This window comes from Lissotriton vulgaris, chromosome 1_1, assembly GCF_964263255.1.
Source record: "Lissotriton vulgaris chromosome 1_1, aLisVul1.2, whole genome shotgun sequence".
Lineage (NCBI taxonomy): Eukaryota > Metazoa > Chordata > Amphibia > Caudata > Salamandridae > Lissotriton > Lissotriton vulgaris.
The window spans coordinates 125,753,593-125,825,681 of record NC_141685.1 but is presented as its reverse complement, the minus strand read 5'-3'; positions in this window follow the sequence as shown (position 1 = coordinate 125,825,681).

The window sequence follows — 72,089 nt, the reverse complement described above, 5'->3', positions numbered from 1 at the left end:
AACGGATCCCTCGACCCCTCACAGTCCGGCTTCCGAGCCAACCACAGCACCGAGACCGCCCTCATCGCCGCCACCGATGACATCCGAGCCCTGATGGACAATGGAGAAACAGCGGCCCTCATCCTCCTAGACCTCTCCGCGGCATTCGACACGGTCTGCCACCGCACCCTAGTACGGCGCCTCAGCAACATCGGAATCCAGGACAAGGCGCTGGAATGGATCATCTCCTTCCTCGACGGAAGAACACAGAGAGTCCGCCTACCACCGTACAAGTCAGAGGCCTCCGAAGTCATCTGCGGCGTCCCCCAAGGATCATCTCTGAGCCCCACCCTCTTCAACGTCTACATGAGCCCCCTTGCGGCCATCGTACGCAAACACAACCTCAGCATAATCTCTTACGCCGACGACACCCAGCTGATCCTCTCCCTGACCAACGACCCCGCCACCGCCAGAGCCAACCTGCACGAAGGGATGAAAGAGGTAGCCGAGTGGATGACGACCAGCCGCCTGAAACTGAACTCGGACAAGACGGAGGTCCTCATCCTGGGCTCCTCACCCTCCGCCTGGGACGACTCCTGGTGGCCTCCCGCCCTGGGCACCGCACCCAAACCGACAGACCATGCACGCAACCTGGGCTTCATCCTGGACCCCTCCCTCTCCATGACCAGGCAAGTCAACAACGTCTCCTCGGCGTGCTTCAACATCCTACGCATGCTACGGAAGATCTTCTGGTGGATCCCCACCGAGACCAGGAAGACCGTCACCCAGGCTCTCGTCACCAGCCGACTGGACTACGGCAACGCCCTCTACGCCGGTACCACCGCCAAGCTCCAGAAGAGACTCCAGCGGATCCAGAACGCCTCAGCCAGACTCATCCTCGACATCCCACGAACCAGCCACATCTCCGGACATCTGAGAGACCTTCACCGGCTCCCCGTCAACAAAAGAATCACCTTCCGCCTCCTCACCCACGCACACAAAGCCCTACACAACCAAGGCCCGAGCTACCTCAACAGCCGAGTCAACTTCTACGCTCCCAAACGCCACCTCCGATCAGCCAACCACGCCCTCGCCGCCGTCCCCCGCATCCGAAGAGCGACTACAGGAGGAAGGTCCTTCTCCTACCTGGCCGCCAAGACCTGGAACTCCCTCCCGACCGACCTGCGCCTGACCCAAGACCACCTCTCCTTCAGGAAGAAGCTGAAGACCTGGCTGTTCGAGCAGTAGCGGCCCCCCCTCCCCCACTCCAGCGCCTTGAGACCCTACGGGTATGTAGCGCGCTTTATAAGTGTCACTGATTGACCATCATCGCAACCCATCTCCGTGACATCATCAACTGCTGCTTCAACTCTGCTACCTTCCCAGAAAGTTGGAAACATGCCGAAGTCGGCGCCCTCCTGAAGAAACCCACAGCAGATCCCTCTGAACTTAAAAACTACCGCCCCATATCCCTCCTCCCATTCCCGGCCAAAGTCATTGAGAAAGCCGTCAATAGCCAACTCGTCACCTTCCTGGAATCCAACAACTCCCTCGATCCATCACAATCCGGCTTTCGAGCCAAACACAGCACCGAAACCGCCCTCATCGCAGCAACAGACGACATCTGAACACTACTGGACAACGGAGAAACAGTGGCCCTCATTCTACTCGACCTCTCCGCCGCCCTCGACACTGTCTGTCACAGCACCCTCATACAACGCCTCAGCAACATTGGCATAAAAGGTAAAGCCCTGGACTGGATCATCTCGTTCCTCGCCGGAAGAACCCAGAGAGTACGCCTCCCCCCATTCAAATCAGAGGCCACCGAAGTCATCTGCGGCGCACCACAAGGATCATCACTTAGTCCCACCCTCTTCAACGTCTACATGAGTCCACTCGCCTCCATCGTGCGCCAACACAACCTCAACATCATCTCCTACGCTGACGACACCCAGCTGATCCTTTCCCTCACCAAAGACCCCAACACCGCCAAAACCAATCTTCACGAAGGCATGAAAGAAGTAGCCATATGGATGAAAAACAGCCGCCTAAAACTTAACTCAGACAAAATGGAAGTGCTCATCCTAGGATCATCCCCCTCTGCCTGGGACGACTCATGGTGGCCTTCGGACCTGGGCTCCGCACCCATACCCACAGACCACGCACGCAACCTAGGCTTCATCCTAGACTCCTCCCTCTCGATGACCAGACAAGTCAACTCCATCTCATCCTCCTGCTTCAACGTACTTCGTATGCTCAAAAAAATCTTCCATTGGATCCCCACCGAGACACGCACTGGTTACGAGTCGACTGGACTACGGAAACACCCTCTATGCCGGAATTACAGCCAATCTACAGAAAAAACTACAACGCATCCAAAACGCATCGGCAAGACTCATTTTGGACATCCCTCGCCAAGATCACATTACCGACCACCTGAAAGACCTCCTCTGGCTTCCCGTCAACAAGAGAATAACATTCCGTCTCCACACCCATGCACACAAGGCCCTCTACAAACTAGGACCCGAATGCCTCAACACTCGACTATCCTTCTATACACCCAACCGCCAACTAAGATCCTCCAATCAAGGCCTCGCCGCAGTCCCGCGTATCCAAAAGTCAACCATGGGAGGTAGATCCTTCACCTACTTAGCGGCCAAGTCCTGAAACTCACTCCCCACTCACCTCTGCCTCACACAGAACCACATCTCCTTCAGAAAAGAACTTAAAACCTGGCTATTCGATAAATAATGAACCTCCTCCCCAAGCGCCTTGAGACCCTCTGGGTGAGTAGCGCGCTATACAAATTCTTGAACTTGAACTCCCTATGAGATTGTGTTTGGAAGGCCGATGAATATTTGGGCAGTTCCAAAGTTGAGTTCTGTATATGATGTACCTTGTGTCTTGATAAATGATTATTTGGCACAGTTAACTGACAGCTTGGTTTCTATTTATCAACAGGTTCGAGAAGCACTTCCTGACAGATCTACAGGTGAAGGCCATGAACTCCGACCTAGTGACCATGTGATGGTCAAATCTTTTGAAAGATCGAGCAGCTTGGAATCGAGGTGGCGAGGACCGGAGCAGGTGCTCCTAGCTACGAGGACAGCAGTTCGAGTGACGAACCGGAAAAATTGGGTGCATAGTACTCACTGCAAGAGAGTACTACCTACCCTGGTGGAACCTGCTGTGCTGACCGATCATCGGGAGATTCTAACTACGGAGAAAGGCCACGCTGTATCATCTGACGGATCTGAGGAGTTCTTCCCGGACCACACGATTCCTGGAGCAACGCGATACCATCTGAGACCGAGAAAAGAATCTGCAACGCCTGAGAAAATTGGTTGAGCTGCCCTGGGTTAGTGAAATGGAGAGCCAATGTGGCAAGGGGGCGGGGGGGGGGGATCAGCCATGCATTAGTGTAGTGACACCCGTCTTGCCCCGTGGTGAAGAAATCAGTGGCTGCCCAGGGGTAAGAGCTCCAACGATTGTTTTTTAGATTCTGGAAGAGTTGATTATCACTGTTGCTAAAATGAAGAAGACCATGATTATGGGTGCTATGGGGTTTGTTGCTATTTTGATGATTATGGCAACAATCACCTGGTTTGTTAAGAAGATGGTCCCTGCTCGTGAGCTTTTTGCTGCTACTACTCCAGTACTAGAGAATCACTATTACTTTACGCTTCCCTATCATGAGCAGAAGCACCGTCAGTCATATCTCAATAATACTTTCATTCAGATGTTGCATCATACTCATAATGCCACAAATACTACCAACTGTTGGATTTGTGGTATAATACCTGCGCATCAAAAGAAAGGAGGAACACCTTTTATTTCTCTTTCTTTCTCAAACAATGGTTCTTGTCAAGCTTGGTATACGCTTTTGTTCGCATCTGGAAAACGTACAGTGGGTGGACTTCTTTTCTGCCTTAATAAAGTGTGCTACTAAGATAAAGATGAGTATCCCCAAGCCAAAGGAACTAAATGCAGATGGTACACAAAATCCCCCCTCCCCTCCCCCCTGTTTCTTACTCGATCTTCTGCAGCCGGGTGTCTGGGTGCTTCAGGGCGTCACAGAGCAGGGTTGCACCAGCGTCACCCAGTTCATTCCTATACAAGGTCAGTTCCAGCAAAGAGCGGTTGGAGCGAAGGGCGGCAGCCAGAGCTGCACAGGAAGCACCTGTTATCCTACAGCTATCGAGACTAAGAAGGTACAAGAAAGAGAAAGAGAGATGATTAAAACATTAACAATTCTAAGGATTTATTACTCAAAGTATTCAAAACAAGATAAAAATAACCAGACCAGCAGCTGTCATGGCCCAGAACTCTCAGATCCGAGGTGCACAAGAAACATTTTAACTCCTCCCACTGTCACGTGGCTGGTCAGTCAGGGGCTGTCAAACTTTCTCCTCTAGTAGAGAAAATAAAAGGAGTATCAGGTCCATTGCAAAGACATCCTCCTTGTTACACCCCGGGTACTGTACGGATGCTTGGTGCTATAGTACTGGGTCTCACAGGGCAGCCCACCCAGGTATAGTACGGATGATTGGTGTATACACACAGGGTCTCAGAGAGTGCAACCCAACCAGGGACATATAAACATAACGAACTACAAGACACATGACAAAAATCAATAAATAAAGGGTTTCTTGTCCCAGAGCCTGGAACAGCACATTGCTAACATCGCTGCTAGAAACGCAAGGTCAACCATGGGCTCAACCCCTGAGCCCAGCTCTGTCTACGTCATGTGTGGGTGAATGCGTCACAGTAAAGTCCTGTGTGTGGGTGAACACAATTGTAGTTTCAAATTCTACAAACTGTGACTGCCCAAGATTGCCATGTGTGAGAGTTCTGAGTGAAGGATGGAAGCAGGAACTCAGTCAGCAGATCTTTCTTGGCGGGAGGGGCTAAAGGTGATCACATTTCATCAGTTATGTTAATCACATGTATGTGGGTGATATGTACATAGCTGCAGCTATAATCATGGGCAGCTCCTATATGTGTAGGATGATAATACGTACTTGTGTAACATATGCTTAGCAGCCTTTGATCCTGATGGATTAAGTACATACGGTGTTATCTTTGAGGATCCCCCTGTGGTGGCATCAAGGGTCACTGTTCTCCCACTTTGCCTGAAGATGCTTTATTTGGGAGTGGTCTCTGTTCTCCTCATTGTGCTCTGTAAACATACAGTGCAGTCTCATGAATGGTGGTCTTGTTTGACCAGGAGGGGCGCCCAAATTGCTACCCTCACAGAGATGAAAGGCTACCGCCTTAACCAGCAGTTAATCAGTACAAGTGGGGTGGTGGCAGCATACAGTGTAGTGATTAGTAGTAGTGAACAGGACCTTTTAATACGACGTCACTGGAGTGAGGCCTGCAGGCTCAGTCACCTTTTAAAAGTTCTGCAGTTGTTTGCTTAACTCACCCATGGCCTAAATCAGGTAGATGTGGAGTGCTCCGCAGCACAGGAGTTGTTGTGTAGTTCCTGTATATCTTATACAGAATCTGCACGTTTGGATAACATAAACTGTAGGTTTGGTGGCAGACTGGTTTTGAGCACCCCCACCGAGAATGTTAGCCTGTTTGCATTAGCTAGCTCACGGCGCCACTAGACTCTCCACTTATTGGGGAGAGAATCGTTTCTGGCAACCTTAGAACATGACAACCCTGATCCCCCAGGATCGTGGAAACAATGTTCTACCTTTAGCTTAGTCACTTGTGCTCACTTATTCGGTCTCAGAGAGTTACACAGAAGTAAAAGTCGGCCGTGTTAGATTAAGAAATTATAGCACAGTTGTACTTCTAGTGTAAAATAGATGTGCTGCGACAACCGTTAGACAGTAGCAGATATATATGATTAGCAGTACAGTGAATTTAAAACGATAGTATAGTTCTACTATCTTGCAATAATCATGAATACATACATGAATATAAAATGCATGATAAAAGAAAGCCTACGATGCCCATCTAGATGTACCTAAGTGTACCTAGCATGGGAGTAGGTATAAAGCCAAGAATCCCTATAAGTTTAGTCTAACCCCATTACCTGAAGCAAGAGAGTGTGGGACAACATCCCAGTCTCGGGTTAAACACCACGCAAGGGATGTGTTAGAACACTGTCAGCTGGAGCTTCGGCATGCAGGAGCCTCAGTGTCTCTGGTCAGTGTATCGGTCTGGAAGTCTCAGTTCCCTCTGGATAACACTAGCAAGAGGTGCCGTATTTATATTGAAAGTAACTAGGGTTTTGTCTCTTGTTTCTTGTATTAGCCATTGTTGGATATGACGATGACATATGTGATGAACCTTGTACGAAGATGTTATGCAGGTGGATGTAGCCCCAGCCTGGTTTCCAAGAACCCTTATGAATATTCATTCATACTGTGTGAGTCTATTAATGAAGTAACATGAGGCTATTGTTCAGGGAAAAGCCTCCTTCTGCGCCCAGGACTAGAACTAGGTAAAGGTTCAATCCTAAACGTTTTGTTACTGTGTAGTGTGGGGGGTAATGTAGGTGAAGGTGTATGATGTTACCCGGGCCTATATTAGGGTACCTATATGGAACATAACAGATTAGTGACCATGTGTTAGTTGTATGTCTGCCTGGAAAGGGTACACTGTAAGGATGAAGCAGTACTGTGCAATTCTTGTGTGGTTAGTAAATGTACTGGGTGCATGTTTGTATGCTTGATGAGAGGAATACATTACATGCGAGATGTGGTGCAGTACACATGTGGATAAAACATGTGCTGAACGTATGTGTGGTTGTGTGGAGTACCATACCTGAAGGGTGAAGTGGCGTACAGGCGGACATAGTGAGTGAGAGTGCTGCCAGTGCCTGGGTTTTGAAATAACACAGCCTCGCTAAAGATAGAAAAGCTTCAGTGCTGAATAGTGTGCACAGCCTACGTTTGTGCGATGACAGCATGTGTGCATGTAAAGGTACAATGCATAGCAATATTAGTCCTGAACAGTAAGTGTACTGTGGGTGGGCCCTGAGTAAACTGCCTGCATGGGTACCTCGTATGGAGGACCCTGGGTTCCATTTTGGGAAACCCAGGCCTGCCTGGTGAAGACATGAGGAAAATCCCCCGACAGATTTGTGGATTGCTGCATTCCTGTGCGCTGGGTGATGACACACTGGGGGGGGGAAGAGACCCCCTTTACATGTCAAAAACCTGCTCTTTGATTCAGTGATAGGTCACAAGGAAGGAGCCTGAAAACATCTCAGGAAGGGAGATGGGGCTGAGTAGAGAATCCTTAAGAGTAGGGCGTGGGTCTGGGATTAACCCTTTGATGCACATATCAATACGACTGACATCCAGGTATAAACTCTGGTCACTCCCATGAAGTAAGTTGTGGACAATCATCTTCAGAGTCGTGGCTGATGGGGAGGACCCCTTTCATGAAGGACGATGAAAAGGAAAGGTGCCCACTCCAGAATCAGAACCCCAACATAAAACCTCAAATGCGCAGGCTCTAAATCACATTTGGTGTCTGGAACAGGAGTTTAAAACGGGGACGTTGTGTCTTCAAAAATTGTCATCTGCCAAACAGCCAGGCAAGTTGTGTGAGAAGGGGAAGCTCAACAAGACTTCTGCCTGTGATCAGGACTGGAGGCCACGGCCTGCTATTGGTTTAAACAAACTTTATTTTTTTCAATAAAATCATAAAGTAATAGCTACAAGGACGTTACAAATAAAGAATACTGCGCTACAGTAGCACATGATGCATAGTTTAAAAACTATCAAGCGTGCAAATACATATAATAAATAAAAATGACAAGCAAGCAAGTACAGTTTGACTGCAAAGCATATCCACACATACCCTCAGTCCACTACAGCTTTCAACTAGTAAACTACAACAGCTATCCACCCCACCCACAGTTATCTCTTGCCAAGCTGTCATATATAGAGTTCCACAATCGGCAGCATCATCAAAGTTCACCACAGTAGTTCCAAATCCCCCCCCAATACAATCAATGTAAGGTCAGTTATTTCCACCCTCTTCATCCTTCTGAGAATTCAGGGAGCTATTCGGTAAATCTGTGTCAATGCCTAGGGCCAACAAGCAATTCACAAGGTGTTACCATGCTTTAAGCAGTTCAGTCATTCCCCATGCTCTCTTAAACTCCTGAGAAAACACAACACTCTACAAACCTGTTCATTTGACCAGTTCTTCTTACCATCCAGTCATTCAAAAGCCCACAAGCAGATTTTCAGTGCATTGTCAATTCTCATTTTGCGAGAACCAATGCCAATGATAAATCTGGTAGTGGTTTTGCTCTTTTTGGGACGAGGATATACCCCAAGGAGGCAGGCCGAGGGTGTACAAGGGATCGCCTGTGAAGTAATTTCATTTATACAGTTCATTACTCCCTTCCTGAACCCCGCTAAGGACGGGCAGGACTATGCCATATTGAACATATCTGCCCCCAACACCCCAAATCTCAGACATTTCACAGCAACAGATGCATAGAACTAACTGATCTTGACTGGTGTAAAGAAAACTCTAAGTTTATGTAAAATTTAATTAATTGGAACCTTGAATTTCAAGAGAAAGAGGGTATATATGCTATCTGGAGTTCCAGGTCTGTCTCCCATTTCTCTTTCAGATCAGCAAGGGAAGTAAGAACGTTAGTATGAATCACACAATATAGGCTAGTGACCGCTTTTACACAACCTGTCGTTGTACAGAGTAGCTGGACCACTTGGTGTGTGATAGACTCAGTGCCTCCATTACCCCAATGATTCCTAATTGTGGTGACCTGTGCCCTGTGCAACCAGAATCAGCCACCAGGAATTCCAATTCTTCAGCAAGGTGCTCAAACATGAGTAATACTCCCTTCCGGTACAAATTAATTATACGATGAATAGGCCTGGGCAGTAAATTCTGTTCCGCTTGGGGAATTTGTAGAATTTGAGTAATTTCGCGTTCCGCGGGGAACGCAAAATTGCTCAAAATTCTGCTTTCCCCGACTTAACAAATTGTTTTGCTTGTTCGCGTTCTGGAGATGCATGTTCTTGAGATATTTTCCCCTGAGCACACAAACAGCGATTGTGAACAGTAAAAAAGCATCAGGAACAAGCAATTCCGCGTGTTTGCGGAATTTCTGCATGTTCGCGGAGATTTTTTACAGTTTTGCGGAGATTTGCGTAACCCAATTACGTGAATCACGCCCATCCCTAACGATTAACCACGTAGTCAGCCCACCCTTCTATTGCTGCCAAACCTCATACACAACGCACTATCTTAATCTACTTTAGAGGCACAATGGCCGGAGAGGGCACTTGGACATGGGTTTGCTGCAGGCAGCATCACCAGCACTGCAGTATCACTAGGAGCTCCTGAGAGGCCACATGTAGTCTCCGCCGGGGAACCAAGAGAACCTGCAATTAAATCCCACAAGTCGGGCGGCGAGCCAATGACACCTTAGTGTGGATTCATCCTACAGTAAACCCACTTATTTAACCCTTTCAGTACGCTCATCGGACAACGGCCGTAACAAGCACTACCTGGCTAGTGCTGCGCACATCCGTTGCCTGACACGTCACCACCCACTGATTAGAAATCCCACTCCGCGGCGGAATTTGCGCCGTGGTTAAGGAGTTAACTACTTCAGTTGAGCAGCCAAGTAATAAGGCTCAAGGTCAGGAGCCGCCAGCCCACCCTCCACCACAGGGTTCAGCAATGTTGTTAGCGCAACCTTATGCCTGCTTGTCCCCCAAATCAGTTCAAAAACTAGCCATTCCAGGTCCCGGTAAACCTAGCGAGGCACCAGCAGTGGCAGTGCGGTGAAGAATTAAAGCAATCTCGTGAGCAATGCCATCTTAGCCACTGCTATTCTGCCAGCCACAGGTAATGGCAATGTCGCCCTAAACATTATACTAGTTTGAGGTGCTCTGATGGCTGACCCAATACTATCATCTACTAAATATTGCTGGTTATGATGTATTTTAACACCTAAATATTGATGCAGGTTGGGCTCCAGTCAGGCTCACACAGGTTCTGAGGTGAAGCAGTATCGCCACTGAGTGGAAACAAATGGAACTTCTGTCAATTAATGTGCAGGCAGAGGTGGAGCAGCATCTCCACTGAGTGCAAACAAATGGCATTACAACCAATTAATGTGCAGGTGGAGGCGGAGGCGGAGCAGCATCTCCACTGAGTGGAAACAAATGGAATTACAACCAATTAATGTGCAGGTGGAGGCAGAGCAGCATCTTCACTGAGTGGAAACAAATGGAATTACAACCAATTAATGTGCAGGCAGAGGTGGAGCAGCATCTTCAATTAGTGGAAACAAATGGCACTACTGCCAATTAATGGTCAGGCAGAGGTAGAGAACCATCTCTACTGAGTGGAAACAAATGGACTTCTGCCAAATAATGTGCAGGTGGAGGTGGAGCAGCATCTCCACTGAGTGGAAATAAAATGGCACTTCTGCAAACTAATGTGCAGCCGGAGGTGGAGCAGCATCTCCTGTTGTATTTCTATCTAGGACCCTAATTCGATATTCCCAATGTATGCCCTTATGTGGTTATAACAAACTATATCCTTATAAAGGCATAAGAATCATATCCATATTTAGTAATAGCCCATGTGGTTCAAATACGGCAAGCTACTCCCCTAGACTCCTAGAAAGTACAACGCGTTCTTTAAACAAACCAAGCCTCCAGCAGCCCGGGAAATCCCCCCTGCTTTTGTTTTGATTTGAACAAGAACTCCTGGAGTCCAGAAAGAACTGTTAGTTCTTAGTGACGTCTTATGTCCAACCTTACGTCAAACCTGGCACCTTTCAGGTATAAATATACCAACAGTTGCCTTAAGCAAACACACAGTGGTTTGGAGCAGAGCGGCTATCTACTTGCCCGAGAGCCCAGCTGATGCGAGAGCCCACGGAAGCCGCCCCTCCCGTTTGACGCACTGAGAGAGACGCTGTCTTTTTCTCCAGCCGAGAAAATCCGGCTCCGGTGTTTCCAGCCACCCTTGCGGGTAGCTGGGAGATCGAGTCCTGAAGAAAGAGATACCAGACCTCCCGTATTCTATTATCAAGGTACGGAGCTGACTAAACCCCTAAGAGAATTCTTGATTCAGATTCTTGGCAAAACCAACTTAACCAACTTAACTTAAAGTGCTACTTACTTACTCCTTCCCAAGTATTAGGCTTAGGTCAGGTACATCGGGGTAGGTGTGGTTAGAAGCACCAGTTGAGTACGTTAGTCAATGTTTTTATGTATGTATATATTTTATCTATTTTAAAGTATCATATGGCTAAGAAACCATATCAATGCTTTTACAGTATTATTTCATAATACTACTTTTACTGTACGCACTTTACTTTATAATAAGTATTGCAATTGTGGCAATTCATTTCTCTTGCATGAGAAAGAAGACTGCTCAATAAATACCACATTTTATTGAAAACGCCTGTCTCTCTATTTCTCCGCACTCTGGTGAAACTAAGTATGCACGGTTGACTGAGTGAAATAGCTGCCTATTGTTTTCACACGACTCTAGAGATACACTCTTTATTCTGAGGGAGCAAAGTTGTCATGTTTATATGGTTGTCAGAAGCTAATCCCTTCTTGTCTAAATCCGGAGAGCTCTCTCCTGAACATTCGAGAAAGTTTCTAGTGACCTCTGAGCTAGCTGGCAAAACTAATTAAGTCTAATATAGTCAGTAGAGACCTAGTCAACCTCAGTCCTACGTCTACACTACTGTTTATATTATTCCAATGCGCAGAGCCTATTGGGAATATATAAACTACACTACACTCCACTGAGTGGAAACAAATGGCACTTCGGCCATTTAATGGGCAGGCAGAGGTGGAGAACCATCTCTACTGAGTGGAAACAAATGGCACTTCTGCCAAATAATGTGCAGGCGGAGGTGGAGCAGCATCTCCACTGAGTCTAAACATATGGCACTTCGGCCATCTAATGTGCAGATGGAGGTGGAGCAGCATCTCCACTGAGTGGAAACTAAAGGCACTTCTGCCAATTAATGTGCAGGCGGAGGTGGAGCAGCAGCTCCACTGATTGGAAACAAATGGCATTACAGACAATGTGCAGACAGAGGCTGAGCAGAATCTCCACTGAGAGGAAAAAAATGACATTAAAGCTAATTAATGTGCAGGGAGAGGTGAAGCAGCATCTTCACTGAGTGGAAATAAAATGATACTTCTACCAATTAATGTGCAGGCGAAGGTGGAGGATCATCTACACTGAGTGGAAATAAAATGGCACTTCTGCCAATTAATATGTATTGAGCGGTACAAGGCTTAGAAGCATTATTTAGGGCCTGCATGATCCCAGAACAAATGATATTCTTGAATGACACAATTCAACAAACTACTTGTCTTGGCTTAGCTAAGATAAAAGACTTAAATACACCGTCTATTCCGAAACCCATTACTGATAGTAATAGCACTACAGATGTGGAGATAAACGTATCCCATATTTTACACCAAAACAGAATACATCCTGATTGGAAAAAGTGGTTGATCTGGCCCACAGACACAAATAACTGTCAAAATAGATTCCTGAACAAAACACAGGGGTTCAAAATGACCAGGCCAGACCCAAGATACTCCCAGAGACAACATCCAGGGATACTTACAACACACAGTGAAGGGAAACTATGCCTTGAGTGGCTACAGAAATCCACACTGGCTGAAATTAAGCAACACTTGACTTTGCTCGAGCACCTGCTTTATTTTATCTATTAGTGCTTCCTGATGAAGCTAATTTAGTGACTATTTTAGGATGGCACTGGCAGCTTGCCGGCGCCATCCTAAAATAATTACAGGATGATGGGCAGCTTAAGGGACCCCTGCGCTCTTCGGTGTGATGGCAAAGTTTATAAGCCCCCCAAAAATGAGTGTTTTGTCGAGGCTGGGCAGGTGTGCGTTCACCCCATATCTATCGTCGAAAATTAGCTATGATGCTTGATGGAGGCCTTTGCATAATTGACTTTCACGAGCTCAATCCCTGTGCAGTTCCTGTGACCACGAGCTTCCCACATTGAAAAAATCCGCAAAATCTGCGAATCTGCAAATTCGTGGATTTTTGCGGATCCGCGAATACGCAAATCCGCAAATTCACGGATCGTGGATCCGCGAAATCCGCCCATGCTTAGACGGTGCTGACTTGCATGATTTCATACTGGGACCACGCAAACAGCGTCAAAAACGTTTCATAGTGGCCGGTATATACGCTGCGTACAACGAAGCTGGGAAAGTAATGCAAATTGAAACAGCAGAAAAAATACGAGAAATTGATCGTATACATTTGGAAAAATCACTTTCTGTAGTGGACAATGGGTTAACGACTCTGTCCTCCAGAATATATTCACTGGACAGCATTGTATCATCTGCTATTGAAATAATAGAGCAGGACTTACTAATGTTACAACATGGTCAGTCCCAATTACGTTCTATTGTACAGTTTGGCTGGACGTTGCAAAATCTGCGTTCAGGCTACGTACCATGGCGTTTAATCAACACAACGTCAATATTCGATATCTTTAACCTTATTGATAAACAAATCAGTTTGGCACAAAAAGGAGCAGACTATACGATTCTGAGCATTGAAAAACTTGAGAGATTACCATTGACAATGTCAGAGAGAAATGTCATTGAATGGATAATACACGGAACAATTACAATTCCGATAACAACTTTCCAGTTTAAATACTGCCAAGAGTATATACCTGCGGGCCAGTATGAAAGATTCGGTAAAGGATACATCAAATCAACCTGGGGTTTACCTTATACACACAAATGTTATAGTGAAGGAAAAAAGGAGGTATTCCTTAGTGGTAACAATTGTAAAAAAAAATCACTAAGCGGTACACTTCTGTGTCAAGGTATTAACTTGCATGGAGCCTGCGAAGGGTCTTCAAATAACCTTTCATGTCACCTGCATGGCACGCCTGCAAAACAGATAGAGCCATTTTTTAGACAACTTTATAACGGCAGTTACGTTCTGATAAGTGACCACAGCTGTTGTGGAATGGTGCCAGGAAAAGCCTATCTCGTGACCGTTACTTCCAGGGTCGTTTGCTGTACGCAAGTATTGTATCCACACAGCAATCCACAAATGGAGGCTGCGTTATGGCCTTCCTTGAATATCTCTTCTATTTGAATTGATACTTTAAGCAGAATGAAGTCTATTCTTTTACAGACAACTGTGCCTTTAACGTCATCCAAAGAAACGTATGATCTGCAAGTGGCAAGGACATCGGCAGAGATACATTCCCTTTTGTCGACAAATTGCCCGGTGCATTTCGTAGAAAGGTAAAGCCAAATCTTAAACATGTCTGATACCAGTGGCATCGCACATGTATTTAAGACAGTTTTTTCGGGACTGTTAGCACCCTTTGAAACAGTTCTGGGCATCTTCCCGAATTTTGTCCATTCTGTCTTTGGCGGCCTACCCTTAATCTTGGGACTCGTGGCAGGAATTGTATTTTTGTTTTTTCTGCTCCGACATGGCAAGCCAATCCACAGACAAGACTCCAGCAACGATGGAAGAAACGATCCTAGCAACACGATACTGAGACCGTATCACTAAGGTCCTCGGATTGGCCCGGCTCAGAGATCTGAGTACAACCTGTTTTTTTCATTTAGACCAATCTGGCAGGATTGCATCTTACCTGTGCTTCGATATCTGCTATGCGGAGAAGAATGCGTGTTGGACGTCTGTCTTACATTACCATCAGCAGTACTAATGGATATCGATACTTTGCTAGGTCCTGTAACGACTCATGCATCGTGTTGTCCCCAGCGGCTACCTATTCTGATGACGGCATTCGTTGAGACTTCACCACCACGAGTAGGTGAAGGTGAGGTACGAGAGGAAGGTATCACCAAACAGGTACAACCTTCTGTGAGCATTGCTGATCCAAACATCGATGATAGTAATCATGCACAGAAGTGCACAGTTGCAGTATTTTCAAACTTGGTCGAACTTTCACCTGATGTTGCACACCAATTTTTTGCGAGTCTGTCTGATATGATGTTCTCTCCAGTCAACGAGAATAACTTTTAAAACAATGAGCACACAGCGTTCCCTGAAATCTGAATTCGGCCTTCAGTTTTGATAAACAAAGCTACTGAAAACATTTGGAACTATTTTTTCCCCTGAAAGCGAAATAATTTTTTTCCATTTTCCAAAATATTTACCCTTTTTGCACATGGTACTCTGCTTAAAGTAGAACTATTCTTAGAGAATAGAGCTTCTATTTTTAGGACACTAGAGACAATAGTTTACCTCAGCCTCTAGCACATGTATAGCATTTTGTATAAATATGTGATGGAATGCTCTCGACCTTCTTTTCAGTATTCAGAGCCATTCCATGTGTAATTTTTGCAATTCATTCAGCTGATATATATATGCATTTAACTGAATGATGACACTGCTTGAAAAGCGTACAGTACCAATACTCATTTTTCGTGTATTTACCTTATACCTTTTCAAATGCGAAATATGTATTTTGGGGTGGGTTGGAAAACACACATGCATCGTTATATGTTTATTATTGCTTCGTTTTTAGTAATGATGGACATTAATCAGTGGAGTGGTTGTTGTATTTCTATCTAGGACCCTAATTCGATATTCCCGATTTGTGCCCTTATGTGGTTATAACAAACTATATCCTTATAAAGGCAAAAGAATCATATCCATATTTAGTAATAGCCCATGCGGTTCAAATACGGCAAGGCCAATCCCCTAGACTCCTAGAAAGTACAACGCGTTCTTTAAACAAACCAAGCCTCCAGCAGCCCGGGAAATCCCCCCTGCTTTTGTTTTGATTTGAACAAGAACTCCTGGAGTCCAGAAAGAACTGTTAGTTCTTAGTGACGTCTTATGTCCAACCTTACGTCAAACCTGGCACCTTTCAGGTATAAATATACCAACAGTTGCCTTAAGCAAACACACGGTGGTTTGGAGCAGAGCGGCTATCTACTTACCCGAGATCCCAGCTGATGCGAGAGCCCACGGAAGCCGCCCCTCCCGTTTGACGCACTGAGAGAGACGCTGTCTTTTTCTCCAGCCGAGAAAATCCAGCTACGGTGTTTCCAGCCACCCTTGCGGGTTGCTGGGAGATCGAGTCCTGAAGAAAGAAATACCAGACCTCCCGCATTCTATTATCAAGGTACGGAGCTGACTAAACCCTTAAGAGAATTCTTGATTAAGATTCTTGGCAAAACCAACTTAACCAACTTAACTTAAACTGCTACTTACTTACTCCTTCCCAAGTATTAGGCTTAGGTCAGGTACACCGGGGTAGGCGTAGTTAGAAGCACCAATTGAGTACGTTAGTCAATGTTTTTATGCATGTATATATTTTATCTTTTTTAAAGTATCATATGGCTAAGAAACCACATCAATGCTTTTACAGTATTATTTCATAATACTACTTTTACTGTACGCACTTTATAATAAGTATTGCAATTGTGGCAATTCATTTCTCTTTCATGAGAAAGAAGACTGCTCAATAAATACCACATTTTATTGAAAACGCCTGTCTCTCTATTTCTCCGCACTCTGGTGAAACTAAGTATGCACGGTTGACTGAGTGAAATAGCTGCCTATTGTTTTCACACGACTCTAGAGATACACTCTTTATTCTGAGGGAGCAAAGTTGTCATGTTTATATGGTTGTCAGAAGCTAATCCCTTCTTGTCTAAATCCGGAGAGCTCTCTCCTGAACATTCGAGAAAGTTTCTAGTGACCTCTGAGCTAGCTGGCAAAACTAATTAAGTCTAATATAGTCTGTAGAGACCTAGTCAACCTCAGTCCTACGTCTACACTACTGTTTATATTATTCCAATGCGCAGAGCCTATTGGGAATATATAAACTACACTACACTCCACTGAGTGGAAAAAAATGGCACTACGGCCATTTAATGGGCAGGCAGAGGTGGAGAACCATCTCTACTGAGTGGAAACAAATGGCACTTCTGCCAAATAATGTGGAGGTGGAGCAGCATCTCCACTGAGTGGAAACAAATGGCACTTCGGCCATTTAATGGGCAGGCAGAGGTGGAGAACCATCTCTACTGAGTGGAAACAAATGGCACTTCTGCCAAATAATGTGCAGGCGGAGGTGGAGCAGCATCTCCACTGAGTCTAAACATATGGCACTTCTGCCATCTAATGTGCAGATGGAGGTGGAGCAGCATCTCCACTGAGTGGAAACTAAAGGCACTTCTGCCGATTAATGTGCAGGCGGAGGTGGAGCAGCAGCTCCACTGATTGGAAACAAATGGCATTACAGACAATGTGCAGACAGAGGCTGAGCAGAATCTCCACTGAGAGGAAAAACATGACATTAAAGCTAATTAATGTGCAGGGAGAGGTGAAGCAGCATCTTCACTGAGTGGAAATAAAATGATACTTCTACCAATTAATGTGCAGGCGAAGGTGGAGGATCATCTACACTGAGTGGAAATAAAATGGCACTTCTGCCAATTAATATGCAGGTGGAGGTGGAGCAGCATCTCCACTGAGTGGAAACTGAAGGCACTTCTGCTAATTAAGGTGCAGGCGAAGGTGGAGCAGCATCTACACTGAGTGGAAATAAAGTGGCACTACTGCCAATTAATGTGCAGGCGAAGGTGGAGCAGCATCTACACTGAGTGGAAATAAAGTGGCACTACTGCCAATTAATGTGCACGCGAAGATGGAGCAGCATCTACACTGAGTGGAAATAAAACAGCACTTCTGGCAATTAATGTGCAGGCGAAGGTGGAGCAGCATCTATACTGAGTGGAAATAAAATGGCACTTCTGCCAATTATTGTGCAGGCGGAGGTGGAGCAGCATCTACACTGAGTGGAAATAAAATGGCACTTCTGCCAATTAATGTGCAGGCGGAAGTGGAGCAGCATTTACACTGAGTGGAAAAAAAGTTGCACTTCTGCCAATCAATGTGCAGGCGGAGGTGGAGCAGCATCTCCTCTGAGTAGAAACAAATGGCACTTCTGCCAATTAATGTGCAGGCGGAGGTGGAGCAGCATATCCACTGAGTGGAAAAAATGGCATTTCTACCAATGAATGTGCAGGCGAAGGTGGAGCAGCATCTCCAGAGAGTGGAAACAAATGGCATTTCTGCTAATTAATGAGCAGACGGAGGTGGAGCAGCATCTCCACTGAGTGGAAACAAATGCACTTCTGCCAATTAATGTTCAGGCGGAGGTGGAGCAGCATCTACACTGAGTGGAAACAAATGGCACTTCTGTCAAATAATTTCCAGGTGGAGGTGGAGCAGCATCTCCACTGAGTTGAAACAAATGGCACTTCTGCTAATAAATGGGCAGGCGGAGGTGGAGTAGCATATCCACTGATTGGAAACAAATGGCACTTCTGCAAATTAATGTGCAGGCGGAGGTGGAGCAGCATCTTCACTGAGTGGAAAAAACAATTGCACTTCTGCCAATTAAAGTGGAGTCGGAGGTAGAGCAGCAATTGCAGTGAGTGGAAACAAAAGTCACTTAAAAATTGTGCAGGCCGAGGTGGAGCAGCATCTCCACTGAGTGGAAACAAATGGCACTTCTGCCAATTAATGTGCAGACGGAGGTGGAGCAGCATCTCCACTGAGTGGAAACAAATGGCACTTCTATCAAGTAAAGGGCAGGCTTAGGTGGAGCAGCATCCACTGACTGGGTACAAATGGCATTACAGGCAATTAATGTGCAGGCGGAGGTGGAGCAGCATCTACACTGAGTGGAAATAAAGTGGCACTACTGCCAATTAATGTGCAGGCGGAAGTGGAGCAGCATTTACACTGAGAGGAAAAAAAGTTGCACTTCTGCCAATCAATGTGCAGGCGGAGGTGGAGCAGCATCTCCTCTGAGTAGAAACAAATGGCACTTCTGCCAATTAATGTGCAGGCGGAGGTGGAGCAGCATATCCACTGAGTGGAAAAAATGGCATTTCTACCAATGAATGTGCAGGCGAAGGTGGAGCAGCATCTCCAGAGAGTGGAAACAAATGGCATTTCTGCTAATTAATGAGCAGACGGAGGTGGAGCAGCATCTCCACTGAGTGGAAACAAATGCACTTCTGCCAATTAATGTTCAGGCGGAGGTGGAGCAGCATCTACACTGAGTGGAAACAAATGGCACTTCTGTCAAATAATTTCCAGGTGGAGGTGGAGCAGCATCTCCACTGAGTTGAAACAAATGGCACTTCTGCTAATAAATGGGCAGGCGGAGGTGGAGTAGCATATCCACTGATTGGAAACAAATGGCACTTCTGCAAATTAATGTGCAGGCGGAGGTGGAGCAGCATCTTCACTGAGTGGAAAAAACAATTGCACTTCTGCCAATTAAAGTGGAGTCGGAGGTGGAGCAGCAATTGCAGTGAGTGGAAACAAAAGTCACTTAAAAATTGTGCAGGCCGAGGTGGAGCAGCATCTCCACTGAGTGGAAACAAATGGAACTTCTGCCAATTAATGTGCAGACGGAGGTGGAGCAGCATCTCCACTGAGTAGAAAATAATGGCACTTCTATCAAGTAAAGGACAGGCTTAGGTGGAGCAGCATCCACTGAGTGGGTACAAATGGCATTACAGGCAATTAATGTGCAGGCGGAGGTGGAGCAGCATCTCCACTGAATGGGTACAAATGGCATTACAGGCAATTAATGTGCAGGCGGAGGTGGAGCAGCATTTCCACTGAGTGGAAACAAATGGCATTTCTGCCAATTAATGTGCAGGCGGAGGTGGAGCAGCATTTCCACTAAGTGAAAACAAATGGCATTTCTGCCAATTAATGGGCAGGCGGGGGTGGAGCAGCATCTCCACTGAGTGGAAACACATGGCACTTCTGCTAATTAAGGTGCAGGCAGAGGTGGAGCAGCATCTCCACTGAGTGAAACCAAATGCCATTATAGCCAACTAATGTGCAGACGGAGGTGGAGCAGCAACTCCACTAAGTGGAAACAAATAGTACTTCTGCTAAATAATGTGCAGGTGGAGCAGCATCTCCACTGAGTGGAAATAAAATGGCACTACTGCCAATTAATGTGCAGGCGGAGGTGGGGCAGCATCTCCACTGAGTGGAAATAACATGGCACTTCTGCCAATTAATGTGCAGGTGGAGGTGGAGCAGCATCTCCACTGAGAGGAAATAAACGCCATTATAGACAATTAATGTGCAGACGGGGGTGGAGCAGCATCTCCACTGAGTGGAAACAAAAGTCACTTATGCAAACTATTGTGCAGTCAGAGTGGAGCAGCATCCCTACTGAGTGGAAACAAATGGCATTACAACCAATAAATGTGCATGCAGAGGTGGAGCAGCATCTCCACTGAGTGGAAACAAATGGCATTACAGCCAAGTAATGTGCAGGCGAGGGTGGAGCAGCATCTCCACTGAGTGGAAACAAATGGCATTACAACCAAGTAATGTGCCGGTAGAGGTGGAGCAGCAACTTCACTGAGTGGAAACAAATGGCTCTTCTGCCAATTAATGTGCAGGCTGAGGTGGGGCAGCATCTCCACGGATTGGAAACAAATGGCATTATAGCCAATTAATGTGCAGCCGGAGGTGGAGCAGGATCTCCACTGAGTGGAAACAAATGGCATTACAGACAATTAATGTGCAGAGGGAAATTGAGCAGCATCTCCACTAAGTGGAAACAAATGGCACTTCTGCCAAATAATGTGCAGGTGGAGCAGCATCTCCACTGAGAGGAAACAAATGGCACTTCTGCCAAATAATGTGCAGGTGGAGCAGCATGTCCACTGAGTGGAAACAAATGGCACCTCTGACAAGTAATGTGCATACGGAGGTGGAGCAGCATCTCCACTGAGTGAAAACAAATGGCACTTCTGCAAACTAATGTGCAGCCGGAGGTGGAGCAGGATCTCCACTGAGTGGAAACAAATGGAACTTCTGCCAATTATTGTGCAGCCGGAGGTGGAGCAGGATCTCCACTGAGAGGAAACAAATGGCATTATAGCCAATTAATGTGCAGCCAGAGGTGGAGCAGGATCTCTACTGAGTGGAAACAAAAGGCATTACAGCCAAGTAATGTGCAGACGGAGAATGAGCAGCATCTCCACTAAGTGGAAACAAATGGCACTTCTGCCAAATAATGTGCAGGTGGAGCAGCATCTCCACTGAGTGGAAACAAATGGCACTTCTGCCAATTAATGTGCAGGAGGAGGTGGAGCAGCATCTCTACTGAGTGGGAACAAATTGCATTACAGCCAATTAATGGGCAGGCGGACGTGGAGCTGCAACTCCACTGAGTTAAAACAAATGGCACTTCTGCCAATTAATGTGCAGGCGAAGGTGGAGAAGCATCTCCACTGAGCGGAAACAAATGGCACTTCCGCCAATTAATGTGCAGCCGGAGGTGGAGAAGGATCTCCACTGAGTGGAAACAAATGGCATTATAGCCAATTAATGTGCAGCCGGAGGTGGAGCAGGATCTCCACTGAGTGGAAACAAATGGCATTACAGACAATTAATGTGCAGACGGAGAATGAGCAGCATCTCCACTGAGTGGAAACAAATGGCACTTCTGCCAATTAATGTGCAGACGGAGGTGGAGCAGCATCTCCACTGAGTGGAAACAAATGGCACTTGTGTCAATTAATGGGCAGGCGGAGGTGGAGCAGCATCTCCACTGAGTGGGTACAAATGGCATTACAAGCAATTAATGTGCAGGCGGAGGTGGAGCAGCATCTCCACTGAGTGGAAATTACATGGCACTTCTGCCAATTAATGTGCAGGCTGAGGTGGAGCAGCGTCTCCACTGACTGGAAATAAACGCCATTATAGCCAATTGATGTGCAGACGGAGGTGGAGCAGCATCTCCACTGAGTGGAAACAAAAGTCACTTATGCAAATTAATGTGCAGGAGGAGGTGGAGCAGCATCTCCACTGAGTGGAAACAAATTGCATTACAGCCAATTAACGTGCACGCGGAGGTGGAGCAGCATCTCCACTGAATGGAAACAAAAATGTCACTTATGCAAATTATTGTGCCGTCAGAGGTGGAGCAGCATCCCTACTGAGTGGAAACAAATGGCATTACAACCAAGTAATGTGCAGGCAGAGGTGGAGCAGCATCTCCACTGAGTGGAAACAAATGGCATTACAGCCAAGTAATGTGCAGGCGAAGGTGGAGCAGCATCCCTACTGAGTGGAGACAAAATGGCATTACAAACAAGCAATGTGCAGGCGAAGGTGGAGCAGCATCTCCACTGAGTGGAAACAAATGGCACTTCTGCCAATTAATGTACAGGCGGAGGTGGAGCAGCATCTCCACTGAGTGGAAACAAATGGCATTACAACCAAGTAATGTGCCGGTAGAGGTGGAGCAGCATCTCCACTGAGTGGAAACAAATGGCATTACAACCAAGTAATGTGCAGGCAGAGGTGAAGCAGCATCTCCACTGAGTGGAAACAAATGGCTCTTCTGCCAATTAATGTGCAGGCTGAGGTAGAGCAGCATCTCCACTGAGTGGAAACAAATGGCACTTCTGCCTATTAATATGCAGGCGGAGGTGGAGCAGCATCTCCACTGAGTGGAAACAAATGGCATTATATCCAATTAATGAGCAGCCGAAGGTGGAGCAGGATCTCCACTGAGTGGAAACAAATGGCATTACAGACAATTAATGTGCAGACGGAGATTGAGCAGCATCTCCACTAAGTGGAAACAAATGGCACTTCTGCCACATAATGTGCAGGTGGAGCAGCATCTCCACTGAGAGGAAACAAATGACACTTCTGCCAATTAATTTGCAGGCGGAGGTGGAGCAGCATCTCCACTAAGTGGAAACAAAAGGCATTACAGCCAAGTAATGTGCAGACGGAGTTATAGAAGCATGTCCACTGAGTGGAAACAAATGGCACTTCTGACAAGTAATGTGCAGACGGAGGTGGAGCAGCATCTCCACTAAGTGGAAACAAATGGCACTTCTGCCAATTAATGGGCAGGCGGAGGTGGAGCAGCATCTCCACTGAGTGTAAACGAATGGAACTTCTGCCAATTAATGTGCAGGAGGAGGTAGAGCAGAATCTCCACTGAGTGGAAACAAAAGGCAGTACAGCCAAGTAATGTGCAGACGGAGTTGTAGAAGCATGTCCACTGAGTGGAAACAAATGGCACTTCTGCCAATTAATGTGCAGGAGGAGGTGGAGCAGCATCTCTACTGAGTGGGAACAAATTGCATTACAGCCAATTAATGGGCAGGGGGAGGTGGAGCAGCAACTCCACTGAGTTAAAACAAATGGCACTTCTGCCAATTAATGTGCAGGCGAAGGTGGAGAAGCATCTCCACTGAGTGGAAACAAATGGCACTTCTGCCAATTAATGGGCAGACAGATGTGGAACAGAATTTCCACTAAGTGGAAACAAAAGGCACTTCTGCCAATTAATGTGCCGGCGGGGGTGGAGCAGCATTTCCACTTAGTGGAAACAAATGGCACTTCTGCCAATTAATGGGCAGGCGGAGGTGGAGCAGCATCTCCATTGAGTGGAAACAAATGGCACTTCTGCCAATAAATGTGCAGGTGGAGGTAGAGCAGCATCTCCACTGAGTGGAAACAAATGGCACATCTGCCAATTAATGGGCAAGCGGAAGTGGAGCAGCATCTCCACTGAGTGGAAACAAATGGCATTACAGAAAATTAATGTGCAGACGGAGTCGTAGAAGAATGTCCACTGAGTGGAAACAAATGGCACTTCTGTCAATAAATGTGCAGGTGGAGGTAGAGCAGCATCTCCACTGAGTGGAAACAAATGGCACTTCTATTAATTAATGGGCAGGCGGAGCAGGAACAGCTTCTCCACTGAGTGGAAACAAATGGCACATCTGCCAATTAATGTGCAGGTGGAGGTAGAGCAGCATCTCCACTGTGTGGAAACAAATGGCACATCTGCCAATTAATGGGCAGGCGGAGGTGGAGCAGAATCTCCACTGACTGTAAACAAATGACACTTCTGCCAATTAATGTCCAGGCGGAGGTGGAGCAGCATCTCCAGTGAGTGGAAACAAATGGTATTTCTGCCAATTAATGGGCAGGCGACGGTAGAGCAGCATCTCCACTGAGTGGAAACAAATGGCACTTCTGCCTATAAATGTGCAGGTGGAGGTGGAGCAGCATCTCCACTGAGTGGAAACAAATGGAACTTCTGCCAATTAATGTGCAGCCGGAGGTAGAGCAGCATCTCCACTGAGTGGAAACAAATGGCACTTTTGTAAATTGATGGGCAGGCGGAGGTGGAGCAGCATCTCCACTGAGTGAAAACTAAAGGCACTTCTGCCAATTAATGTCCAGGCAGAGGTGGAGCAGCAGCTCCACTGAGTTGAAACGTATGCCATTATAGCCAATTAATCTGCAGACGAAGGTGGAGCAGCATCTCTACTGAATGTAAAAAAATGGCATCACAGCCAAGTAATCTGCAGGTGGAGGTGGAGTAGGATCTCCACCTAGTGGAAACAAATGGCACTTCTATCAAATAATTTGCAGTTGGAGGTGGAGCAGCATCTCCACTGAGTGGAAACAAATGGCACATCTGCCACTTAATGGGCAGGCGGAGGTGGAGCAGCATCTCCACTGAGTGGAAACAAATGGCACATCTGCCACTTAATGGGCAGGCGGAGGTGGAGCAGTGTTGGACTTAGCCCTTCTGGTATGTTCACCCTGAACTTTTTGCCTTTTAAGGTTACATCATTATAGTGATTTCTGGTCTTTGCGCACTTTAGCACTGTGGAGCAGTGTAAAGTGCGTGCGCTCTCTGAGTGCGTGGGTGAGATTGGCCTGCCCTCCCATAGGAATGCATGGGGGATATGTGTGTCCATGGTAGTTCCTGATGTGTGGGGAGTGAAGGCTCGAGGCTGGTATGAGCGAACACGTGTGATTGAATGCTGCGCGATGATGTGTGCGGCATTCATGTGTCTAGTGTGGAAGTGCAACTTCTAGAAGTTGGCCTGCCTGTGCAGTAAAGGTGAAATGACTGTCTGGCTTGTGATTGGCTGGAGCTGGCTGGTCTGCCTGGCTCCAGGAGTCAGGATGGGTCTGCTCCGGTGGTGAATGGAGAGATCTGCATGTTGATGTGAGGGAGGGGTGCACCTGGGACCTGAATAGGGCTGGGCCTTCCCTACACAATGCTGGCTCCGCCCCCTGTGGTGCGACTGATGACCCTAGCCTGGCCAGTGAATGGGGAGAGGGGCTGAGCAACAGAGTGCTCCAGAACCAGCTGCGTCTGGTTTTTCCCCCACCCTGCACCCTAGAGACAAAGGGATTTTATGTATAAAAAGAGGTTGTGACCTCATGTTAAATGTTCTTGTTTCCTGACTTGAATCTACCAGGGGCGTGCTGCTGCCGGGGCCCAGGGGAAGGCTTGCCTCCCTGGGCCCTGCCCAGCCCTTGGATTACTGGAGGACTTTCCTTTACTGAGGAGCTGGTTGTACCTTTTCTGTGCCCCAGGACTTTGCTGCCTCTTTTGGCACCCTGGAAGCGCTGTGCTCATCCTGCTTTTTTGGCCCCTTTAAGAGGGAATCCCCTGGTGAGAGATTCCCCCAAAATCGCTTCACTGCGGGTGCCCACCCCGCTTATTTTTCTATTTTTCCTAGCGGGAGCCTACTCCGCCTGATGGGGTTTTTTATTTAATTATTGGTGCCCACCCCATATGGCTGCTTATTTTGTAGGGCGGGTGCCCACCCTGCTCACTACTTGTTCACATTAGAGGGAGCCTACCCCTCGAATGCTTCCGCGAACACCGCCGCGTCCGCGGCCCGCCTGATTGTGGGCGGGGCCACCGGACGGAAGCCGAAGCAATGTTGCAGCGTGCCGACGTGGGGCTCCCATGCGGAAGGGAGAGCCCCGCGGTTGCTGCCAGGTTGCGAGGGAGCCCCGGGTCCCAGGAGGGGGCCCGGGTGAATTGAAGATGGCGGCTGAGGCCGCAGACGGCAGTGCAGGGCTCCCAGGAGTCCCGGAAAGCCCCGCAAGAGAAGAGCCACCACCTCTACCGAGAGAGAGCCTCCCCGACAGAGCCGGTGAGTAGGGCTCCGGGGGGAGGCGACGGATGTGGTGCCAGTGAGGGCACCGAGTCAAGAGCGGCACCGGGTGCTCAGTGGGCCGCTGCTACAATTGGGGGCATTTTTAGTCAAGGAGCTACATGGCTCCCCCGTCCCCACAAGCAGTGGTTGAGAAGCCCGTGAGGAGCTTGGGGGGCATTTCTGTTTACGCTCCCAGAGGGAGCAGATGGAGTTTGGTGGTGCCGGTGCACGGCACTGAGTTAGAGCGGCCAAGTCTGTCGCTCCACCGATGGAGGCATGTTGTTTTTCAGAGCTGTGTGATGGCTCCAACGAGAGGCATGTTCATTTTCAGAGCCTAGAGGGCTCCAATGTGCGCAGCAATTGTTCCAGAGCCTAGATGGCTCCACCATTTGGTGCAGTCTTTATTCCTAAGGGCCAGTGAGGGCCCCTGTTGCAGTTTTGAGTCCCCATCTGCCCAGCAAGTAGTGGGCAGCTGCTACGTTTTTGCTTCAGCTTCCCTACAAAGGAGAAGCGCCACAGACCTTGCTGGTCTGCAACTGAGCCAATCTCGACATCCTGCGTGGGTTGCGGTTGCCAAGGCTTGTTGGGGCTAATCCAGATACCGACACTGCAGTCATCTAGGTCCATTGTGGGACAGCTCAAATCCAGTTCCTGGTCATCGTCGATGCCTCCTGGACCTTGTGGCTGAAGAGTCAAGCTCACCATCTTCACCTGCAAAGCACCTGACATCGCCTGGTTCCTTCCTGGTTCCTTCCTGGTCACTGGCTACTGACCCAGACTCTTTCCCCTCTTTTTTCAGGTTCTTCACATCTCCGATCCACCCTTGGATCCATCCGGACACTTTTCTTCTGGTCAGCTGCAGCACTTCTTTGCAGCTTTCCATAGAAAATGACAAAACCCGACACGAAAAGATACCTATGCACTCGGCTTCCCTGGGTGAGGTAACTCGAGTACTCCGGTGCTCCCCTGGGTATTGACTCTTCTAGTGCCCTAGTTTAAAAGGGTTCCATCCTAGTACATCTGGAAGTGTCCTTAATCTTTAACTTTGTAACTTTTACGAACACCATAGAAAGTCAATGGGAACCCTCGCCTGTGTTTAGACACTGTACGGGGCTCCCGTGGGTCTCCTACTTCCTAAAAACTGGTTGCTTAGTGTAGCCCCAGCGGCGATTCTACAGGCCTTAGGCCTGCTTTCTAACTCTCACGTGGTTCTTATACCACTTTCTTAGTATATGGTTAGTGAGGCCCCTAGGGCATAACGTATACTGTGCAACTTATTGTGTATTAACTCTGTGACATGTATTGTATTTTTACCTCTGACCTCATAAAGAGTTCAGAGGGGTTGTGTTAGAAATACATACATATATATTTGATATATACCTTGTGTGGTGTCCTTTCATTTGGTATTCAAGGGATTATGTATGGTAAAACAACTTGCTTAACTCGCCTTCTGAAGTCTTAGCCTGAAGACTGCTGGTCCATGCTACCACTAGGATAGCTTGTCTATAAGGTTCACTTTACAACCACCATCAATAAGGGTCGATTAGACTGGTACAAAGTGCCCACTATAACTAGTGGACATCATATGCCAGGCTAACTTCTCACACCAGGTAGTTCATTTGATTGAGTCCATTCCTTTCTACCTGACACTGATCCAGGGTATCAATAGGGCAGGTGTGGCCAAGACACTGGACATCAATTGTGGACAAACGCAAAAGAGGAGGGTTTCTTGTGTGGCAGAAGATGGCGCCAATGAAGTGTGAGCAACATCTGTCTGATGCAAGTGAATCGGTGCAAACAGTTGAGGGAGAACACCCTAAGCCCTCCAAAATAGACCCTAGAGTCGAAACATGAATCCAGCAAGCCTATGCACACGCTAATATTCCAATGTTCAAAAGGACATTTGTACAAATTCTTCACAGAATCAAAAGGTACATGTATCATACAAATGAGATAAAAAAAGTGTGGTTGTGATTATATCTTTAATCCGAACAATTGCCCAGCCAACACGTGCTTCTTCTGGGGAAGAACCCCCCGACTTCACTTGAGGACGGTCACAGGGCTCACGCCCTCCCTACTCTGTTCAACTTCCATGAGCCTTGGTTAGAAACAAGACTTCACTTTCAAAGCTGAGCTGATGACCCCAAGCACTAGAGATGAGGGCAGGGCGAGGAGGCAGAGGTCTTCTTCAGCATTCAGAGATTAATAGAATCAGTTTGAGTTTAATTCATTCTACCTGACGCTCAGTTTATCACTCATCAAATGTGTGTGAAGGCTGGCTGTCTTTATTCCTTCCATGTCTCTACCACAAGCCTTCTTGTTGTGAAATCTAGCTTTTTCCATAACCAGATGATGCATACAATCTTCTGTATGGTGCTCTGACACCCAGGGAGCCTGGCCAGCATTATCAAAATGCAAATACAACAAAAAAATCAATGTGGGTATAGGTTTATTCAAATTCAGTAATAAAAAGTACAACCTTAGTTTTACTAAATGTTCATCCACTTTCAGTTCTAATGTTGTTGGGACGCATGGCCAGCATTAATTCGAGGTAATATTTTATCTTCGACTACATTTACACCCCTCCCCCACCCACTCTCTGCTGCCACTTCAACCAATGAATAGATGACGATGAACGTAGGCATCGAATAATCTACAAGAAATTAAACTTATGCGAGCAGGAGGGGAGACTCCATAAAATCTGCATCCTTTGGGGGACATTCTTCTACTCTGGGTGCTGATACCACCTCAAGACAACACATTGTTTCTGCTCTGGAAGGGATTTAATCAAAGTCCATAAACACAGAGAGAAGGACAGAAATGCAGATGAATCAGAAAAGCCACGCCCCCTCCTCCCCGTTCCTTACCTTATCTTCTGCAGCCGGGTGTCCGGGTGCTTCAGGGCGTCACAGAGCAGGGTCGCACCAGCGTCACCTAGTTTATTGCCACTCAAGTCCAGTTCCAGCAAAGAGCGGTTGGAGCGAAGGGCGGCGGCCAGAGCTGCACAGGAAGCACCGGTTATCCCACAGCACCTGAGGCTAAGAAGGCGCGGGAAAGAGAGAGAGGTAAAACATTAATAACTCTAAGGATTTATTGCTAAGAGAATCTAAAAGAAGGCAAAAATAATCAGAACAGCAGCTCAGATCTGAGGTGCACAAGAAACACTTTAACTCCTCCCACTGTCACGTGGCTGGTCAGTCAGGGGCTGACAAACTTTCTCTTTGAGTAGTGAGAAAAGCAGATGAATCAGGTCCATTTCAAAGACATCCTCCGTGTTACACCCCTGGGTACAGTACGAATGCTTGGTGTTATACTACTGGGTCTCACGGGGCAGCCCACCCAGGTAGAGTACGGATGCTTGGTGTCATAGTACTGGGTCTCACAGGGCATCCCACCCAGGTAGAGTACGGATGCTTGGTGTTATAGTACTGGGTCTCACAGGGCAGACCACCCAGGTACAGTACGGATGCTTGGTGTTATAGTACTGGATCTCACAGGGCACCCACGCAGGTACAGTACGGATGCTTGGTGTTATAGTACTGGGTCTCATAAAGGACAGCCCACCCAGGTACAATGCAGATGCTTGGTGTTATAGTACTGGATCTCACAGGGCACCCACGCAGGTACAGTACGGATGCTTGGTATTATAGTACTGGGTCTCATAAAGGGCAGCCCACCCAGGTACAATACAGATGCTTGGTGTTATAGTACTGGATCTCACAGCGCACCCACGCAGGTACAGTACGGATGCTTGATGTCATAGTACTGGGTCTCAGAGGACAGCCCACCCAGGTACAGTACCGATGCTTGGTGTTATAGTACAGGGCCTCACCGAGGGCGGCCCACCCAGGTACAGTATGGATGCTTGGTGTCATAGTACTGGGTGTCACAGGGCAGCCCACCCAGGTAGAGTACAGATGCTTGGTGTTATAGTACTGGGTCTATTAGAGCAGCCCACACAGGTAGAGTACGGATGCTTGGTGTTATAGTACTGGATCACAAAGTGCAGCCCACCCAGGTAGAGTATGGATGCTTAGTGTTATAGTACTGGGTTTCACAGGGCAGCCCACCCAGGTACAGTACAGATGCTTGGTGTTATATTACTGGGTCTCACAGAGTGCAGCCCACCCAGGTAGAGTACGGATGCTTGGTGTTATAGTGCTGGGTCTCACAGGGCAGCCCACCCAGGTACAGTACGGATTCTTGGTGTTATAGTACTGGGTCTCACAGGGCAGCCCACCCAGGTACAGTACGGATGCTCGTTGTTATAGTACTGGGTCTCACAGGGCAGCCCACCCAGAGACACTTAAACATAATGTATCACAGCACACATAATAACAAACAACGCCTGAAGGGTATCACTACATGAACTTCCCTGAGTGTCCTTGTGAACTCAGTGCTCTTAGATATGCAGGATTCGTCTCTTTGCTAGAAAGGGTGCTTCCCAATCGAAAGATGGCCGACGCTTCCTGACTGTACTGGGCCTTGCAGAGGATCATCTTCATGGAGTCGGTTCAAGGAGCCGCCTCCAGCACTGCAAACACTGCTGAATATTCAGATGAGGAAGAGGAAGGCAAAGCCTGCAAGTAACTTCTTCTTCTGAAATGAGGTGCCTGCTGGTCTATTTTTCCTGGGGGGTCTGTTCTGCGCCCCTCATTACAGCCCTCTTTAGTCTCTCCATGAAGTAGAGAGATGAGGGGTTGAGGGGACAGCACCAGGGCAGGGTGAGCCACGGACAGGCACCCCACTGCTGATGACAACACAGGGATTATTTATTTTTATTTTTTAATTTTTTAAAACCTTTATTCGAAAAAAGTGCACGCAGCTATTCAGCCTGACATCCCAGAGGCAAGGCAGCATAACGGATCAGGAGAACAATAGTGCAAGAAACAATGCAGCAGCACAGTGAAGGTTGATTTTACTTTTTATAAAGGAACATAGAGAAAAGAAAAAGAAAAAGGAGCGCCAGATAGGGCCCAAAGAGATAGGCAATGGAGTACAAGAAACCAGGGTGGCGTTGTTGGGGGGCAGGGGGGGAACATAGGGAACACAAGTATGAAAGCAGGATAAAAGGCCAGGAGCGAGGAGGGAAGGGAGGAAAACACAGGATAATATTCACAGCGTATTACAGTTGGTGTCGCAGGCTACGGCGACAGATGTTCCTCCAGCGAGACAGGTTCCGGAGGTATGCAAATGTCTCCCTTGTACGTATTCCAGGCCCCCCACAATTTCTGCCACTTTTTGGGTTTACCCCTGGCAACATAGACCGTCTTCTCCCTAAACATACACCAATCCATATTGGCTTTCCATTGCACAACCTTGGGAGCTACCGAAGCTCCCCACTTCTGAGCGATATCACGTTTAGCCACCATGTTGCCAAGGGTCACCCATTGCGCCTGAGCCACGTTGTGGTCCGTCGGATCCCAGATGTTGAGGAGGCACCTCCTGGCTTCCGCATTCACCGCTACCCCAGTCACCTCGCCCATAATCAGGTGCACACATCTCCAGTAAGAGGCTATGGTGGGGCATTCCCAGAGGATATGCAAAGAAGTAGCAAGGGCACCACAGCCGCGTTGACAAAGCCCATCGACCGAATAGCCCATATGCACAAGTCGGGGACCAGTTACGTAAACCCTATGCAGGATCTTAAGCTGCACCAGTCTGAGACGGGAAGAGATGGCAACCTCCTTAGGGGAGGACACCGCACTCTGCCAGTCCTCGTCATCGATTTCCAACCCATCACGCACCCACTGATCCCTCACGCCCAGGAGGAGGTCGGTACGGACATTTATAAGCTTCTTATAGGACAGCGAAATGGCGCTGTCCGGCATATGGCCGTCCAGCACCCTATCTTCCAACGGGGAGCTTTCTGGGATCGTCCCCTCCTCCGGCCTAGCAGAAAGCAATGCGTGTCGTAGCTGGGCATACCGGAAAAATTCCGAGGTACCCAACTGATATTCATCCTGTAGCTGGGGAAAGGTCTTAACCTCGCCTCTCGACAACATATCATCCACCCTGGAGATGCCTATGAGGTCCCACTTATCGAAGCCCTTGGTGTGCCACAACTTGCCCAGGTTGTCCGAGTCGTATAGTGGGGTCAGCCTGGTCAGTTTATCTTTCCAGCCCTGTGCCTTGGTAATTTCCCTCCAAATATGGACCACCGTTTTCGTTGGGCCCGACATCCGCCCATCTAGAGACCTCGAGTAGAGCGCCCTATAGTAATTACCGCCACCCAGGAGCCACCTATCCATGGCGTATCCAGGGTTGTTTTCCGGACCATAGAGACCGTGATTGATGGCCGCTAACTGGGAGGCCCAGTAGTATCTACGCACATCCGGTAGCGCTATAGCCCCATCATACCACGGAAGCGTGAGCTTCGTGATAGCGATGCGGGCCGGCCATCCCAAATCAAGGCACGTTGAAGGCCCTCGATCTCCCGGAAGTACCGGGCGGGGACCGGATCCTGAGTATTCTGCAGGGCGTAAAGGAACCTGGGCAAGGACATCATTTTAAATAGTGCCGCGCGCCCAAGCAATGAGAGCGGAAGTTTGCGCCAACCCTCCACATCTCGCCGGAGGCGGAGAAGAGGGGGAAGCAGATTATGTTCATAGCGCGCCCTAGCATTACTGGAGATATAGATCCCCAAGTACCTGAAGCCCTGGCTGGCCACCTGGATGCCGCAGCCCCTAGGGAGGCGCGGTGTTCCCCCTTTCAGTACATACAGATATGACTTGGCCCAGTTGATAACAAGGCCAGAGTATCGGCCAAAAAGCCTTAGTACATCACAGGCCACGATAAGGGATGTGCAGGGGGAAGTGAGGTAAAGCAGAATATCGTCCGCATAGAGGGAGACTCTGTCCTCGAAACCAGGGGCCCACCTGATACCATGGAGATCTGGGTGAGTACGCAACAAGGCCGCGAGTGGCTCGAGTGCGAGTGCGAACAGAAGAGGCGACAAAGGACAACCCTGTCTGGTGCCCCTGTGAAGGGCAAAAGTCGCCGAAACACGGCCATTAACGGCAACGTTAGCCAGCGGTTCAGCGTACAGGAGCTTAACCCATCCCACAAACACCGGGCCAAAACCGAGCTTCGCCAACACTGCCCACAGGTAACTCCACTCGAGGGAGTCAAAAGCCATCGTGGCGTCCAGAGACGCCAGGACGGCCGGCTCCTCAAGGGTTTGGGCCCTGGCCAGGGTGCAGTGTAGCCTACGCAAGTTAAGGGCAGTGTTGCGGTGTGGAATAAAACCCGACTGGTCCGGGTGCACTAAGTCGCCGATAACACCAACCAGACGATTGGCGAGCATCTTGGCGAGAATCTTAGGCTCAGCGTTCAGGAGGGAGATGGGACGGTACGACCGGCACAAATCCCTCGGCTTCCCTTCCTTATGGATGACCACAATGGTGGCCAACCTCTGGTCAAGGGGAAGTAGACCATTCTCTCATGCCTCCAGGAACATATTGCACAGGTGTGGGGACACCACATCCGGCCTGATCTTATACAACTCAACCGGGATACCGTTGGGACCAGACGCTTTGCCCGATCGCAGTGAGCGGATCGCAAGTGCGACCTCATCTACAGAAACGTCCCTGTCCAGGTCATTACGTTCTTCGTCCGACAGGCACGGGAGATCGATATTGGAAAGAAATGCGGTCGAATCGGTCTCGGATCGGTCCGAGACAGAGGAGTAGACCCCTCGAAAATAATCCGCAAAGGACTCAGCAATGGCACTCGGGTCAGTGACCATCACTCCGTCCTCCCCCAATATCTCAGGTACAACACGGCTGGCGCTCTCCCTCCTATCCAGCCAAGCCAGCAACTTCCCGGCCTTGTCGCCGACGTCGTAAACCCGACCCTGCTGTTCCTTAGCCAGGACGAGGGCAGCGTTAGAAGCAAGATCGCGGTACTCCGACTGTTTAAGGGAGAGATCATGTAAGAGAACAGGATCCGGCTCTGCCTCCAACCGGGAGTCCATCTCCATGATCTCCGCCTCGATGCGCACCAAATCGGCATCTCGAACTCTACGGGCTTCTGCTATAAGAGCAAAGGCCTTGCCCCTCAAAACTGTCTTGAATGCCTCCCATAAAGTGGCGGCCGACGTGACCGACCACTCATTTTCGGTGAAATAGAGATCGATGGCCTTGGCCAGGAGATTACGAGTTTTGGGGTTGCGGAAGTACCACGGGTTGACGACCACCGGTCGTTCCAACATGACAATATCAAAGTCGAAAGAGACCCACAGCGGGGAATGATCAGAAATACCCCGTGCCAAAAAACGAGCCTCGGAAACCGCAAGCGCGTGAGCCGCCAAGGTAAGAACGTAGTCGATTCTGGAAAGACTACCGTGGGCGCCAGAGTGGAAGGAATAGTGGCATTGAGTGGGATGCAGGAGTCGCCAACTGTCGACCAACCCCAGCGTCTCAAGGAAGGTGGGCAGCCACAATTGGGAGCTACGGAGGTCTCTAGGCGGATGTCGGTCCAAGGAACCGGAGCAAACCGAGTTAAAATCACCCCCCACAATCAACAACCCAGAGGGCAAATTCAAAATGGTGCCACCAAGGTCCTGGAAAGTGCTAGTCTTTAGGCCCGGGGGAACGTAAACTGAAAGTAATGTCAGGGCACGCCCTTCCCATCGACCCGCAACGGCGGCATACCGCCCCCTCTCATCAATCACAGTAGTGTCAATCTCAAGCGGAAGGGACGTACGCACAAGAACACCCGCCCCCCGAGATCCCGAAGAGAACCCCGAATGGGCCACCATTTTAAACCCTTTACGGTTAAGCGCTTTACATGTATTGCCAACCAAATGCGTCTCCTGCAAGAGAACAATATCCGGCATATGTCGTTTAAGCAACTGAAAGAAACAACACAGGGTTCTGGCTGCTTCCAGCAAGGCTAAGCCAAAGATACCAATAAACAAAACAAAGGCCAATACTGGATACCCTTGACAAGGGATGATTATGGTCACCTTATGAACAAAACATAACGGTCCAAATTACGTCATAAGTCAGAGTTTTTATTATTTTCTTTAGTTAAACTTTACTTTAGTAAATGATTTCACAAATTAATTGTGCATGTATAAACTTTTCAAACATTAGACATAACAACACAAAAAATACTTTTACATATTTACAGTTTTACAATTTACACACATCCTCTCAAGCATTCATTCTGCATCCATCCAACTATACACACAAATAATAAAACCCCTTTTGTCAAAAAAAGCAATTGAAATGTACAATAAATGATAATCTCTATTTGTGTTTAGGAGATGTTTTCAATTGAATATATGGAATATTAATTCTTTTTAAGAAAGACAAAGCCTTATTGTAAAGAATTTTAGTCATATGACAAAAGAGTTCAGTCAATCCTATTGAAGGTCAAAAGGTCGACGCGTTTCAAACCCCCAATTCAGCAGTATGCAGCAGTCTAAGAAACGATCGGCTTCCCGTCCCGTAGATTTATCTACTGATTGAAGTATACGGAGTGAACTTCCAAAATTTCAGCGGACATGTAACATGAGCCACCGCTAACCGGGAGACCCTGCGCCACTGTAATAAGTGTCATTGTGTACCTGTCGAATGTCCTGCAGAAGCACGCATGGCCATTAAGTGACTTTGTAAGAAAAAGATTGGTCCTGATGAGAACCCCAGAATTGGGGGTTTGAAACGCGTCGACCTTTTGACCTTCAATAGGATTGACTGAACTCTTTTGTCATATGACTAAAATTCTTTACAATAAGGCTTTGTCTTTCTTAAAAAGAATTAATATTCCATATATTCAATTGAAAACATCTCCTAAACACAAATAGAGATTATCATTTATTGTACATTTCAATTGCTTTTTTTGACAAAAGGGGTTTTATTATTTGTGTGTATAGTTGGATGGATGCAGAATGAATGCTTGAGAGGATGTGTGTAAATTGTAAAACTGTAAATATGTAAAAGTATTTTTTGTGTTGTTATGTCTAATGTTTGAAAAGTTTATACATGCACAATTAATTTGTGAAATCATTTACTAAAGTAAAGTTTAACTAAAGAAAATAATAAAAACTCTGACTTATGACGTAATTTGGACCGTTATGTTTTGTTCATAAGGTGACCATAATCATCCCTTGTCAAGGGTATCCAGTATTGGCCTTTGTTTTGTTTATTGGTTTAAGCAACTGAAGCACAACCCCTCTCTTAATGCGGTCACCCAAGCCGTTGACATTCCAACTGAGAACTTGCAGTTTCCTACCCCCCATCATCATGTCCCAGGTCCCGCCCAACCCCGAAAAGCCTCAACAACAAGTGAAACAGAACAGTACATACAACCCATTGCCTAAGAGACAGAAAAGGAGAATAAAGAAAGAACAAACGAACTTCCCCACCACCACCCCCCACCCTGCACCCCTGCATCAGACTAAAGAGCCCCCCCAACCAGCAGTGTGCCTGTCGCCCCATAAACTAATCTACTAGAAAGACCCTGGAGGAGTGAGGAATCTCCGCAATCCCCTCCCGCCACCCTCCATGTAAAAGACAGAAGAAACAAAAAATGGAAAAGCTTTGGCCTTAGCAGTCACAGACATCAGGAACACCAACCGCCAGAGTTGGCGCAGCAGAACCTAGTCCTGAAGATCAAGGCCCCCAGTTGCGCCTCCGGTGTGCTCATCATGCTCTTCTCGACGTTGCGGCAAGGTATCCAACCAGTCGCTCGCAGACTCGGGCATGTCGAAGAACAGGGCTCGGCCCTCATACTCGATCCGTAGTTTAGCAGGGAACAGCATAGAGTACTTGAAACCCATGTCTCTAAGGCGCCGTTTCACCCCCGCAAAACTCTGACGCTGTCTCTGAACGGCCCTGGTGAAGTCCGGGTAGAAGTGCACCTCAGCGTTCTGGAATTTAAGTGGCCCATGTCTCCTGGAAGCTTGAAGGATCACATACCGGTCTCTAAAATTGAAGAGCCGGGCGATGATGGGTCTAGGTGCGACACCCGACTTCGGAGGGCCGCCAGGTATCCTATGAGCCCGTTCCACCGAAAAAAAGTTACTCAGCCCGGCTGGTGCGAGATGTGTCTGTATCAAGTCCTCCACAAAGAGGTCCACAGCCGCCTCTTCCGCTCCCTCCGGTACACCAATGATGCGGACGTTCTGTCGCCTTGCACGCCCCTCAAAGTCCTCCAGCCGTCTGGAGAATTGGTCGTTAACCGATCGCAGGGTCCGGACCTCCGCTTGCAGGTCCGAGACATCGGTAGTCAAGCTGGAGGTCTTAATATCAAGGGATTTCACCCGATCATTGGTTTTGCCCAAGTCGGCCCTGATCAGGTTGAGATCAATGGCCAGGGTGTCCACCTTATGTGTCAGGACCTCATGTTGTTTCTGCATCTCAGTCCTGATGCCCGCGATGGCCCCCATGATATCACTCAAAGTGGGTTCCGAGCCGTCAGGCGAGCCCGTGCGTAGAGAGTCTTTAGAAGGAGCCACCACAGAAGGCGAGGTCCTTTGCTGGGCATAGCGGTCGATCTTATTCGACTGTGGCTGAGTCATCCTCCGAACGCCTCTGTTTGCCATCCTGTCGGGGTCCCCTCTGCCGGCCATGATGGATTCGAGGAGAACAAAGGGCTACCCAGCCCGGACAAAGTGGGCAGATACGTAGGACCGAGGCGAAGCCAGCACACAAGCCAGGCCAACAGCAGGCGACTCCGCAACTACGTGCACTCCGCCAGTAGGGATCGAAGGATCTCGCTTCGCATTTCAATCATGCGAAGCGTCGTCACGATCATCAGTCACCCATGAGACAATGGCGCATCCTTGGCACAAAGTTCAGCACGACGTAGTTTCGTCTAGGAACAACGGATTTGGAGGCGGAAAGCAGTTCCCGCGTCTGCGACCTTTCACCAATCGAAATCCACTACCGTGGAACAGGATAGCCTGCAGGATATTTGCGGAGGGTCCGCGGAGCTCCAAGCTTACGCGGCCATCTTGCTCGCCCGCGAAGCTCCTCCCCCAACACAGGGATTATTAATCTTATTGCTAATGCCAGATTGATTCTTATTCTGTGCCCGAGTCAGAGGTCTCAAGGGGGTGAAGGGGCCACTCCAGTGAGAGGATCTTATGGTTTCACATTTTTGTAATATTTTAACTGACACTGACCAGGCCACCCCCTGTGTTCTAGAACAAGATGCAAATTTAGACTCAGTAACAAGTCGTCTGGGTTAAGACCTTCTTGATATCTTTCTGTGACAGAAGATACAACGTGAACAGTAGGACATGAGGGTATTTAACCTGTGCTGGGGAGACCCCTGCTGGAAAGGGGAACATTCAGTTTATGTCCACGCTGGCACAGTGCCTGCTTGTGAGCAGTGATGCTGCAGTGAGATGGATGAGACGATTATCTACATACAGAAGTCTTGGGGTTCAGCCAAGGATGACGCAGAAGCCCCCTGAAGTCTCTCATGCGCTTAGAAGCTGAGATGGTTTCTTATCCCAGAGCTTCGAACAGCACATGGCTAACAGCACTGCTGGAAACACAAAGGAAGTGATATGCACATATCGGCAGCTACCATCATGGGCAGTTCCGGCACACACATCAGGCCTGTCTCTATATTTCATGAAGTGTAGCCATTGTTAAGTGCTGCATTTGTGCAGGAAGGTGATGAGTACTTGTGTAACATATGCTCAGCAATATCATTCACACTCAATGAAGTAAAGGCGACGCTGAACTCGTGTAGTTCAGATAAGGCCCCAGGACCGGATGGGGTATCAATTGATTTTTTCCAAACTAACCCCGACTTGTGGATCCCACTCTTAACCAACGTCCTGAATAGCATAGCTTTGATAGGCCCGCCCCCTTCATGGTCTTCGGAGGCCATTGTACCCGTTCATAAACTAGCAATTACAATGCAATGGTCTCAGCAATATTATAGGTACAGCTATTGGTATTGCTCATTATTTTTTTTTCTTTTTTGTATCCCTAAATACATGGCATTGTAATTTCTATTGGCATTAGCTTTTTTTTTTACATATGTGGTACCTATTGCATTAGCAGAGAGAGAGTGAGGTAGTGAGATAGAGAGTGAGGTAGTGAAAGAGTGAGGTAGTGAGGGAGAGGGATGTTGTGAGGTAGTGAGATATAAGCATAGAGTGATGTTGTGATATAATGAGATGGAGAGAGAGGTAGTGAAAGAGAGTGAAAGTGAGTTAGTGAGATAGAGAGAGAGTAAAGTTGTGAGGTAGTGTGTTTGAGAGTGATGTGGAATGCATGCTAACAATAAGCAACAAACAAACATGCTACAAATACCTCCCACCCCAAGACCGGCACTTACCTCTCATGCCGCTGATCAGCACACATAAGCTGTCAGGAGAAACAAGAACAATCTATCCCAGGTTCATTAGCACTCGTTCCACTGCCCATGATGAACCCGGCATAAAAGGCAACAGTTTTCAGATACACCGCCAAACTCTCCAGGCACAAGAGAAATGAGAGCGGCGACCTCATCAGCGGGAGGGGAGCACCCCTGGGAGTTCGAGGGCCCGCTTTGGCCTGTCTCTATCGAGAGAGCCTGCTGTCACTTGGGAGCAGGCCTTGGGTTAGAGGGATCCCTCAGAGGCTGCAGCGCCTTTTGTAAAGTGATCTCCTCCAAACACATTCCCAAAACCCCAAACAGGAGGTGAGGAAGGACCAGGGCACCACAGCGAACAGGCAAGGCCCAAGCTAGTTAATGGGGCTTTAAGGGGAAACAGAGGCCCGGACTGTATCACGTCTTCAGAGGCACAGAGCCGCCTCTGTCTCCACCTCATAGGGACCGAAATCCCCTATGATTTGGCAACTCCGGGCACCGATCCCGTTATTGCTTTTCTGGTGTCACGAATGGAGGGGTGATAACTTTATAGTGAGTGCGTGATTTTTCCGTTTGTTTCTTCTATAAATGTATGACATGTCTGAGCAAATGGGACGTAGGTTTAAAAGAAAAAGAAGATAAAATCATCTAATGTTCCCCTTTAGGTTCCTCACAGCTTCCACTTCAAATCATTCATTAGTTCACCCCGGGCCCAGGAGCAGCACATTTCACAGTCGGCAGTGTTTGTCCTGAGGGTGACCAGAAGTACAGAACTAGAGCTCCAGGTCACCTCTGCTAGCCTCCTCCTTCTAATTTCCTATTGTCAATTCCTGTTTCTACTCCTTATCCTCCCCCCGTACCCCCTCCCCTGCGCGACTCACCCACACCCAGAGCTTTGAGTGTTCCCAGTCTGACAGGCGGTGACATTGCGTGACAGACCAGCATGCTCTCCCCTTCGTCCCTACCCTATGGCTGTATCAGAATAATGCTAAGCCCTGTTGCACTAGCAAGTTGGAGGAGTTGTCTTCTCTAATCTGCCTAGTCTTCTCTGTAGCTAAAGTGTGGTTGTCTTTTCAAAGTGGTGCTTGCAAGCCCTAATGTTAAGGGATGGTGTGACTGTACCTCCAGTGATCTGTATAAAGGATGGATGGTTATGACAACTGGTATGCGCGCGCGGTGGCTGCACCGGAATGCCAATGAGGAGGCAGCTGTCTCGGCTGCTCAGCAGGTGAGTTATGGCTCCTGTCAGAAGGGAGGCAGGTCTGTGCATGCAGCAAAGTTAAACTCGGAGGCAGTGTTGCCAGGAAGAGTGTTTGGGGGCATTTAGGACAATGGCACGAGCGAGGTGCCCGCGGGGAGGGGGGACACAGATGGGCAATTAAAGTGAGCACAAGAGTGGGTAGAGAGAGGGGAGGCAAGCATGGCACACCGCTGGCGGCCTCAACGCTTCATTGCTCTACTAGGGTCTCGTGCCGCACACAAATGTGGATGGGGGCCCAGGGGGAAGAGCTGTCTGGTCTGGTTGTAAGAATGTACTGGAGCAGGCGGCTGTTAACACGTGGGTTACAGGCCGCGGCTCCGGGCTTTCACGGAGTCAAGAATGTATAATGGGTGGAAGACAGATGACAGTGGGAATTGGGACCTCGGAGGTCTAAAGGGGGGATGGGTCCAGGCAGAGCTAGTATAGGAGGATGCCTAAGGAGGGCTCATGAAAGGACGTCGCGCAAGATGGATCAGGGCTGCTAGGGAGTCTAGCGAAACGTAAATAGGGGCAGAAGGGGGAGGGCGGATCTGAGAGTGGAGCTGCCAACGGGGTGCCGAGTCTACTATGCCCAGGAGCAGTGGTTGGGGGGGGTGCGGAGGGGGGGGCGTCGTGCACGGGCCCTTCATCCTTCTGGGGCAGATTGGGATGGGGTTCAGTGCTGCGAGCGCTGGGGGGTCAATACGGGGTCAGGCGCTGTCGCAATGCCTTCATTGGGCCACTGTCAGTGTGATTTGGTGTAAGAACGTACTCTTATTTGTTGTAAGTGTCTGTGAGGTGCCAACAGCGGCAGAGGGGAGGAGGGCGATCAAAGGAAGGGTAGGTGCGAAGTACGCGGCAATAAGAGCATGAAAAGGGGGGCCGGATTCGAGTGGTGGGTGAGCCGGTCGAGGGTTGCGGATGCGGGGATGGCGAGGCGCGGTAGCAAAGGGTGTGGCCTGGAAGATCGGAGAGAGGGGTGGCAAGAGGGAAGCCTCCCCTGGGTGAGACAGGCCGGGGGCTGGAGAGATGGGCGACTGCTGCGCAGCATGTCTAGCTCTAGGACGGCCTGGCCGATGAGAGGGTCAGCAGGGTGAATTCCACAGACGCCCAGCTCATTGCAGGGTTAGCCGGTTAGATGTTGCACGTTACTCTACTAGATGCGCGGCAATTATTTAATTATTTATGCGTGTTTGTGTGGTGCGGACTTTACCCGAAGGCGGCAGAGCGCTTCGCAATAGGAGCTTAGAGCAAAAGACCATTAATGTGGCTTAGCAGCACATCTGTCTCAGCAACCATCGATCGGAAGACGGCGGGAACGAGAGCGAGAGTAGCCTACCTCAACCTTACCAGCAGCAAAATGGCGGCCTCAAGCATACGAAATTTTTCGGATTTGGGGGCGTGTTTTGCTGTCCTGAGTGACGGACGACGTCACTGTCTAAAGAACAGCAAAACTTATGCCCCCAAATCCGAAAAAAACGGGGCTAAATCGGAGTGACGCATCTCTCCTCCAATGGCTGGCCTCCGTTTAGGAAGCCAGCCAATGGAGGAGAGACAGGGCAGGGAGGCGGGTTCTAAAGCCCTACTAAGTAACATTAAATCTCCGGACCGATTATATGTCCCTCGACCTAAAAAGGGGACAGGGCCGTCCGTAAAAATTACAGACCAATATCCCTGCTGGATAGAACATCAAAGCTTTGGACCGCCTCCTCCTTTCTAGATTAGAAAGCTGGGCCACAGGAAATAAGATCTTGATTCAGGCCCAGTATGGCTTCCAGCAGGGAAGGGGTACTGGGATCAATGCTTGAATTTAGCTTTGACCTTTGATAAATATACCAGTGTGGAAGATGGCAAATTATACATGGCGCTCATGGACCTGAGCGCGGCATTCGACTGCGTCGTCCATGACAAATTATGGAACATAATGGAGAAGATGGGGTTGAACCTGCTATTTTAAATTATATTAGGCAATCGTACGTAAATGCAACGGCTTCAGTGCGTTACACTAAATCGGGAGATTGCACACGTCTTTTTAAAATCTCCAAAGGTGTAAGACAGGGCTGTGTTCTAGCCCCATTTCTCTTCTCCCTATATACAAATGGAGTGGAGAAGGTGCTCACAGTGGTTACAAGGGACGTTCCCCTACAGGAAAACCAAATGTTACCGATACTGTCCTATGCAGATGACGCGGTTTTAATTGCAAGAACGGGGCTCGGGCTACAAAGGCTCATAAGAGCTTATGTCTCTTTTATGGACTCATTACAGCTAAAAGTAACTCAATCAAAGTCCTTTATAATTATAGCTGGGGGTACTAAAAGAGACAAAGTTCCACACTTTAGTGCGGATGCAGGAAAAATTGAGGTCCTAGACTCTCTCACTATTTAGGTATTCTTTTTGACAAAGATCTGTCATGGGCAAAACTGATGGAAGGAAGGAGGCTGGTGATGGAGACGGGTATTACTGCTGTAAAATGTTTCTCAAAGAAATTGGGTGCCAGACCCCTATTGCCAATTAAAACATATACCAGACGAGAGTAAAGGCAGCCTTGACCTATGGACCCGCGGTCTATGGCACGGTCGCATCAACACCACTACAAACTATCGAAAATACATTTTTTAAATCTGTGGTGGGCCTCCCTTCGTCCTTCACAAATGGGATCTTACACACGGAATTGGCCCTTCCTTACATATCAGATTATATACAACTAGCCCCACTCCTCCTATGGCACTCTACTTGGAGGAGAGACACAGTACCTCTAACACAAATGGTAATTAATAGTTGCCTAGGGATGGATAAGTGGAAAAGATCTAAGTGGCGATGCTACATGGACACAGTTTTAAAAGAGATAGGTCTCCACAAACTTTTTAAAAATCCTCTGGTTTGTAAGAAAGTGTCCAAGCAGAAAGTTATTGCCATGTTTATGTTGATGGCTGAATATAAGCGTATGGAACATTATAAAGAGACAAACACAGTACAGGTTTATTACCTTAATCCACCACTAACGGAGGGATATTTCTCCTACCTAGCCAGCATAAACCGTGCACAACATAGATCTATACTATTCAGATTCTGCACTAATTAGTTTCCTCTAATGCTTGGCTATCCTGAAAAAACCTATGACCACTCCAATCTAAGCGTGTGCCTGTGTAATAATCTATCTCCCCAAACTGAACTGCACTTGATTTTATTCTGCGGGCTCTATGAGAGCGAAAGGAACGCCTATCTGAAACCAATTTTAAAAAAATGAGCTTTAATCATTGTCGTGTAGCACCATTTTTTCTAAAAACATTGCCTGACCCTTTGGTTTGCTACTCTGTAGCAACATTCTTATGGGCTTGCATGAGTAAAAGGAAGGGGATGACATGTGGCCCACTGAGTATGATCAATAATCAAAATGTAACTAGACCCGTGATATGAAATGTTTTATTTATTAATTTTTTTACGCATTTTCATCTTATTCCAGTACAGTGAAGAAATATTTGTAATTTTAAAGGCTAATATTTGGTAATGACATATTTTTATTGATGTATTTATATGTGCTTTTATGGTCATTCTTAACATGATCGAATAAAGATGATGATGATGAAGACCTGACCTGACTGTAGGAATGTGCCTTTTTTACACAGCTGCCCCCAGTGTTTGCTTGCCAACCAAGTCCCCAGTGCCAGAGCTCTTTCCCTAAACTATACCATTGTTCCACAATTGGAAGAAATTCAGACTACTGTATAAGCCCCTATTGAAGGGTACCCTAGGTATCAAGAGCATTGGAGCTGAAGAGAAACCAATAGGGCTGCAGCACAAATTTTGCCCCCTATCGTCCCCTCCCCAAGGCTATGCAAACTGCCATTGGAGGCTGCGTGCCTACGCGCAGACAAAACTGAAGAGACAACATGGCACACACCGCTGTGTGCCCATGCCTTCAGACACTGCCTGAGATATAGGTAAGTCACGCGTTCAGCAGGCCTAACTGCCTTAAGGCAGTGTGCACTATACCTCAGGTGCGTACATATCTGCATGAGCCAATATAGCCCTACAATGCCTAAGTCCATTCTTGAATACTGTAAATCACAGGAAAGTCATAGAGACATCTTGTTTGAATAAACCTGCACTGATGCCTGCGTCAGATTTATTAATAAATGCACCCGAGGGACACCTTAGATGTACCCCCTGAAAACATATCAACTACTAGTGGGGTTGCTGACTAGTTCCCGTCAGCTTGCTACCACTAGACGTGTTTCTGACCTCATGGGGTGAGAGGCAGCGTCTTAGAGGTCGAGAACTATGCCTGCTCTGGGTGGTGACTTGCTTTCCAGGGCGGGCAGCTTCAAAGGCTGTGCTGCCATTGAAATGCTACCAAGGCCTCTCCAGCTAGTGGAGGATGCCAACCCCCCTTTCCTGACACCAATTTTGGCAGGAGGACAGACAGGAAGATCAGTAATTTGAACAAGCGTGATCAGCAGACACACTTAATTCGTCGAGAACAAGTTTCTCTCTTAGCTTATTATAGTCCATGTTTCTTGTGGAAAAAAGTATTTATTCAATTGTTCTCAATATAAAAACTGTGAATTCTCAGTAACCGAACCGTTCCGTCTAAAAAGAGACTTCTTCAGGGCTTGATTAGCTGTCCAAAATCATAAATAGGTCCTGATGACCATAATCAAATTCTTTTCAACGGTATGTTTGATCCCATTTGGGTTCTTATCCATCAATCTTCACTGTTATATCTTCAACATGATGACGGTGTAAACACATATCATAGGCCTATGTTGGCAAAAGCGGTGTGTTACGACCAAAGGGTGAAAATTGGTACAATTAGGAGGTGTGCCCACACTGAGCCCCCACCACCCCTAAGGTGAAGCAGGCAATGTGAAGCAACTTTTCAGATGCCACCATCTTGAAAGAGGAAAATTGACCTATCAGGATTAGGGTTATGCCCACTCCCAAAGGAAGTGGTCATATTGAAGGTCTAGTTACCCTAAGGTAGAGGGACCATTGGCCGTTACCTGGCACTCTTTCTTAACACTCCTAAAGTTAGTATTTAGGTGGCACCCCTAAACTCTGAACTTCAGATTTGATGGACTTAAGAAGGCAAAGGATAAAGAAGAGCTGCTGTACCAGGGAACTGAGACCCTTGTTGCAGGGATTCTGCACATACAAAGACAGGCCTAAGTATTATGGGACTGTGCCTTCCTACCACCTTAGTGCCCACGAGCCCAGGACTGACTAGCTATATTGTCTCACCTGCTCTCCTACTTACAAAACCAGCAACAGATGATTAGACACCCCAGAACACAACACTCCTGTATCTCTCAGGAACCATTGTAAAAGGTGAGCCCAAATTACCCTCGATGCCCAGGCTGCTGGCGCAAGACGCCTCTTAGTTTCCATGCTGAATAATTACCAAATAAAGAGACGGGCGCTGGAAGCAGGAATCAAGAACAGAGTTTATTACTCATGAGGAGAGCCTGTCATTTCGGACACGAAACACAGTGTCTGTCGGGAGGTGCTCTAACAAGTGAGCTGAGACGTCTTCTTTTATACCTTACAAAACACTTGGCATTACAATCGGGACATTGTGACACAAAGAAAAGACATCCCTATAATCCTCGTGTCAATCCTACCCCACATATGTTCACAATAGGGACCCTTGACCTGCTGATAAGAGGGGAGGCAATGACGCAGCTGAGTGTTCCGCTGATTATTAGGAGATGTGCGCCTGATTGTAGCCCAGGGGGTGGGGAGGCTAGGATCAATAGTGGGTCCTTTGAAGAGGAGTGACTTCATATAATAAGGGGCAGTAAATGGTATCTCCTGGCTTAGGCGATGGCCTCGGACATGCGTGGTCAGTCGGACTCGGGGGAAGGGGTCATCAAAGGAGTGGTATTCATGCCGCGTGGACAATCGAGCGCGGAGGGAAGGCTTGTCAACAGAGGGGCATTCATGGAAGGAAAGGAGGTGTTGGTCAGGCGCGGCCGTGACTCCCAAGGACAGGGTCTTGCAGAAGAAGAAGGTTTATGACTTGCTCGTGTGAGGGAGAAGGGGAGGGGGGAAGCCAGGGTGTGCACAGGGACAGAATCGCACAGAGAGAGAGATCTTATGACCCGTACATGAGAGAGCGGGGGCAGTCAGGTGCAGCTGGGGAGGGCTATGTCAGCTGAGGTAAAGGATGCCTCTTCAAGAGGAGATGGGGGGGGTTTGCGTGGGTCAAGCAGAAGGGTTGCCTTGCAGGGCAGGGTCGCGCAGAGGGAGAGGGTTTAAGATACGCGAAGGAGGGAAGCCGGGGATTCCTATGAGCGGGCAAAAAGGGCCAGGGTGCCTAGAATGGCTGTCATGTACATATGGGCACGGGCTCTTGCTGGCAGAGTGATGCGGTCAATAATTTACGGTATTCATGGTGCCCACAGGGAGAGGAGTGGGAAAGAAAAGGGGAAATGAACGTTGCTTATGTACATCAATATTTCTAATTTTCTACAGTCGCCCCTTTTTACATAGCAAAGTTCATATTCGTAATCGATGAGGGTACATATAAACAGGTGCGGTCGCAGAATTAGCATTTGTCAATACTAGCATATGGCATATAATCATGGACAGTTGATGTGTTTGGCAGAATGCAGCACATAGGAGATTGCATTTGTCGAGTTCCTATCATTTCAAAGCACTACATAGCATAAATGTTTCTGACTTAAAAATGTGATCAATGAACATTTTGACCAAGTAGTTGAGGGCGGAATTCAGTTCAATACACAAGGTCTCTTAGTCACAGTGTCTTTTTAGCAGCGAGCCATCACTGGTAGGCTCTAGTCCGTGTCCTTTCGTTGGCGCTGTTGAGCACCGGCGGTGGAGCTATAGGTCCAGCTCGGGTCCATCCTTACGCGCTGCAGGGTGCGGTCAGTCCTCTGCTGTTAGACCACAGTCCTGTTCCCTAAACAATCCGTTTGGCGGCGCCTTATGCTCGGCACCTATATTTCCGTGGCAACACCCTATTCCCATTTGAATGCAGTTCTTCCTTTTGGCAAAAAGTCACGTGGAAAAGAGGGTGTGTGTGGTTCAAATAGTCGATAGGAGAGAGAGTGGAGTTGGGTCAGGGTTCCTGGGACACACAAAAGGGGCCAAGGGAGCAAAGCATAACAAGCAGGCAGGCCCATCGATCGGGCCCAAAGAAGGGGGACGGAGACTCCAGGCACACGTGGGTTAGCAGGCGGAGGGCTTCAGGGCAGCCCGTCAAGTTTCATTTTCCACGTTTGGAATTGCTGTCTCGTCCCGTATCTGGTTGCTCTGCAGCTCCACCTTTGGTCGAGGTCACACGTGTCCCAAGATCTGTAGCCAGGCTGTACGTTACGTCCGACCCTTCTCCTTCGGTGATCGTGAATCTTTGAATAGGTATAAAACAAGTTTTTAGAGAACTGGCAGAAGAAGACATCTATGCATGTGAATTCCTCCCGTACCTGGGAGATACGCTCATTGGTCACAGTCAGAGGTTTATTACCAAGCAGTGCATATGTCGGCATTCTTATTGGGTTCATGCCAGGTTTATTCATCGTCCCATTTATAACTCAAATGGTGGAAAAATAAGGTTCCCATCAACTGTGCATTTCATCAAATTCAACATTTCGGAACATTTCCCTTCATGGCTGGCTAACCTTTCCAAACAGGGCAGGGGCGCTATCATCAAGTGTCAGGTAAAACAGGCTTTTCTCGAGGGACGACAGTTACTCATGGTCATCATGTTTAGATCCGGGACAGCAGCTGGGGTCTATCAGATGGGGCGGGGATGCTTCGGGCGCTCGCGCTTGGGTGCAAAAGAGGGTGGGGCAATCTAGGCATTGGGGGGGTCAATCTAGACGTTGGTGTTCGTTTCTGGTGAACAGAAAAATAGGGTGCCATTGACATACAGTTCCCCTATAAAAGGTCAGATTGGGGGACCTTTGTCGTCTTACCTGTCCTTTCCTTCTCAGCCAATTCGAGTTCATTCATTTTGCAGAAAGGAGAGGTAGTAATGTGGCAAGATACAATCATTTTTTAGTTTTGGTCAATTTTGCTGAACACCTTCGCATTCAATAAGTATCTAATCAGACTGGTGCCAGCCAGGCACGACTTTACCATAAAAAGGAAGAGGAAATAGGGAGACTCTCATAGAGAGTGAGAGGCTTGCGCAATCTAAACGAGCTACTCAGTACACATATGACAGGTAGAGAGAGAGAGAGAGAGAGAGAGAGACGGATAGAGGGAGAGAGAGAGATCGAGGGGAGAGAGAGAGAAAGGCGTGTACGGTAATAGGTCATTTAGTGCGCTCACAACACAGAACAACAGGGGTCAGGTAACATGCCAACACAGACAGAGGGAAGACATAAATTCGTACATTACATACACGAAAAAACTCAGACAAGGGAAGACAGTACATGTGTTACATACAAAAGCGTTCACGACAAAACATACAACAGTTGTTGGCCAAACAAAAATCTCCTTGCGCATGTTGCGCATTTTTAATATCCTATTTATCCATTGGCTGAGTTCTTTTTACCTTTCCTCCTTCTCTTCTCGTTTACTACTTCTGCGAGCGCTCCCAATTACCAATACTTACACCTCGGTCAGCCGGTCAGGAATTAACCTGGTCGGGCTATTGCCCATAGGTGGATCTTAAACCACTTTTGATTTTCTTCCTTTGGTTGGACGTTCTCCAGGCTGAGGCAACAGATGGTATTGATCAGGAGAACAGTCAGGCAGCCTTGTTATACCTATAAGAGGGGGAGAAGGAGGTGGTATATTTCGAACATCGACAATATTTCTAACTTCCCAGACGGGTGGTGCCTGGGTACCCTTTACCTCAGGACTTTTCCTAGTCCCTTCCCTATCTAATTAAACGTCATAATCGCGTTATCTAGCGTGCTAATGTCGAGTCAATTTCCGTCATACAGTACTCGTCAGGTTTCCATGTCAGTCCATCCTCCCAGTCGTTACGTTCTAGGGAGGAACAGTCATATCTACGTCTACGTCTGTCAAAGTTTGTTTAGCATAAGTACTATGCTCAGATCCCCCTTTTCTCCTTTGTTGGTCGCTCGATCGTCGCTTTTCCATACTTCAGCCGACGTTCCGACGGGACCTGCAGAAGGGAGGAGAAGAAGGGGGGTGGGGGCAGCATTCAAAACACATCAGCGCGCATAAATCCGAAAATGTTTTTACCTACCACATACTCGACCTATCTCCCCGGGGTGCATTATCTACCATCTCGGCGTTTAAGCCCAGAGGGACCAGCAGTGTCAGATAGATAATCATCGATGGTCTGCGTATTTACATGAGTCACACGATCGTGGCCTTATAGGTCGTGTGCAAGGGTGGCGGTCAGGTGGTATTTCTGTGGTATCGCTCAAGGGCGTCTAAGAACACCTTTCCGGCTGCCTGTGATACATAGTGTAGCTGCTAAATACCGGGCCTTTTTAACCTTCAACCTTAATCATACTGCATGTATTTTGCCTATTGTCGATGACAGTAGCCATACATTTCAACAACATTCATAAATATAAACGCTACTATAATATTTGCATGTTCAAAGATTTTAATGAAAGAGGTTGGTGCACAAATACGGGCCTACAAACCAGTGGGCCGGCAACGGAGAATAAAAGTCGGTGGTCATTCATTTCGTAAAGTGCAGTAGTAAAATAAAAATCATATCGAACTTTCCTATACTGCAAGTATGATGTATGCCAAGAATACAATTTTTTCAATAATTTTTATCTCACTGTCCAGCTATTACTCAAGATCTAATGTTTACCAATTCATCGTCCAAATGCTCAATCAGTTCCTATTTCATACCAATTCATTGCTTCCAACACATAATTAGTACCCACTCTAAATCAGCTCATTGTCCCAGCACATAATCAATATCCATCTTATATCGCTTTCTTTTCCAAGCACATACTCAATATCCTTCTTATCTACTTTCATTGTCCAAAAACTGCATACATATCTTGGGGCATCAAAGCTGCGCAATCAGGGTGCAACAAGGTTTATTTAAAAGGTCTCATTTTGTGTCGGCGCCATTTTGGGCGAGGTCAGGCAAGTCCCTGCATAGTCAGATTGCCTCCACTGACTCGTAGTAGGACCAGAACCTTCCGTTGGTGGTTACAAAAGTTTTTCGCAATGGGTTAACAGTTTAGCAATATGGACCATCAGTCAAAGAGTGGGGAGGGTGGTAACAATTTTTCCTACCGGGTCATTCTGGTGTTCCTCCGGAACTGAACAAGTCTGTGCCTTGGCTGTATTTTAGCCATTTCCAAACTGAGGCTGGCGCTGGCAGGAGTGCGCCGATGTCGCGGTTCCCAGTGAGGGGGACGGGGGCGCCCATGCGGAGGGATCGGGGTGCCCCCCGGCTCTCATAGAATCTTCAAAGTTGAGGAGAGAAGGCATGGGGCGTGTGCCCGTCCTGGGCAAAAGACCGCTTTTCGATGTTGACCCTCTTTAAGCAAGAGCATTGGGGTGTCGCTGGAAGCCTCCACCTGGAGGGAGGTGGGGGAGGCTCGTTCGCGCCGCCTTCCCCGTCCAGCGACCCCGCGCCGTTCTTCGGCTCCAGCGCTTCGGTATTGGCCGTGCCAGCCATTGAAGATGGGGGGGGGGGGGGTCGGTGGCTGAGGCAAGACATCCCCCCCTTGACGTGTGGCGGGACTACCTGCAACTATCCAGGCGTTGCCGTGTGGCTGGACTACCTGTCACTCTCAGGCGTTGACATGTGGCGGGATTATCTGCAACTCTCAGGCGTTGGCATGTGGCGGGACTATCTGCAACTGTCAGGCGTTGAGTGTAGTTGCAGCCATTATAGCTCAAAGAAATGCCGCCATCCTCGCTCTGGCTTCGGCCTTCGACGAAAGCCGGATCAGGTGAGAGAGAGAGTGGGGGGGTGGTCGGTGGCCGAGGCAAGACAGCCCCCCCCCCCCCGTGGCCTGCAGGGCAGCAGAAGAGGGGAAAAGGAGAGGTCATTACAATTTTTGGGCCGTCCGCCCCACATCCTCCCCTTCCGACTGCGGCCAGGCAAGCCCTGCATGCATCGAGGCCTCGCCTTCCGGATGGGCGTAACCGCGGACCTGTTGCACTTCGGGAGCTTCCGGAATGGGGGTAGGTACCTATTGAATTGTTTCTATTTCATGTGACCGTTATTTGGGCGTGGTGGGCAATGAGGCAGACATGTTGGGAGCAGGAATAGGCAGTGGAGCCTAGCTACCTCGTGGCTATTTTTGCTGCCAAACTTTTCGCCATTTTATATTTCTTATTACGAACTCTTTCTAATGTTTCTTATTTTTAGTGAAGTCGAAAGCTCATCAGGGGGTTACTGACTTAGCCCGATTTCTTTTTATTTTTCCTTCTTTTCCTTAGCGTGTTTCGAGCTAAAGTTTTCTGTTAGTAGGGTACGGTGATCACTTCATTTTTATATGTCCTTTCACTAGGGGTACTCCTGGACGGACCAGGTGAGTTACCTCCAATAAATGGTCCGGGTGGAACTAGATTATCAATCAAAAGGGGAACATATATTCCTTCACTAGGGTATCATCCCGGACAGACCAAAGGATGTACTTCCACTTACTAGGGTAGCCTCCTGGACGGACCAGATGATCTACTTCCACTAAATGGCCCGTGAGTGGGGAGCATATGTCCTCCATAAGGGTAGTCTCCTGGACGGACCATGCGAGCTACCCCCCAAATAAACAATCAGTGGGGAGTGGGTAGGACTGACGAATTCACAAAGGGGCATAACCTACCCTTTACTACTTGCAAAGACTAGATAGAATATTTCTACTCCACGTTGTTTGCAGGTAGAAAATACCTCAAACGAAACAATTCCTGGAACAACAATGTCCAGGCAACCAATCAATCAGTGGGGAGAAAAACAGGCATGACGGATTACAACGGGGACAAATGTCTGCATTACCTGCCCTTCGCTATCTGCAAAGGGAAACAGAATATTCCTATTCGTCTCTGTTTGTGGACAGGGAAGATCTCAAAGAGCAACAATCGATTATTAATCGATTTCAAACAATCAGTGGGGAGAAAAGTAGGCGTGACGGATTACAACGGGGACAAAAGTCTGCATTACCTACCCTTCTCTATCTGCAAAGAGGGACGAACGTTCCTATTCGCCGCCGTTTGCAAACAGAGAATGTCTCGTTCTCAAGAAGAGAACCAATATTTCAAGTAGCATCCAAAGCTAAATGAACCAATAACAACAATATCAGTATTCAATACCGATTCCAATACAATCAATCAATCAATCAGATGGATAAAACCATCCTACCAATCAGGCGCATAACGTCCTACTTAATCTTACCCGGACCGGACCATACGGACAGTTCTTCGTCTTCCTCCTCCAGCGCCCGATTGTTCTCTTTCTCCATGCAGCATTCCTGTGGGATTCCAGTCAGGACAATAGGTCCCTCGAGAGAGGTCCGTTCAGAATCGGTGAAGTTCTTTCGATCGGCAGCCGGACGAGGGCCCTCTCAAGGCAGGTATACTCCGATCATTTAGATATTCACCTCATCGTCTGGATCTCTCTTACTGGACCCTATGTCACTGATGGACCCCGCGTTGGGACGCCAATTGTAAAAGGTGAGCCCAAATTACCCTCGATGCCCAGGCTGCTGGCGCAAGACGCCTCTTAGTTTCCATGCTGAATAATTACCAAATAAAGAGACGGGCGCTGGAAGCAGGAATCAAGAACAGAGTTTATTACTCATGAGGAGAGCCTGTCATTTCGGACACGAAACACAGTGTCTGTCGGGAGGTGCTCTAACAAGTGAGCTGAGACGTCTTCTTTTATACCTTACAAAACACTTGGCATTACAATCAGGACATTGTGACACAAAGAAAAGACATCCCTATAATCCTCGTGTCAATCCTACCCCACATATGTTCACAATAGGGACCCTTGACCTGCTGATAAGAGGGGAGGCAATGACGCAGCTGAGTGTTCCGCTGATTATTAGGAGATGTGCGCCTGATTGTAGCCCAGGGGGTGGGGAGGCTAGGATCAATAGTGGGTCCTTTGAAGAGGAGTGACTTCATATAATAAGGGGCAGTAAATGGTATCTCCTGGCTTAGGCGATGGCCTCGGACATGCGTGGTCAGTCGGACTCGGGGGAAGGGGTCATCAAAGGAGTGGTATTCATGCCGCGTGGACAATCGAGCGCGGAGGGAAGGCTTGTCAACAGAGGGGCATTCATGGAAGGAAAGGAGGTGTTGGTCAGGCGCGGCCGTGACTCCCAAGGACAGGGTCTTGCAGAAGAAGAAGGTTTATGACTTGCTCGTGTGAGGGAGAAGGGGAGGGGGGAAGCCAGGGTGTGCACAGGGACAGAATCGCACAGAGAGAGAGATCTTATGACCCGTACATGAGAGAGCGGGGGCAGTCAGGTGCAGCTGGGGAGGGCTATGTCAGCTGAGGTGAAGGATGCCTCTTCAAGAGGAGATGGGGGGGTTTGCGTGGGTCAAGCAGAAGGGTTGCCTTGCAGGGCAGGGTCGCGCAGAGGGAGAGGGTTTAAGATACGCGCAGGAGGGAAGCCGGGGATTCCTATGAGCGGGCAAAAAGGGCCAGGGTGCCTAGAATGGCTGTCATGTACATATGGGCACGGGCTCTTGCTGGCAGAGTGATGCGGTCAATAATTTACGGTATTCATGGTGCCCACAGGGAGAGGAGTGGGAAAGAAAAGGGGAAATGAACGTTGCTTATGTACATCAATATTTCTAATTTTCTACACCGCGGTAACAAGACCCACCTTTTCGCTCACTTTCGCATACTTGTTCACAATAAGATCAGACAGAGACACGAAGATAGTTTAAAACATTTCTAACTAACATGTTCTAAGATGCAGTACACGTGCCACAACAAGCATAAAAATGCATAATACAAATATGGTTAGCATTGCAGTAAGGTCATATATCATAAAGGGGGACGTCATTATACAAAGTCTATGGGTAAAGGACCACAGTGCCCATGTTCCCTCACCTTAGTAAGAAGAAGTATTATTATATAATAGAAGATCTCTGGGCTTTGTCAGCAGACCCCATACCTCAGGCCTTAGATCGTATTTGTACATCACAAGTGCGTGTTGCTCTTCTCCACGGAAAGGTCCCTATCCAAGTGTGTGTTACCTTAGCATGCATCAATATCATATCAAAGTACGAGTCTCCAGCAGCAGCAGCTGCATCGGTATGTTTTGTCTAGGTGCTAGGGCCTTACCAGAACAGAATTGCAAAGGGCATTGTTTATCGACCTTGTTCACAGTGTTCAGAGTAAACTCCAGGAACAGAGAGAGAACGAGCGCAGTAGAGTGTTCTCATGTGAAAGGGATAAATAGAGTCGGGCAAAATAAAGGCATGTACTAACAACATGCACTAAAGCAGCTTCATGGCTACCGGGCTCATGCTAACTTAATGATGTTGACAATGTCCCTAGCAGCCACGTAACACACTGCTGTGGACTTTGGTTGCCAAACCTTGGTTTCCCCAGCCAGACTCGACAATCGGGGAGAATGCCTCATCCTGACACTGAGAGATTTCTACAAACCCCAGAGGCACTCGAGCACTTTGCCAAATTGCCCTAGAACTCCTTTGGAGGAGAGGAGCTGCTCCCCTAGAACCACAGCCAAAACTGCAAAGTTTGGTTTATCGACTTGCAGCTTACCGGCCCATCCAATGCAGCAACCGACCAGGAGAAGGTATCTCTGCTCTGGTGGGTCAGATCTGTGTCCACACCAAGTTTGGAGGTACTAGGACCAACTGGAGCCGAGACGCACTTGTCTCCTGGATACCAGACCCCTTGCACCAAAGACTGACAAGACCGAGTCCAGTCCGGAATACAACAACACTAAGAGGCAGCAGCCACAAAGGGAAATCAGCACCCCTGAGACTCACTTCGTGAGTGGCCCAGCAGGCTTGAAATCATCGCTCCAAGCTGTTGGACCCTGACCGCGAGGCACATTTTTGCACACTGAGCTCCGCTGACCAAATCCCACTGCATGCAGCCTGCCCGGATTTCGATAGACCAGCAGTGCTTCTGTGCTCCTAAGGCCCTTGTGGCCTCGGCCCCCAATTTGGAGCACTTGGACTTACCTACAAGTCCCTTGTGGAGCCTGGATTTAGGTGGTCCCCACCTCTTCATAGCACGCCAGCTACAAACGCCTCCAGCACTGAGTTGCGGTAAAACCCGGTCAACTCCTGAGAACGGTGGACTTTGGCTCACTACCACTCCGATTCGATTACGGAAGTTAAACACCTGAATCCAACTGCATTGTATTCCGAGATGTGGCCAATATTGAATGGGGAATAGCCCTAAAAGCATTAAACAAAGGAGGGTTGGAAAGGAACTCACCTGACAACCACTAGAGCCCCTAACTCAAGGGCATTGTGTTACTGCATTTGAATGTCACATCTTTTTGCACGTATAGAGTTAGAAATACAATACTTCAAGTATTTGGCTGAACATTGATTTATTGCTCATACTGTTTGTACTTTGAGTTAGAAGTCGTGCTCGCTGATCTGTGCCTACATCACCTGCTCCCCCGAGGGAGCCTTGACTGCTCGACCGTGCAACCACTGAGAGTCAAGTGCAGAAGGGGTGCTTGGTCCAGTTGCTCAGGGTCGATAGTAGGTCAGGCCCCAGGATATCAGGAGTAAAAGTCATTAACAACCATGGAAGGATACCTTGGCCCCTGAAAGAGGTTCTAACAAAGGGGGCGTGGCTAACCGCCAAAAATGGAGGTCGCATAGACGAGTGGCTCCTGGACCTGGGCCTGGCATCCCCTCCACATTGGCCTTTTAAATGAGCTATCGGTCCAGTCCCCCAAAGTGGAGCTACCACTGTAGTATGAAGGAGCCATAATTCAATATTTGGTGATGAACCCCAGCCAAATAGCAGCGAAGACACGTGACTCATGGCCCTGATAAAAATGGCAGACCTCTTCGCAATCGGAGATTCTGACATTGGAACAGGCCGCCCGAACTGCGCTCCTGATAGCGCTTATAACCAGTGGAGCCGGCGTCCCCACTAAACCAACTTTTCGTCACCCCACGCACCTCAAGATCGTGTGGCTGGATTGAAGAGGGCACCAGGAAGGCCACAGAACTATCACCGGAGAGGGGTGCACATATAATCGGAGGGCCCAGATCCAGCGATACACAAGGCGACTGTCACCCTGCCATGCAACCCTGCGGGCTGAACTCAGAGCATTTTGTGACAGGGCCCCTCAGTCAAGTAAATTACTGTTTAGAGGTGCCATTGGGGGCTCTATGGGCCACAAAGACACAGGCCGGGAACGCGGCCCCTTGGGATCAGCACTGATCACCCAGGGGGCTTAAAAGGCACAGTTCCCAATTGACCATCACTGAATGAAGTTTTAAACAGGGAAGCTCACGATACACGATCAGCCAGGTTTATCTCCAAGTGTGGCAGGGTATGCTCAGACGTGAGTCCCTTGCTCACTTTGCCACTGGATTCAAGCAAGCCGGGCTGAAGACGGCTGAAATGGCAGAAACCGGTCCTCGGAAGCTTGTTTCCGGTCCAGGGAAGACATGGCTTGGCAGTTCGGGCTGGACTGTTCCCATGAGGCACAGGGTCAGACTGATTTGCATATAGCCATGTCTGAACTGGTGTGGCAGAGTGGGCTAAAGAACGTTGATGGATTAAACCCCGATCTTTTGACTGGGTGTGAGTGTTTGATTGATTCAGATGCTCCGTCCATCACCACCCCCTTTTGTACCGCTTTTGGCCGCCATAAGTGTGGCAGGGTATGCTCAGACGTGAGTCCCTTTCTCACTTTGCCACTGGATTCAAGCAAGCCTGGCTGAAGACGGCTGGAATGCCAGAAACCGGTCCTCGGAAGCTTGTTTCCGGTCCAGGGAAGACATGGCTTGGCAGTTCGGGCTGGACTGTTCCCATGAGGCACGGGGTCAGACTGATTTGCATATAGGCATGTCTGAACTGGTGTGGCAGAGTGGGCTACAGAACGGTGATGGATTAAACCCAGATCTTTTGTCTGGGTGTGAGTGTTTGATTGATTCAGATGCTCCGTCCATCACCACCCCCTTTTGTACCGCTTTTGGCCGCCATAAGTGTGGCAGGGTATGCTCAGACGTGAGTCCCTTGCTCACTTTGCCACTGGATTCAAGCAAGCCGGGCTGAAGACGGCTGGAATGCCAGAAACCGGTCCTCGGAAGCTTGTTTCCGGTCCAGGGAAGACATTGCTTGGCAGTTCGGGCTGGACTGTTCCCATGAGGCACAGGGTCAGACTGATTTGCATATAGCCATGTCTGAACTGGTGTGGCCGAGTGGGCTAAAGAACAGTGATGGATTCAACCCAGATCTTTTGACTGGGTGTGAGTGTTTGATTGATTCAGATGCTCCGTCCATCACCACCCCCTTTTGTACCGCTTTTGGCCGCCATAAGTGTGGCAGGGTATGCTCAGACGTGAGTCCCTTGCTCACTTTGCCACTGGATTCAAGCAAGCCGGGCTGAAGACGGCTGGAATGCCAGAAACCGGTCCTCGGAAGCTTGTTTCCGGTCCAGGGAAGACATGGCTTGGCAGTTCAGGCTGGACTGTTCCCATGAGGCACAGGGTCAGACTGATTTGCATATAGGCATGTCTGAACTGGTGTGGCAGAGTGGGCTAAAGAACGGTGATGGATTAAACCCAGATCTTTTGACTGGGTGTGAGTGTTTGATTGATTCAGATGCTCCGTCCATCACCACCCCCCTTTGTACCGCAGGTTTATCTCCATCATCAGGGCCTACACCTGGTGCTCCTCACCGTAGGCAAGGTAAATCTAGACCTCAGACAATTTGGGGTGAGTTACCTGTTTGGGGCCAATCTCTTTGCCTGGAACCTTTTTTCCTGCATTCCTCTGTTTGCCACCACAGCCGCTGCCCGTCTCCCTCCCGCCGCCGCCATTCTATTGCGGCCGCAGTGCGGAGGGGGACCACAATTCCCAGGCTCCCTCGTGGAGGAAGCCGCCACCGGTATTCTCGCGCCTGAAGGCGCATAAAGACAAGCACAGCCTCTGCGTCACGGGACCGTGCGCGGGAAAAGCGCGGGCAAAGGGCCGCCCTACGGCCGCCCAAGGCAGGTCAAGGCTGGGCTGGGCCACCCCCTTAACATTGGGAGAACTGTAAGCCATTCTAATCCAATCTCCATCTGTTTGTAATTTGTTAACTGTTGCTGTGGATTTTGATCTCTGTTGGGGACATAGTAACAATGCCAAAGAGGAAGAAAATAGGGGTGGGAGGATCAGTGAGTGGCACACTGGATCAATTCATTACCCGGGCGGCTTCAGTCCTCCAGTATGAAATTGCTGTTATCGAATGTCGCCTCTCACAGGAACCTATGTACATGTAGACGTTCATGCCTGGGGCCCTTCATGCAAGTCACCTCCCCAAATCTGTTAGACAGGCCACCTACCTCACTAATTAATGAGGAAGTAAGTCGATTAAGCCCCAATGAGACTACTTCAGTGGAGCGGGTTCCTGTAAAAGATGCTCCCCGCAAAACCCTAAACTCTTATCCTCAGACGCGAGACAATATTGGAGGAATTATGAAGAGGAAAAGGACAGAATCCATACAGAAAGGGAGAAATCCAAAAACACCCAAGATTGCTGATCCTACAAACCCGAAGCCAGGGCCATCGGTAGGCAGGACCTCATTGCTGCCAGATGTCGACCTATTGGGTGAAAGTCGAATAATTCCAAATGACAGTGGGGAAATAATTTCTACTTCTACTTCCGAGGAAGTTGGAGGATCAATTGCCCACATAGAGCATGTTGTAAAATCATTGATTCTCCCTCTCCTTGAGAGGATAAAAGTGGTAAATGAAAGGCTGGAGAGATTTGAACAGTCTACTCTAGATAATTTTTTTTCCATAAAAAATTTGATAAAATCTGAAGCCAGAGGTAGAATGGAGAACGCCATGGCTCCTCCCAGGGATTCTGTAACCGTGACAGGAGCTGTAATTAGTGAAGCTGCTGTCCAAACAGTAGAGACTAGGTCTCAAAATGGCTCTAAGAATAACAAACAGTCAAAAACAGCCCCTGGCAAAAGCGCACAAGGCCCCACTACTAGTGCAAGTAAACGCGAGATGGGGAGGGGTACTAGCTCCAAAAGCTTTGAAAGCGCAGCCAAAATAAAAGACAGCCATGACAGTAATCCGAAAACCTCACTGGCTATTGTTGACTTACCACCAGAGTCATTACCATACATAGTAGTTCTCACTGGTGTCCCTGAACTAAAGAGTGAACAAACTGAATCCCACGAAGAATTAAAAAATAAAGTGACATTCTGGCTAAACAGGAGCAGGCCGCTTCCTAGACATATGAATGGAGAAGTCCTGTTTGTCAGAAGGGTCAATTGGGTAGGTAGAAGACCAAAGGATATACCGGGGGATGCAATTATTGTAAATTTTAGGAACAGGAACGTAGTGAGACTAATCTGTAATGAACAACACCACATGGACAGGGGTGCAATTGACACACAAGACCTCGCCTATTTTTACAATTTGAAGGCCATGCTGTTACCACTGCCCCACCAATCCATGACGCAAGAAGAGAGGATGGGTGGTTTTAACACTAATTTTTCTCTAGCCACCAAAAACCGCTTTACTGGACTTTATGGGTTAGAGGAGGTTGATTGACTGGGAGAAAATCAAGGCAGGAAAATAGCTGATATAAGGGTTGGATCCACAAAGGGGATGGAGGACAAGCCCAACAAATTAAGAAACATTCCGGAAGACCGCAATCTGATCGAGCTTGAGCAGTCAGGAAATGCTAATCCCTTAATACCGACGATGGAAGGAGCTACAAATATGGAACACAATACACTGGGCAGTAAGGTCCATGCTGAGGTCAAACTAATCTCTTGGAACATTGCAGGCATGAGAAAAAACTTAAGTGACCCAGCATGGCATGATTATATTGACAATGGGGATATCATTCTGTTTCAAGAAACATGGGGGGTGGATAACTACTTTAAAATAGGCTCTAGGTCCTTCCATATACCTGCAACTAATTTAAATAAAGGAAGACCCTCTGGTGGCCTGATAATTTGGGCAAAGATCACATTGGGAATTGACTATAAGCAAATAGATTCCAATAGTCCTGATATCATGGCCATAAAGTTTAAAGATGCTAAGGGCAGGGAGGTCTGCATTTTTAACATCTATAACAGACCCTTATCATCAAACAAGGAGTCAGAGACTATAGCTCAGCTAGATAACATAATTTCTAGTTTAGATCACAAAACCATGTTGAGCATAGGAGGTGACTTCAATAGGAAGTTTGAACCCATAACAGGCCTAGAAAATGCCTTTGAGTTGGAAGACAACGCCAATAACATCCCAGGTGTCGAGGCCAGCCCTAAAGTAGCTTGTACAAGAGGGGCTTTGCAACTATTAAGAATGACAGTGGAACACGGCTTGCGTCCTTGTAACGGACGCTTACCGTCAGACTGCCCGAGCAAACCCACTTTCAGACGGGGTAGCTGCTCTAGTCACTTGGACTATATAATGGTCTCAAAAAGCCTATGGTCAATGATTTTAGACCTGGCAGTGGATGATCGCATAGAGAGTGATCACTATCCTCTTTCTCTGACCATCTCGGGATCATTATTTAAGCTATCCACAGAGGTAGTACCCCAAACTCACAACATGAGCTATGACCCTCTAGAATCTAACAACTGTAGCACCTTAAAATGGCCCGTTGTTATGGGAAATAGTTGTATCACCAAGAAAATCTATGAGCTCTCTGTAAAGCTCATGTCCCCGTTAGCCGATGGCAAAATTAAGAGTACCTCCCTAACAGATGTGCATGGAAAATTGATACCGGAGCTTAGCGAGATACTCTCTAAAGTAACTAAATGGGCACGCTCTGGGCAAAGCATCCCTCTGAAGGATGGACTTTGGTATGACAAAGCATGCCGCCAGGCTAAAGCGGAACTAATAACAGCTGTGAAAGGGAAACATATAGCCACTGTTAGAGAAAAAATTAAGCAATATAAAAAAACTTTGACATTAGCAAAAAAGGGCTGGGACGAAAAAGTCTGGTCTGAATTACTGCAAGCATGCAAGCTAAAAGCCCAGTCTTCGTTCTGGGGTCTCATAGCTAGGGGCAAGAAAGAAGGGATACCATCCAGGGACTTGTTTCTAGAGGAAAATATTTGGGTTAAACACTTCTCCGCATTATACTCATGCGGTGGAAATGAGCAAAGTTGTATGGAAGAAGACATAGTACCAAACTGAGGTATGACACCCTTATCATTTAGTTTGATTGATACTATAACAGCCATTAATGCAATAAAACCGGGTAAAGCAAGAGGTCCAGATAAAATACCTGGGGACCTTTGGAAACATGAGAACATGCTGTGGGCCCCGTACATCAACCTTCTCAGCAATGAAATTGCAAGAGGTGCCCCAATTGCTGAGACCTGGCGGGGCGCAGAAATCGTGACTATCTTTAAAAAGGGAGACAGACTTAACCCAGCGCATAACAGTCCTATCAGTCTGATAGATGTCCTTCAAAAGGTTTTTGCTCGTCAAGTGCTAAGCAAGCTAAATACGTGGATTGAGGAAAACTCTATTTTAACTAAATACCAGGCTGGTTTTAGAGGGAAATTAGCACTGTCGATCAAGTTTTTAGATTTTTATGCTTAACATGGAAATATATTAATATCAGGAACTCTCACCTTTACGTGGCTTTTGTGGACCCCAGAGCGGCCTTTGATCTTGTCCCAGGGGAAAGTTGTGGATATCATTAAGGAATTTGGGTGTCCCCGGGGATATTCTTGAACAACTTATCAGGCTACACGAGGAAAATTACGCAAGAGTGAGGTGGGGTCTTAATGGAGAATTAACGGAGCGAATAGACATAAAGAGAGGCGTCAGGCAAGGATGTGTGCTGGCGCCGACTCTTTTCTCTCTGTATGTAAATGACATTCTGGACACCCTCTTGGGCTGTGAGCATGACTCTCCCAAGTTGGGTGGCCAAGCCGTACCGGCTTTGCTATTCGCAGACGATAACATTTTAATCTCCCAGACCCCAAAAGGACTACAGAACCTGCTTAATAATTTCTGATTTTATTGTATGGACAAAAAGCTTGAAATTAATTTGTCCAAAACAAAGTTTATGACGATCAGTCCCCACAAGTGTTTTAATTAAGTATTTACTGTTAATAATGAACAGTTTTAAATACTTGGGTATTACACTTGATACAAATATTAACTGGAAGCCTCAAATTGAAAAATCTAAATTAATCTTAATACAAACCCTGGCACCTATAACCAGAAGGCATAGGAATAGTTATACTACAGCCGTATCGCCTGCAATTGAGCTATTTAAATATAAAGCTCAATCAGCCACACTATATCGGGCGGAATTGTGGGGCCATGCAGCCAAAAATGCTTTTTCAGTATACGAAAATAGCTTCTTTAGACAATTATTAGCAGTACCATGCACCCCTTTAATCCCTCTTTTCTGAGGACCATGCTACTCTACGTTCATTGCTATACTGGATTCGCCTGTGGTCAACGGACAAATTAGTGGACTATAGAGAAGCACTAAAAGAACTAATGGAAATAAAGAATACAACTCGGTTGGCATGGTTGATTCACATTGAAAATTGGTTCCTAAAGTTGGGATTATATCATTATTGGACAGATCCTGATTCCCTAACTCTATCTTGTAAAAAACTGTTGCGGATAAGGTACTGGGAATACCTTTCATTACAAAACCCCAAAATTGGAGCCCTCACCCTCAAGTTCCTAGATATGAAAGTTGAAAGCAAATTCGAATGTTTCATGGATGACATTTTGCCTACTATGGCAAAATCATTGTATTTAAAGTTTTGTTACGGCATTCTAGAAATCAAATCTAACATATCAAAATGGGCTTGTAATAAGGGTTCTACAGGGAATGTTTTGCTAGAAACTTGTGAACTGTGTGATATTGGCGCAAGGGAGGACGAGGCTCATGTTTTATTCTTATGCCTGGCATACCTACAGATTAGGAAAAAGTGGATAAAGCCCATCTGTCGCCTTTTAGGCTTCAGACGTATTAAGGAAGGGGAAAGAGTGTTCAAAGGTGACACATCACAGACCATCGTCTTCAGTTTAAGCCGCGTTTTCCTTGCGGTAGCAATAGTCCGAAAAAGATGAGGCTTAAAATTGTAGTTGTAATAGCTGGACCAGTAAGGATAAGACACTCGTTATTTAAATTAAACTGATTGAATGAAATCAAGTGTAGAGCGGTGGATCTGTTATTGAAGCACTATCTATACATTTCAGCTTCCAATATGTAATGGATGTAACACCCTTTAAACTGTACATGATTTTAACATTGTATTGTTTTTATAATGCTATTAGTATTAATTAATAATAGCACCTGGTATCTTTTAATACTATTTATTATATTATTGTCCTAAATTTTTTATATTGTATTCCCTCCCCACATTTATGCTCGCATTGCACAAACATGATGGATTGACTCTAATAGTGCGCTTGTAAATTATTAACATCTGTTAAAATTGTGTGTCCCTTTAGAGATGATTTTGTATTGAAGCCATGGTTTGTTTATGTGTTGTTTTTCTTATCCAGGTACTGATATTGCTTGAACTTGATGGATGTTTTAAGATATTGTCTTGTATTATTGTATGACTCTTTTATGGTTTGTTTTAACCAAAATAAAGATTTAAAGAAAGAAAGAATTTGAACTCACTGCACAGTATGACAGCAAAGGAGGATCACATAATATCACAGCAGAGGGGACCTGCCGGAGGGATAATACGGATGGCCTAGGATAGGTCCACAATTTAAATATCACTCTGAACCCACGAGGATATTTCACAGACACATGTCAAAGAGAGTTTTATCAAAATACAAAGGAGGATCACATCTACTCGCAGCACGTGGACATAGATGGACGGCTGCTTTTCTCTGGTCTCCCCGTTATCCCAGATCGAGTCCCTCGGAGACCCCATATGCCATAACAACATCCATATAATAGAACAGTGAAGGCCAGAATGCAACCTTATACGTAGAATTCTGGCTGAAAACAATAATGGCACTGGGAGGGCTATCTGAACTTTTTTTGTGTAGAACAAGCACAAAGGGTTCCGAACAGGGGAAGAGCGTCTGGGGCACCATCTCGCCCTATAGTTGCTTGAATACTCAACTACAGAGACAGTGACTTGATTCTTCAGGCGGCGTGAGAAAAAGGAGACATCAAGCATGACAACACACACATTTCGCTATTTCCAGACTACACCCTGCAAGTCCAGAGAAGCACGCCTCATACCACAGAATCAAGCAACATCTTCAATCTCTTAACGTGAATTATGCCCTCCTATATCTGGCCAAGCTCAAGATTAAAATACAAAACAGAGATGCCGCGGTCCACTAAGAGTGTTGCTGTACTAATCGCTAAGAACCAAGAAGGATAATACAAACGAATAATGAGTTACATCTGGCTGACAAATTCCCATCAGCCCACCCTTCTGGCGGAATCTCATCATGTGGGAGTTGTTAAACAATCCAATAAACCGCCCAAACCATCAATTGATAGTGCGGATATGGATGTCAAAAAGAGACTCTAGCCAGAGTTACTCAAAGAAGGTGATGCTAATGAATTGCATGCTAAAGTGAAAGTGATACTTAAAATTGGCTACTTGGACAAACAATTTTTTATTAGGGATCGTCCAAGTGTCAAAATTAAAACCACGCCAGGTAGTCTGAATCTATAACTACACTGTGGCGCTGTGCAGGACGGTCAACATGTTTCAGCCTCGATGGAAACTCTATCCGGCTTTCTCCAGGACCCTAGTAATGGAATGCTACTGCAACAATCAGTGAAGTGATAGTAGTGTGTGAAGAAAATATAAGTGATAAATGATATACTTTACAATACTTATATCAACCAGGAACTTGGAGCCCCAATGAACTCTGGAAGAAGAAGATTGTCTTTTCCTGTTTGAAAAGAATACATAGAAAACACACAAATGTACATGTATATATCCACATAGTTACAAAGAGACTGTACAAACAACACACCTGCATGAGTATAAAATACCCAGCTTTGTAGTAGGCATAATGGCCCAGTTACAGAGAGGAAATACCTCTCAGTAGTACTCACCCAGCTTTTTGTGGGAGACAACCTCACCTCACCCGGCAACCGCTCGGGAATGTGAGGCCCCGCTCTAGTGTATAAAAAATAATAAAGGACATAGTTAGGAAAGTTTTCTCATATGTCCAAGTTAAACTAATTACATCTAAACCCTAACAATTTGTAATGGACGCTGTCTTGTCAACCTATGGCTTAACCTACCCAGGAGTCAGACACAAGATGTAATGAACTCTCATCTATTCCAAAGAAGTATTTATAAAAAAGTTTCATGATGTTGTATATTTCAAGTGAGCAGCTGCTCTTTAGCTGCTCCTCTGTTCCCTACACACTTAGAATTGCACCAAATGTAAGGAACAGAATGAAAAAATGGCAGGGAGAGGTGGCCAAGCAGTTAAGAAATCGACACTGATTAAATTAAACTCAGCAGTATTATCTCCAAAAAGAGAGGAGTGAGGAGGGGAAACCCTTATCTGTCCGTCGGTACCTCTCTCTGGCATCCGAGAGGAAGTGGAGGTACCGACTGGACAAACCTTGTATGTATGTATGTATGTATAGGCATTTATATAGCGCACTACTTACCCGTAGGGTCCCAAGGCGCTTCGACCGCTGCGAAACCCTTCCTGGCTTCCCTGAGAGATGGTCCCTTAATGGGTATCTCCAGGGTGAGACCAGGCATCCCCGGTGGTCTGGTGGGGCCGTTAGTGAAGATGAGGCAAGCTAATGCCCAGAGTTGCCGAGTGTGATCGCTGATCAGAGTGGGCACCGAGGCGAGAGAATTTTCGAGTCCGCTGACCCTGGTCCAGAAACCTGCCGCGCCGGGAATCGAACCCTGGTCCCGGGCCGTCCTCTGCTCTCAGGTCTGCCGCCTCTAACCAGTGAGCCACACTACTTCAGGTATATATAGCAGAGCTGATTGGTTAATTTCCCGCTCGGGGACGCCAATTATGATCGCTGAGTAAGCTCTAATAACTCTTTGCGCTTGTGTATAGCCAAACAAAGCGTTCACTAATTCGGCGAGCATGAGCGGAAGACACCGGTTAGTGTGCGCATGCTCCCAGGTCGGAACACTATTCCCTGGAGCATGCGCTGATGTATGCCGCCCGGGATGCCAAATGAATGGCTATGGAGTGTGTTATATTTCAGTAATGAACTCGGCAACTGTAAAAGGCATTTAGCGCTAGGCGTGGTGCGCCCTTGTATAAAGCACAACGCTAAAAATGTGAAATGTAAAAAGGGCCATGTGTCGCGTTTTTGTAAGACTGATTGATCTAGATGATCATTGTTGATATAAAACGCTTTTTAGCTGAAAAACGGCGCCTCAGACTAGTTGTGCACCTGAAACACACACCTGATGTCTAGTTGGTGTAAAAAGATTGTTATCGAGCATATACAGATGGGGGAGATGCTACTCTCTTACTACAAATATTCACTGCACATGCCCACGACAGAGACACTACTCTCCTGTCTAGTTTGTTCATAAGAATACATCCCTGGCCCAAAGGCAATTCAACCTTACTAATCTTAGTTGGAAAATCGATGTAGACGCTTAAGTCTGGAGGCGCCAGGGTATCTATATGTTGTGTTGTTTAAACCACATAAACAAGAGAATTTTTGCATAATGGTCATATAGACAAGGGCAAGTAATCATATATATGACGCCTTCCGTGTTACAATTGATGTGTTTTTTCAGCAACCACGGTTTTCCCATGCCTAGATCCACTTTGTCAGCTTTGTAAGTCCGAGGGCAGGCACTTCAGGAACCGCATGGAAAATGTCCTCGTACCGGGGGAAGATTCTAGAGTGTGTTGGATGATTCTACCACTTGTGCCCTAGGTCTAGTGTGGACCAAACTGTCGCGTAAACTCTGGGCTCTTTTGAAAGAAAACAGAGGTGGCAAAATGTTAAATTGAGCTACATTTAAGATGTTCCAATGCTTGCGTACAGTCTTCTGGATCTTAGTAGAAAGTACACTAAAAGTGCTCACAAAAGTCAGCCTATCTAGAGGTGCCTTTTCAGGTTTCTTCTCCAGAAGGGCCTCACGATTGTTATTAGAAGCCCGTTTCCAGGCCCTTTTCACTAGATGCTGTGGATACCGTCCTTCTTATAGTTGTTTGGCAAGTACCCTGGCATGTTTGTCAAAGAGTGGTTTTGATGAACAATTTCTACGAACCCGTAGGAATTGTCCCACTGGGAGATTCTCGGGTAGCCCCCGGGGGTGGTGGCTGTTGAAAACCAGCAGCGAGTTTCTAGACATTGGCTTTTTATAGAGTTCACATTTGAGGCCCCCTTCTGTAGGAAAGATGAGAATATCCAGAAATGGCAGTTGTTCCTTGCTAAACTCAACAGTTAATTTCAGGAACTGATTTTGTTTATTGAGCCACTCATGAAATAGTCTAATCTCTGATGATGTTCCTCGCCAAACCAGAAAGATGTCATCTATGTATCTCTTCCACAGCACCACCTGGTGGAAGTAGAGGTTGATGTGGTTGAGTACAAGATGCTCTTCAAACAAGTGGACATATAGGTTGGCGAGGCTGGGGGCAAAAATACTCCCCATGGAAGTCCCTGAGGTTTGAAGGTAAATCTGGTCTTCAAATTTGAAGTAGTTCTCCATCATTGCCAGTCTGGCACACTCCATGATAAAATTAACTGGAGTGATGCTCTTAAGGTCTCTTATGACTAAAAGAGATCTAATGGCCTCCAGGGTCTCTTCCTGCGGTATGCAGGTGTACAGGGACTCAACGTCGAAACTGACCAGAAGGTCAGTTGCGACGTTGAATTCTACCTCTGGCAACAGTCTGAGTACATCAGCCGTATCTTGCAAATATGTTGGCATCTCTTTTACGAGTGGCCTCAGAAAAAAATCCACAAATGTGGACAGAGGTTCTAACAGGGAACCAATCCCTGAAATGATAGGGCATCCTGGGTGGGGCCTCGTGGATTTATGTATTTTGGGTAAACAAAAGAACCCGGGCATAACCGGATTTAGTGTTACCAAAAACTTGGCCTCTTGAGGTTTGATCCAACCTTCTGCGCTCCCTTCATCCACTAGGGTCTTAATCTCCATAAGGAGACATGGGGTGGGATCACTGGCCAGACGTTGGTAGGAGTTGGTGTTATCCAGTTGTCTCTGGCACTCCTCGCGGTAGGTAACCATGTCCAAAATGACAATGGCACCGCCCTTGTCTGCCGGCTTGATAATGATTGATTGAACTTGAGACATATTCACAAGGGCACTCCTTTCTTTAATGGAAAGATTCTGGAAACTCCGTTGGTTTTGATCAAATAAAGCCATGACGTCATAGGTCACTGCCTGTTCAAAAGTTGTTACTTTTGAAGGGACCTGATGTGCTAGCGGAGTAAATGTTGATTTAGGGAGTAGCCCCGTGTTCGTTAGGCGGTTATCTTCATCTGTAGTTGAATCTTTCTCTTTACTCATAAAGAAAAAGTGGAGACGGACCTTCCTAAAAAGCTTTTCTAGCTCACATCTGGTCTCAAAAGGATCACCCCTATTGGTAGGAACGAAACCCAAACCTTTTCCCAAGACATCCTCTTCATCTTTAGTCAAGACCTTTGAACTCAGGTTCACTATTAGATTTCTGTCGCCCCCGTGCTTGTTGTTGCCTGAGCTACTCTCCTGCTCCTGGTGTTGGGGAAAGTCTTTTCTGTCTCCCACTGTACATTCTGTTGTCCTCTTCTTCTGCCGTAATTGCGGCCCGACCCTGCCATAAAAAAGACTGGTCTTGGAAGAATTGTTGATATTGGGGAAATGCCTGCATATGTTGTGCAAACGGGGGTGGTGGTTGAAAAACCCCACGGACCTGGTGGCCACCATTGACCTTGATTTTGAAAGAATCCTCGCATGCCTCTTCTTTTGCTGAATCTACGCTGTTGTCCGCCACCTCTCATTTGAGATGTACCTGCATTTGAGTTATCAGAGTCAGTGCCTGGGTCAGACCCTGAAGACGAATAGTTGGAACCATAACGCCTTCCTTTGCTATTGTAATCTGGTGCCAAATCCTTTTTACACTTTTCTATTTTGTTAAGAATAATATTATCACTGTAATCTTTATTAGTTTTGTTAGTCTCATCTAGATGTTTTTTTAAAAACAGTGTTGGTGAGGGTAGTTTTGATTTGTCCTTCCAAAAGCTGGATTTCTATTAAAATAGCATCAGCTGCTTTCTTCGCGGTGTTGTTGATGAGGATCAACCAATCTCGCGTGCACCGCGACGCTATGAGAGACCAGTCACGGAGAAAATCTTTGTCTGTGAGAAAAATTCGCGGAGTATTTGTTACAATTAAACCTGTAGGTGAACATTTACCCCGTAAATATTCAGCCATTGTTATCCCATGTATGGAAATGCGGGAATGGCTTTTCTTAAGATTGAGTAATACCAACCAGTCATCTTTTTTGGTGTTAGTGGTGTCTGGTAAGGAGTCTAGAATGCTTGGATTATTAGCCAGAATTGAGTTGAGTGCTTCATCATCAAATGCCAGCCCTGGGAAGTCAGCCATGGTCAACAGTGGGCGTCACGCACAAATAAGCAGGGTGAGCGAAATGCAGACCAAGGAGTTTGCACACTGATAGATATGACCCGCAACCGACGGTTGCTCTAAATACTGATAAGAAAACTGTTAAAGAGGGTCAAAGGGAATATTTTTACTGACCTGACATCTCACTTCCCTCCTAATGTAATACCAAAATACAAAACAGAGATGCCGCGGTCCACTTAGAGTGTTGCTGTACTAATCGCTAAGAACCAAGAAGGATAATACAAACGAATAATGAGTTACATCTGGCTGATAAATTCCCATCAGCCCACCCTTCTGGCGGAATCTCATCATGTGGGAGTTGTTAAACAATCCAATAAACCGCCCAAACCATCAATTGATAGTGCAGATATGGATGTCAAAAAGAGACTCTAGCCAGAGTTACTCAAAGAAGGTGATGTTAATGAAGTGCATGCTAAATTGAAAGTGATACTTAAAATTGGCTACTTGGACAAAAAAATATTTATTAGAGATCGTCCAAGCTCAAGATTATTCATGACCAAAATGCCAACTCCTTCAACACTTGAGCTAGGGCCTGGGAATGCATTGAACACACCTTCCCTGAACTGCGACAGACACAATGTCGAACCTAAGACCAGAAGACGTCAACCCGCCTGAAACCATGGAGGCGAGATGAAGACCTAGTACCCACACCTGAGCAAATGTTGGAGGAGAAACGGCCGGGCCTGCTATCTGCAGTCACCTTTCATGAAACAAGATCAATCGGAATCAGACACAATTATCCACATCTCGACTTGTGATCTACCTACTCTACTACATCAAGGTGAGGGTACCATCGCCATGCTGCTGATCCACAGTTTGAATGATAAGCAGAAACGAGGTGAGCGGTCCACAATAGACTGCCATATAATTTGCTACCTTCTGATTTACATGGGTTGACATTGTGGGGTATGGAGTCAGGTTTCTTCACATGTGGCAACCACCCCTGACGCCCAAACGAAACATGTATAAAACAAAACTGGTCAAAGGTCAAAAAGATTTATTGCATAATCAATTAAAATCATTACAATTTCCACATGTTAATGTTATGGTACAAAAAATGCTTACTAAAAAGATTAGACTCTTCCTTTGTTAAAATGAAGTAACACAGTTTTTTAAAAAAAGGGTTTCTTCCAGGGAAACTCCCACCGGCGTTAGGAGGTCAGAATGTTATTACATGTTTGTGCAAAGATTACTAGTCATTGGGATCAAGGCAGCGTTATTAACCCGCTTCTTTCACCCTGTCCTTGTTCCACAAGACTCAGGCGTTTTTTCACTTCTGCCAGGAATTTTATTCCCCGGCATGCCAAAATAATTGAGCTCCCTCCCAACCAACAAGTTACAGCTTGCCTGCAGGGGCGGATTTTTAACTCGTTGCAGATCTGTTTTAGTAATCTACGACGTTGTACCAAGAGAGCCGGACAAACGCACAAAAAGTGAGCTAGTGATTCTGTTTTGTAGTCACAAAGTCTACAACTCTCGGTCTGGTGGTTACCTTTCCAGGATGGTACTAAGTCCTTCGAAATGTGCATACCCATCCTATAGGCTGTAAAGGCTCTTTTTATGTGCACATTGAAGTGCGTATGAAGTATGCGTGCGGTCGTCCAGCTTTGAAGGAGTTGATTATGGTCCAACCATGTCGCCGCTTGAGAAGTAACGCTTTGTCATCTTGGAAAGATTTCGTCCTTGCTGCCTTGTTGGCTAATCTGCTTATGGTTGCTTTGTCCGTCACAGACTCCCATGTTCCTTCCAGCCCCAGCTCTATTACGCAGGTTTTCAAATGTTTTCCCCAAGGGCACAGGGTTCCCTTCACTCCTTCATTTTTTATGGCT